Genomic DNA, 69,366 nt, shown 5'->3' on the forward strand with positions numbered 1-69,366 from the left:
ATGTTCCAATTGGGGGATTCTTCTTTTTTTCCAACCCAATATTGCTGTTGATGAATATAACTATTCTTTCTTCAAATTATGTGTTTCACATATTCAGACTAGTTTTATTGTTTTTCTTAATTCATAAGCAACGTTATTGTCTTTGGAGGCTGGAACTATTAAGAAAGGATTTTCCTATGTACTCCATATGTCAATTAAGAGTTTATTCATGCGTGTAATTTGTTTTGCAGCATTATGGATTATGCTATTTACAATTCGGAGGTGTAGTGCAGAAGCCATTTTTTTATCTTCCTCTTGTCCCATTTATAAAGCTTTTCTCATGTTAGTGTTATGGAAATTGCTCGATCTTAAAACTATGTGAATAAACTACAGTCTACATATATTCACATAGTTGTTGGAGAGTGGAGACACAGCCTCAGTAGCCTAGTTCTGCTTTTATTATCTTATTTTTTCTTATTCAATCTTGTGTTCTATTATGAAACTTTGTATCTTTTCTGTTCTGTAACTTTGCCTAGTTTTTCTAAGCATTCTTAGATCATGCAAAGATCAATGTGCGCAAAGTTCATTGTTTGTTTTCTTCAGTAATTTACAGTTTGAGGAAACTTTTTTTTCCCATTCTGAATGTTTTGCCCCTTGAATGCTGTAGACACTTGAAATGTTGGAGAAAAAGGAGAAAGTACTCCTAAAAAAGGCTGCTGCAGAAGTTGAAAAAGCCAAAGAATTCACTAGGGCAAAGAATAAAAGGGGTATGCATCAAAACTCATTTATTTTTGTTCTAGAGAATATCATTGAGACATACAATGCTGCCCTCCTTCCTATTTCACTTATGTTTGTGTTACTGCTGAGATTTTGAAATTTGAATGCATGCCGGTGTCAAAATTGTGTTATGATAGTTTCATCAAGAATAATATGTCAAGCTTCTCAAGAAGACTTGGGTTCCATTATATGATTGGATAGTCCCTTCGAATTTTAAGGGGACTACCTTCGTAGGAAATGGCCATTTTGTTCCACCAAGGTTGATTACATTTACCATGTACTCATATTATTTTCTTTAAATGATCCTTTACTATTATTGCTGCCACTTCTGGGCACCATTGTTCCACCCACCAGGACCATCACTGTCATTGAACAGATAATTTTCGTTATATTCCTTTATCTAAGTTGGTGTGCAATGGAATATGAATTCCAGTCTTGTCTGTGCAAAACATTTTAGTGGGCCGTATTAATTCATCAGAAGTGCAATCAAATTGTAATTTTGGATGAGTTGCAAATACACCCATTATAAATACAAAAAGTAGCAATTAACCACTTAAAACATTGAGACATTAGGCATTAAGCTTTTATCTCTTTTTCCTGTTACTTTTAAAAATTGAGTTTCAATGTTGGAATGGAAGAGGGGTGTAGGATTGTAATGCAAGTAGTAACTAATATCTAAATAATATGCAAAATTATAGATATGTATGTGCATATGTGTGTATATATATGCATAAAAAATTACTTAAATTAGAAAAATAACCTCTAAATCACACCAGATATTAAACTAAATTGAAAATTCATAAGATATTATGCAACTCATAAGAGCACACAGCAAAACAGCCATTTTCCTTGATGACAAAACACATCATGTAGCAAACTTTAGAACCTGAATAGAGAGGGGGAACAAAGGAGAGAGCGCTCAGCCTCATACAGAGGAGTCTGAGAAGAGAACCAAACCAAAGAGATAGGGACAAACTAAAGAGTGAGGGAAGAACCAGAGAAGAGTGTCAAAGGATGACAGCGGAGGAGAGTTGAGGGTTGCACTAGCACAACACAATTTAAGGAATCAAACAAAAAGGCTTTCTTTCTATAGGATTGTCTGACCCAACCCAGATCATTCACTTTTGCAAACTCATTTTTGGAGTGCGAAAATCCTATGATTCCATGACTTGGAACAATGATCCAAAACAAGTCAACCATACAATGCTTTTCTGGTGGGAATGCAGGTCGCTTGGGAGGTCAAAATGCAATGGATTACCCATTTATAATTTTGTTCAACTTTTCGTGTTAACATAAAGAAATCAGAAATGTAGTCACAGAGCTTGATTGCGAAACTCCCCTAAATTGTTCAGCATGGTTCCGTCCCCATTATTCTTGCCATTTATAGGACACATTATACTGAATTTATATGGATAAAAGCTTATATGCAATTTTTCAGAAAAAAATTTACACATCTTTTAGGAATTCATTAATATGGGAGCTGGTTCATGATCAATGATGTATTAATCCCTTGTGACATTGTTTTTAAATTTCTGTTTTATGCAGCGGCAATACAATGTTTGAAGAGGAAGAGGCTATATGAACAGCATGTAGAGCAGCTTGGAAATTTCCAGCTGCGTATTCATGACCAGGTGTGGATGCTCTTTATATTCAGCAGTCATGACAAGGGATTTGAAACCAAACCAGTCATTTGAATCATTAAAATGAAAAGTTTTAGGTTGAGTATACAAATGTAGAAATTATCATATTAATAATTATTGAACTAAAAATAGTATTGAGTATAGTAATGTTGGCATAATTTTATAAAATATACTAGCCTTGCATTGAATAGGTAAAAGGTGAAGGAAGAAGTGAAACTTCTCATGATAAATAGTAAGCCAAATGATTGCATTACAAGCTCTTATTGGACTCACATTGGACAAAGCAGGAAAAGAAAAACTGAGTTTTGGTTTTGAATTGGGAACTAAATAATCAAATGATGTAAAGAAAGTTTTTAAAATTTTTCAAAAGAAAATAAAAGGGACTGCTCAATCTGTCACGTACGCTGTGACTAGTTCACATGGATCAGTTTGTTCAGGACTGGTGTTTCCATTTTTTTTTTATCTGTTTTTGATATCTTAACTTTGAGGATTGGTTGGATGATTTTCTAGTCCAAACAGCCACTTTTCTCTAGTTCTGACAATTATGAGTATTATAATGAATTCATTGTTTTGGAGTAGCATTTATATCTTAAGCTGATAATTTGTGTTACAGATGATAATGTTGGAAGGTGCCAAGGCAACCACAGAAACTGTTGATGCATTGAGAACTGGAGCAGCTGCTATGAGAGCTATGCAAAAAGCAACGTATGTATATTTGTGATTTCATCCTTAAAATGCTCTTCTATATTTTATTTTTACATCTTTGTTTTAGGCTTGTTTTAAAAACTGACAGGTTTACTGTGTTTTTTGTGATGTGAAAATCTTCATGGATATACAGATGTATTGTTTAATGCATCTTAATGGGCTGCTGATTGTGACATTGTTGAGTTTTGGTGCTTATTTTTCAGGAATATTGATGATGTTGACAAGACTATGGATGAGATCAACGAACAGACAGAGAACATGAGACAAATCCAGGAAGCATTGTCTACTCCAATTGGTGCAGCCGCCGACTTTGATGAGGTCATTTTCTCAAATTTTAACTTTATTTGTACTCTATGCCAATGAGAAATTTTTATCCTTTTAGTTATTGAGCCTAACTATAAAGTATGCCACATATCTAGGCATCATTCTGAAATCTGAATTTGTTTGCCATTTCAGGATGAATTGGAAGCAGAACTTGAAGAGTTGGAGGGTGCTGAATTGGAAGAACAGCTTCTTCAGCCTGCAACTACAGCTCCAGCTGCTCCAGTGCATGTTCCCGCTGGGCGGCAACCCACTCACCCTGTGTCTTCGAAGCTCACTGCTGAGGAAGATGAATTGGCGGCTTTGCAGGCTGAGATGGCACTTTGAGCAGGTCCATTTTCTCAGCTGTGACACTATTGATTTATGCTATCTATTCATTAATCTGTTCTAGTTTGTTGGTATTGCAATTAAGGTGGCAGTTGAGTGAATGGTTTGTGTGTGCACCAGTTTCTTGTTAAATATCAACCTTTGCACAGTTGAGTTCACTTGTATAATAATAGTTTGGAATGAATTCCCTAAAGTTGCTTGTCAGGAAAAGTTTGACAATCTTATTTTATGCTGTTTTTATTGATTTTGCAGCTGGCTTTGGTTAGGCCAGAATTTTGCAGGCATTGATGTGCATTATAAGTGGCCTCTTTTAAAATCAAGAGTGACACGGAGAATTCTGCCCCCTCTCATGCTTGCTTACCTATGAAATTATTAAACAGACCAGAGGATGTATATAAATGTTATAAAAATTCAATAGCCCTTCAAAATTTATACTTTCTCCTGGAATGTTTGTTAGTTTAAATGTTATTCAGACTGATCAGCGGAGAATAACGAATGAAAAAGATTGATCGAGAGGCAATGCTTGAGTAATAGATTATTTTAGTTTATTGGAATATCACAAGCGCCATTGAAGCAGGGAAAAATATTTTAGTCCCGAAATAAAAATGCAATAGTATTTTAGGCTGCTTTGACCGAAAAGCGAGTTTGAAATTTGAATAATGAACAAGTATTGACGTGTAGTGTGTGTTCAGTTGGATTGGGATTCAGAGAAAATTAGTTAAAATTGATTGAAAAGTTTTCTGATATTAAGAAGAATCACATTAGAGGTTTCGGCTTGGGTGCTTTAGGCGCCGGTCCTCTGTTGATATTTGTGCATGGAATAAGATCGTCTTCTTTCATTAATAACATTTTTTTTACCGGTGAAGCTTTTTATTTTTATTTTTTTTATGAGTAAGAAAGCATTAAAAAACACAAGCAAGAAAAACCAAACAAGAGGCTCTTGCCTAGGGAACATTGTTCCCCCTGCATCTGCAGCAACACAGCAACACTATGATAAAGACCAGCAGGACAAGCATGCAGGGGAACGAATTGCAGCAACGTCTGTAGCATGAGGATGATATATTGCAATTCCTTCAGAGATAAATTTGATAGATAGCATAAAGCTCAGCTGTTGAGTTATTGGTAAAACCGCAACTGCCATAGAAACCTGATATCCGGTGTCCCAAGCTATCCCGAATCACACCCCAAACCTGGAAGGCCCAAGATTACCAAGAACTGTCATTTGTATTAACCTTGACGAATTGGGGTAGTGGTGGAATCCATCTAACCAGGATAGACGTCGGCATGCGATGAGGTTCCATTTGAGCCTTCTGCGTTGAAACCAACAATGTCAGGATCTGATTGTGAATGTTCCACGGTGGCCAGCTGTTGTCGTTGAAAACACTTTCATTTTGAGCACACCATATTGACCAACACTTGATGCCAAAGATGAGATGATTACTTCCTTGGATGTGTTTACGTAACCATAAGGCAACATCCATGGTGTAGAAAGTTGGTTCTGAATCTAGGTGTACCATGTGCCATGTACTCTTAGCAAAAGGACAATCACGTAGAGTATGGATTCACGTTTTTGTAGCTGCTCCACACCTGAAACAAGAAGAATCAAATGAAATATGCTGTGTAAAGCGGAAGAAGTTAGTTAGAAGGCTTCCCTTATATGTTGGCCAAAGGAAGTGTTTAATGTTCTCAAGAAGCTTGGTTTTCCAAAGCCAGGACCAGTATTCTGCGGAGGTAAAATGACCAGCGAGCTCACGGTTTAACCACACATAAGCGGACTTGGTATCATACTCCCCAAAAGAGGAATGACTCCAAGTGATAGTATCTGACATCGTATATTCAAGGAACAAGATTGGGAGTTTATCCAGAATGTCATCGAGAATGCTGGTGGTTAGAACATCAAGATGCCATTCACCATCTAAGTATACATCATAGACCCGTAGATGAAAATTCCTATCATGAATATCCTCAACTCCATTATACAAAGTGTCCCCATAAAGCCATGGTTCGAACCAGGGGGAAGAGGACCCATCACCTATTTGAATAGAGAACCCGGATCTAAGAGCAGACAAGGCTTTCATAATAGAGGACCATGGATAGGAGCAACCCTTAGACACATTCAGATTCAACATAAGCACCAACACATGCTTACCTATTCACTTGTCTGCATTTGTGAACCCAATCCACCATATTGCCAAGACTTAGAGACAGTGCCCTAGTCAACCCAATGGTTGTGGTTACCACCCCAAATAAAGCACCTAATTATGGAATCAATCTTATCACAAATACCTTGGGGAATCTATAAGTTCTGCATCGTATAAGAGGGAATCAATCTTATCACAAATACCACTAATCAGCGCTTGCCATACACCTGTCAAGTTTTTTGTCGATATAACCACCCCCCCTGAATGTTCCGCCGCCAAGTAAACCGCCTCCTATCATCTCCAAATCAATGAGACCAAATTGCGTCAAAGTCCCATAGAAATGATTTTCTCCCATCTGATGGAAAACCCTCCCTCTAACTTCTAAAGGATGAGTAATCTCATTAAGGTCACCCATAACTACCCAGGGGCTAGTTACCTGGGTACTGATATGAACTAAATGATCCCAAAGTAGCTCTGGTACTGTTGGTATAGGAGAGGCATATATTGTTGAACCAGCCCATATAGCATTTGCTTTTTTCAAGGAGAAAGTAATACACTGATTCATCGAATGGAGAAGAGTGAAGTTGATATCCATCGATTAGATAGAACCCAAATTCCACCTGCATGTTCGCGAGCTTCCTGTGTAAACATAATTTCATACCCCATCTTTTTCCGAAACAACTATACGTTATGAAAAGGAACATGTGTTTCTAACACAATTTGGGGGATCAGAAAATAAACTACGCAAACTGTTTTGCCGATGATTAATTCCTTGTGGACCTTCCCCGTTAGATGAGGTCCAAGATGCATGATCTTTAACATATATATACGGCATATGCATAGGTGAATCAAATGATATAAATTAACAAAACATATATTAATACTTTATAGTGTTTAGTTAATAATTTAATCAAATGATATTAGTACAAATATCTTATTAATATTCCGGAAGCCATAGGACCGAGACCAATTCATGTGATCCTACTACAAAAATGGTTTTGTGAAAAAGTAACTTCTGCAGTAAACAACTAAACGTAAGCTTTTGTGAAAGAAATCATGCAGGCTTCTTTTTCACCATATTATATATTGTATGTGATAATGGCGAAAAAGACACACACTATCACAATTCATGTATGTAGTTGTTATTGTCAGATGGGGACCCCTTAATTTGTTTTTTCTCTCCGCTTAGAAATTCTTCAAGAGCCAACGCAACTTTCGTGACCACAGCTGGCCACTGAGAATACTACGTGCGATCCCATTGTCACACTCATGAACCTTTGAATGTTAGTTTAAGGTCTCTACATCGTGACATATAGAGATTTCCATCGGTAAGATTTCAATTCCTCTAAAAAGTAAAAAGGCAATACATAGAATTCTTGACTAAAATGTAACTTCAGTGATCCTTCCTATCATCATGTTTGAAATTCAACTGCAAAAAGATCACATAATTCCTTACACACCTAACTAATTAATCAAATTCAAATCACGGTCCACATTTGAAGGGTATTTAATTACTAGTACTAATACTATATATAATCAATAATGATGAAATCAATCTTTGCCACTTTGACTTAATTGTCTCTTTTTCTTTTCTGAAATGGTGCTGTTATCTGTGTTTGGACCTTAGAGAGGTGGAACTTCGCTGCTATTTTCTTGAGAAACAAACCCATTATCTTCATACACAAAATCAAGCAAAAATGATTCATCTTCAGCAAACCATTGGGTCTCATTCTCATTTTCCTTTTTTACCAAGGAAGCTGAAACTGCTTCATTGGATAGTCGTACACTACAACTGCTTCCAAGACCAAAAACATCTGATCCTAAAGGCAATGGTGTTTGCTCCAAACCCAAGACAAGATACTCAGCTGAGTTCTCGTGATCATCAAAGACACTGTAGTCTTCAAGTTGAGGCTGAGAAGTGGAAGTTGAGAAAACAGTACTGGCAATGGCATTGGTGTTTGCTGCCAAAAAAGTTTTATTTAACTTAGTGTTCCAATGATTTTTCCCATCATTGTCTGTTCTCCCAGGTAGCTGAGCAGCAATAAGGGACACCTAGCCAACTACAAAACTAATGCGCTTGTCAATTAATTCTTGATGTAATACGTAAATGATTGGTGTCAGAATTTTTTACTGATCAGTCTCATCCGTGTAAGGATTCGGAATTCCTCTTCCAAAACAGCTAGCATTTTCCCTTGGTGGAATAACTAATAAGGAATGAACAAGCAAAACAGTAATATTTTACATGTAAATCTATCATATCACACCAAATTATTACCCTTAGAAACCTGATTTTGAGAGAGTTAAATTTAAGGATATAGAAGGAAAGAATGAACGTGCATGGTTCCGATGGTGGCATAAAGGGTGCAGATAAGTTGGTCTTCCTGACGAGTGAAGTCTCCATGCTTGATATGAGGCCTGAGATAGTTCAGCCATCTCAGACGACAACTCTTTCCACAGCGCTTAAGGCCTAAAATTAAAGAAAACATTGAATAAGCCAAGATAGGAGGAATATAGAATACCTAATAACAACCTAGCTATATTTAAGTGGAAGAAAAGGATGATATTGATACTAAATGAACCTGCTTTTTGTGGCGTGGCATGTTTGTTGAGATAGTTTTTTGAGGGTTTCATCTTCTTCACGAGACCAACGCCCTCTTTTCACGTTAGCTTTGTCACAACATGGAGCTCTTCCCATGACACTGAACTCACAGAGAAGTAAATTTGCAGTCCACAAAATATGGTTTTAAGAAGACTAGAATGGATAGGGAAGTTGGAACGTTTGACTTTGTCTGATTAAGCTCTTTTAATTTCCTCTGTGATTTTGTTTTACTTAGTTCTGTCCTTTGCTCAACATGAAAATGTGGAAGGGCAGGGACAGACAAACTGGGACCAACGCTGCAGGTTGCGTTCTGCACAGACATAGCAAACAAAGATGAAGGAATTAACCCTGCCCAAGACCCAATTCCACCTGTCCTATTCGTGTGCACATTTATTTACCATAAGAATAACACTATCTTTTGGAGGGATTGTTTAACCTATCCCAATAATAACGAGATTAATAATTATGGCCAAGAAAATGAAATGTAAGATTACATTCAACTTAGCATGGGTTATATGGAGTAATTTTTATATTTATGACAGATTATTAAAATTGGAAAATGCTTTTTCACCATTAGTCTCTCACAAAACTCAATAAAGTAAAAGGTAAATATTTGATACACACCATATTATCTTATATCTAGAGAGAAAAAGGAAAAAGGAAAAAAAATATATATATAGGTATAATAAAATTTATGATGTAATATAAAAGAGATATAAACATAAATGAGAAATCTTGATGAAGTGTTAAAAATGAAGAGTGATTTATATATTATTCTACAAGTAAAAAATATTAAGGGAATATTTACTTGACAGATAACTTTTTTAAACTCATGAATGAAACATGAGAATGTTATTTTTGGGTATTTAATAAAAACAATGTATTTGTTAATAATAAAATTAGTTAGAAATATTTTTTTATATTCTGAGAAATAATTAAGAAATATGTTTGGTTAAATTTTTTTTCTAAAAATATATATTATAATTACTAAAATATTCTTATTATGTTAAAGATAATATTTTATTTCATAAAACAAATAGCTTTATTATGATACCAACAAATGACAAACAAATTGAATTCGAAATGTTATATATTTCACTTTCTCATGACAAAATATATCCCTACTCATTTATTATTCCTTAGAGTATCACCCAAAATATAGAAATATTTGTCCACACCAAATCATACATGCAAGGAACAATAAGAGGAAAAGCAAAAAATTATTATGAGTAAAATTTACAAGATTGACGATAAATAAAGATTAATACATGAACAAAAACTTTGAAAATGAAAAAAATTATAGAACTTGAAGGGATGAAAGGAGAGTGTAACACTGGATAGGAAGAGAAAGAGGGTATAAGTGAATTTTTACTCAATTTTTTTTTTTGTCTCATGAAAATAGATATTTTAATCCCTCTACCAGACTTAAATATGGGGTAAAGGTAGAAATATTGCTTATCAAAGTAAAAAATATATTATGAATTAATTATTTTATTATTCCGTAATAAATATGGAATTATTTTTGTTCTTTTTCTATTGTGTGGACTAAAAAGTCTATCCGTAAAACAAACATCTCTACTTAATTCAAAACATTTAATATTATCATGTATATAATTCTCTTTAATCATTGCTCTTTAACAAAACTCAATAAAATAAGGCAGAATTTCATTGGATCCGGTTCGTAGAATTTCGTTGGATGCATAGTTTAAAAATAAAATAGGATAAAATTCATTTTATTTTATTTTATTGACAACCTTTCTTTTTCTTCGTTCAATTTTAAAAAATGAAACTACATTTTTTACCATTGCCTATTTTAATAAAATGGTAACCAGAAACCTTTTAAAATAAATTAGCCTTTTTTGTGTCGTTTGAATATATTCTGTGACAGATTATCAATGGAATCATGTTTCAATCCCCGTTTGTTTCTTTATATAGTTCCATCCATGCCTTTTTGTGTCGTGTTTAATATATTTTGAGTTTTCAAAACACACAGACACATTGAATTCTGCACAACAAGAGTGTAGCATTGTTACGTTTACAATTACAGAAGATAGAGTGGCCAGTGCTCGAAACAGGCCTCCACGTGTCACCCCTCCTTCCTTTTTGGTTAGGATGGCCATGATGAGAGTATCTAGAGCGAAATGGTTTAACTTTTTAAGTTTTTCATTATTTACCAAAACCAAAATGGATCAGGTCCAATCTTGGCTCCAACCCTTTCAATTAGTTATTGCCTAGATTGTTCAAATAACCATTACAACATTCACTTTGGCCATTTATAAGACGGAGAACTATTTGACCTATGATCATATTGAAGGAAGAAATAGACCAACATAATAATAAATTCTATAATAAAGTAATAAATAGTGAAAAAAATGTTCACGTTACGATAAGTGTTGTGTATATGTGACTATTTTAAAAGGTGAAAATCAAAATCACATATTATTTGATTTAAACTATCAAATAGTTTTACTTTAAGAGATTTTTTGTTGTTGTAAAATGGATCTACCCTTATATTATCTTCCCTCCTCTCTAGAAAATACCACAAAAGCAGAACAAAACATTTTGTTTTCTTTCTCTCTAAATTTTATCTTTTTCTTTCTTATAAAAAATTATTTTGAGAGCAAATGTATTTGTGTTAGAAGTTTCAAAAATTCTTTCGCTCCACACTATCCAAATCAATAGCTTGTTGTACTTAGGAAAGAGAAATACAACTAAGGATCGCATTTCAAATCAGACTAATTAAAAATTTATCCTTTAAATTATTTTTCTTTATATTTATTTTATGATATATTGCATCATGGATTTATGTTCTCTCAACTGAAGTTATTTTATTATTTTTGTTTTGTTATTTAATTTAAAAATTTATATTTTCTTCTCATTTATTTCTTTTGTTTTATTTTAATTTTCTAACAGTAATTAGTTTGGTGCAATGCAAATCCAAATCGGTGGATCCCCCACTCCTCGTCCACACAATAAAGGGACTCACGAACTTCTTTTTTTGTATTAATTATTGTAAAAGTAGTTTACATTTCAAAGTTTCAAGTTTACCAGAAAATTTAGATATTTGTGTCGACATTTATTTACTTAGTATTCCCCTATTTGAAAGTGTTTAAAACTCCTCTAACGTTAAAAAAAAAATATCCAGAGAATGTATATTTTATTTTCAAATTTTATTTAAATGTTTTATAAAATCTCATTTTCTCGCAAACCCCGATTTTCCAAAGACATTTGTATCTTCGTCTCTTCTCACCTCTAAAATTTTGAGTTACTTGGTTTTGATGATTAAACCTTGCTAGTTCTATTGCCTTAATTATCTTGGAAAAAACTTGCTAAATCTTAAAAACTTGCGCACCACATAGATAAACCTTTGAAGATAATTTGAGGACAAACATCTCAATTTTCGTTTGCGATTCAAGTTCTAGTGATTTGCATTTTTTTTATACATTGAACAATAAGAAAAAGCTAACTACTTATTAATTATTACAGGTAAACATGGTAAATGAATGATAAGAAAGAAAGGAGAGGCAAACTATAAGTAAACATGGTAAATTTGATTTATTTATTATTATACTTATCTTAAGCGAAAATTCAAGATTACAATATCTCAGAAAATCTAAAAAGATAATCCAACAGAAAAACAATGTATCTTACGACTAAAAGCCAAATGAATAATTTATAGAGCATTAGCAATTTTGATAATTTGCATATAGTAAATTGATATTCTTGTGGAAGAACAATTTCCATAATAAAGTCATTCACAAACTCCCTAAATGGAAAAAAAAAAAAACAAGGGAATATGGCTTCGTATGTGATAGATAACTTTATTATTATTATTTATTTGAAGATGAAGTTCACTATAGATTTTACTATTATAAAAAGAGAAAGGATAAAGTGAATGGAAAAGGAATGAAGTGCATTACAAATGGTCAAACCTAAGTTTTTACGCATGTTTGAGCATGTGAATTATCTAGCAAAAGATTATTTCAATTTAATTATAATTCTAAATTTCAGTTTTAAGTGTGTAATTATATTAAATATAAAAAAAAATTGATATCAATAATGATGATATTATATTCAAATAGAATTATCTCGTATGTCAAGAAAGAAAGGAAAGAAAAGAACCTAAACATTTATAAATCATATCCAAGGATTTAACAAACTGAGCTGACTCGGTAATTTTACTTTATTAAACTTAACATCATGTGTTGGTTTTTAATTTAAAGAATAGGGGGCGAAAATGATGGCTGGTACAGTAAATTCCATAGAGCGATATGAAGGTTTCAATCTAATCCAAAACACAAGAAAGTGGTTTTTATCTTAGTGGGGCTTGTGTCTTTCGGATAATGAAAAGAATATTAATATTCTCTTTCAAGTTTCAAAGGGTAATCTGTGACGGACTTAGATTAATATACACTTGTAATGTATTATATTTTATTAGTCAATTCCATCAGAATCTTATCTCCAAAGTGCAACAACCCCCATGATCTTGTCTGTTGTTGTTGAAGTGGTATTAATAATTAATTTCAAACAATATCTTTTCTTCTCTAAGCAAAAACCTGTTGGCACGGAACCAACAGTCTTCCCTCAACCCGGGGAATGCTACCAAGCTTTTCCTTCCCGTTTAACCCACTCCCTACTCTAACTCCATGCATCCATTATTAGTTGGGGATTAAAAAAAATTATAATGATTTTAATATTCATAAAAATTATTATAGTTTTGTACATAGAACTAGTAATGAATAAAATTGTATGGTAAAATAAGTTTTGAGTAGAAATATAGGAATTGATTCTTCTAAAGTGAAGACGATCTAGTTTAAATGATAAATTATAATTAACTTTAGATTGTGTTATATATGTATTTGATTTCACGTGTATTTTATTTTCTAAAATAATCCTCTTATGTTAGAGAAGCCAAATTCAGAGATTTATAATGCTGTTTTACTACTGAGTGTTGCCATTCATGGAGTTTGTAAAAAGATTAATAGCCCAAAATAATGATCCAAGGGTCTTCTCCTTGAGTAACACAAGTATTTTTCTCCTCACCCGGACGAGGGAGTGGATAAAGATACTCTTTGACACTGAAGTCAGTATGCACCAGATAGACGGAGAATATTAGGGAGTGATTGCACACCTTAAATTATATGGTGAATACATGTATTAAGGATACATTTATCCTTTTCTTTACCAATAAAATTTATATTAAATATGTAAAACTTGGGTTTCAGTAGTTAAGTTTGACCACCCCTTTTTTAAAAATAATTGACTATTAAATGCTGTCCTAAACTCTTATTAATTCACTCCTTAGAATGGGTAGATTCAGCAAACCAGGTCAAATTAATTCAGGCTCAGTGAGTTAGGATATTTCTGTCCTTAACCTGTCCTACATACCAAAATATACAAATTACAAGCCGAGTAGTAGGTGAAGTCTTTACTTTTGGGAAGGGGGGGAATCCAACCGACAAGACTAAATAAGAAAAAATAATTGACTAGTCTCTATTGTGTATTAATTTACCAGCAAAGATAAAATTCACTTTAATTATTTTTATAAGAAAATAATCTTCAATGATAGATTGAAAAATACTCTTTGATGCAAAAGAAGAAAATCTCAATGACTTGTAATTTTTACCCTCGTTTTCTTTTTCCCCTTTCCAGGGTTGTTGATTTTTACGCGGTACTTAATATTCTGCATTTGTTTATAATTTTTTAAAAGCAAAATTATCTTTTAATTGAAAAAATGTTGAGGTCCTTAAAAGGGTCATACACTACAAGCACCAAAATGGGGGGGACCATGTGTCCTGAAATAGCTTATCAGGGCAAATGTTTGCATCAGCCGTTAATGTCAATTGAAGAAGGATGGTAGTTTGCTCCATTCCATTCCATTCTTTTGTTTGCCTTTGCCACACTTAACACGCAAGCTGTCAACCCAAACTCCAAATCTCTTTCAAAGTGGACCTCATGTTAAAATACAGTCACTAAGATAATGAAATTAATCAAACACAATTTTACTTTTTTATAGATATAGACTCTGCCAAATCTTACAGATTAACAATTTTCAATAGTTTCATGACACACAAACTCAGCATATTCTGTAGCGTAGCGTGATTCACACCAAATAGTATACGTGCACCTCGCAACACGCTTATTAGCATTTTGGACACCTGGATTGTGCCTTGCAACTTGGCAACCCCCTGATTTCCACGTCCTATTTATTTCATCTTCATTCTTGATCATTCCAATTAACCCTCAGAAATATTTTACTATATTGAGATTAACGAAATAAAGTTAAAAAATCAATAAATAAAAAAACTTCTTTAAAAATCACGCTGCTAAGATTGCATTTGAACATGCATCACCATACATTACCCTAAACAAAATACTAGCATATTATAGTCCGTACCGTTGATAGCATAAGGAAAGATTCAAGCACATATGTAAAGAAGAAAGATTATAAGGGAGACAAGTTTGAATTTCTTCATAACATATCCGAGAAATATTTCAAATTTATACATGAATGAGATGAGATTAGTGATAATAATAAACACAGTAGTTAACACGTGGGAATAATATAATTTCATCATCCGCTGCTACCTATACAAAAGCTTAGGATCCTGATTCTTGCAAATCACTTCTTGATCGTCCAAGAAAATCCCCCCAAAAAAAAAGATTCTACTCTTTCACTTAATTAACTTGTTCTTCACCCATACCATACCTTGAGAATGAGATATTTACAGAAAACACAAGTTGATGATATCCTTCTTCCAAAATAAATCTTACTTTTTTTTTTCTCCCCCGCATTCTATACACACCGAGAGAAGTGCAACAAAATGAAATCAGCGACTGACAAGCTCCGAAACCCATCCAACATCCGGATCCCCAATTTGACCCGATCCAGAATCCGACCCGTCCAGATGATTCTCTTTGCTCAATTTTGCAAACATCCTCGCCCTTATGTTTCGTCCAGACTCCACCCTCTCCATAACAGGCTCCTCCTCGCAACTCTGATCCCACTTGTCAAAGTAGTTGACCCCACCGCGAGTCGGTGCCTGGGTCGGGGTTGTCGGAAGGCTGAAGAATCCGGGTCGGATCATGGGTCCTCTCGGAGATCCGAACCCGGAAGGCCCCATGACATTCCAAGAAGAAGGCAAAGACTTCACCTTCCCCAGTTGCAAGTTCCTTAAAGACGCCACCATCTCATTAACACTCACAGTCATCGGCGACATCGGCGGAGACTCCAGAGGCGGCGACACCGACCCAGGAGAAGACACAAACGGTGCCGGTGCCAGAGTCTTGGCGCACGAAGACTCAATTGCATGCCTCAAAGGAGACCCGTCGTATGAATCAGCACTCCGCGGACTCTGCTGTGGCAACACCCTGAGTTGCTCCGGCGTGTGCGCGAAGAAACACACGCGCCGGCGACAACTGGTGCCGTCCTTGCAGGGCTGAGTACGGTAACGTGCGGGGTGGAGCCAGCACTCGAAAACCCCATGCGCGTACTCGCACGCGTCACCCTTCTTGCAACTCCCCTTGCGGAAATCGGGGCACGCCGTGCCGGAGTAATGGTACTTCCGGGGATCACGGCGGCGAGCCTTCTCCCCGGGGTGGGCGTACGGACACTCGGTCCAGTCATGTGACCTGCCACGTGCGCATCTCCGAACCTTGAACTCGAACATGCGGAAATGGTCGCAGGAGTAAGCGTCCACCGGGACTTCCGGTTCCCGAGACGGAAACTCCGAGTCTGACTCAGCATCGGTGGATTCGTAGTGCTGAAGCGCACTCAGTGCTTCTTGCAATGAGTACGGAGAGTAATCGGCATTGCCGGTGTACGGTGAGAAGATCTCCGGCGTCCACGGTGGCACGTGTACGGTTGGATTTGCGCGGTGGGTCTCCCCCAACATCATGGTGTTGATGGATGTTTTCGGTTTTACTTGGATTCGATGTTTACGCCTATTCCGGCATGGTTAGTGCCTCTTTATAAACTGCCTCACTACATGCCTTTAACCCTGGTTGGGTTTACTCTTACCATGGTTTACTTTAAAATCAATGAATTCCAACTCCATTGCGGGCTTTCCTTTACTCACCGCGCTCGTCTTCCAAATTATGTCACAGACTCACGGTTTGCGTCCTCGTTTGCCACGTACGTGAACAGCTGTTGCTGCGGTGAAATCGTAGGCACGAGCCATTGGATTGTCACGTGCTCCTGATCACCCCTTTTTTTCTTCAAACGCCCCTTGTCTTCCCAAAGCGGTGGAGCGTATGATACGCTAAACAAAAGACGGGCATATATCTATACCAAATAAATAAAAAAACTATTTTTATCTTCATCTTTACATACATATTTTTATCCCTTGCTTATTCTTAAAAAATTTAATATATCTCTCAAGTTCAACTCCAGTGAAAGAATACAAATTGAAAAATAAAATAAATATTTTTTAAAAAAAAAAATACGTCACTTTTATATATAACTACCCATAATTATTATGATCTTTTTATTTTAAATTTTGCAATCCCACAATACATGCTGACTTTCAATTTATCTCTTCTCTCTAATAAAAAAAATTAGAAATTAAAACAATTGTAGAAATTTAAAAAGTTTATTATTTTTTCTTTACTTTTTTGAAAAACTTTTTTCTCTCGCTTATAGTTATACAATATTATTTTATTTTTATTCTGAACTACCCACAATTCTACTATCAAACATAAATTACTCACAAAAACAAAAAACAAAATAAAAATAAAGCAACCATTTGTTTTTAAGAGCACACGTCATTCTCTCTTCTTCATTCGTCTCTCACTTTTGTTATTTGTATTTCTTTTTCTTTTATTGTATTTTCATGTTTTTACTTTATCTTTTAGGTTGTAATTTGGTTTTCATTGTCATTTGAAAATTCATTTTGTTTAGATTCTAAAGAATGAAAGTTGTAATGCATCAATTATAACAATGCATTCAATACCCATTTTGTTTACTATTGTTTTCGTGTTTGTTAGATATCGCATTGATGAATGGTGGGAAACAACTCAACCTATTCGATACAACTCAAACTTCTATAATCCATCCATGATCACACGTGGTTACATACTTTATGCTTCAAACAAAAAAGAAGTAGTAAAGGAAATAATTTTTTTTATACGTGATCGGTCCAAACCAAGGAATCACTTAAATATGATTTAAAATGGATATTATTCTATCATTGATAATAGATTTATCTATGAAAAATATGAAACAAAGTTTGAAGAAGGGGAGAGTTCTCATACCAAATAGAGGATAATTTTTTCAATCACATGGATTGGGCTCCTAGGATATGGTGTCCTTAGGACTTTTCTATTTGATTGTGATGAAAGATCTAATAAATTATGATTTTTCTATCGAATAAAATCATTTCGTAACAATCCGATAATTTATGATAAAGAGGATGAATTTCAAAAGAATGATTCAAACAAAGCAATTCATTTGAGATCTCACATATTTACTCTTTTTTGTATTCAAAGACAAGTCTGCACTTCAAACAAGAAGGAAATAATGACCTATTGTTTTAATTTTTTTTCCATCATTTATTTTGTTCATTTTATTAAAAAACATTCTATTCAATAAATCTATTATTATATTTCTAATCTTTTTCATCATCATCTATTGTCATATTTCTTCTTCTTTTTTTTATCCAATCAACTTTCCGACTCTTTTTCCTCATATTAATCAACGTTGTTCTAAAATATATTATTAACTCATAACAATCATTTTTTTTTTCAGTTTGAAAATCTTAGTTTCCTTTATTCTTTTAAAATTTATTTTTAATTTGAAATTCTTAGTTTATTCTCATTTAAATTTGAAATCAACTTTGTTTTATCACCAAAAATTTTTGATGTCTTTTTATTCTTCATCTATTATAATATTTTATCTTTTTTCTTCATCTATTTTATTTTATCTTATCAACTTTATGGCCTCTATTCATATTCATCAATTTTTTTAATATATTACTAAATCGTAACAATAAAATTTGTTTTTCAATTTGAAATCTCTAATTTTTATTACTTTTTTCATTGTTAATTTATAATTTGAAATCAACTTTTTTAAACACAAAAAATTCTGATTTCTTTTTAATTTCTTTGTTAAATAATGAGAAATGCATGTGACAAAATTCAATAGATGATTTTGTAGGGATTGTTCATGTGTAATTGTTGGGTTTATAGTGTTATTTGTTATTATTTTTGCTCTTTTCGTAAGGATCCTCAATTTAAACGAGATAGATTACAGGATACTTACTTTTAAGTGGAAAAATATATATACTTTAAAATTGAAAGCCTTTTTCTATGTAAAAAATACTTATGTGTTACTTTAAAAATAATTGTTTTAATTTACTGAAAAATTTTCAGTTTATTCAACATTTTTTCTAATTATTTGCCTCCCTTAAGTCCCTTAAAAAAGTAATAAAGATAATTAATTTCAAATTGACTTCTATTTATTTATTATTTTTAGAAATACAGTCAACAAATAAATCAAAGGAAACAACAAATAAAAAATAAAACAAACTAAAACAAATAATAAAATTAACATATGTGTGAATTCATAATAATATATCAATTTTAAAACATAAAAGCACATTAATAAAATAAAAATGTAGACTTATAAGCGTGAGACCGCCTGTATTTTTGCTAGTATACATAAAATCTTAATCTATCTTTAGTATAAAAAATATAAAAAAATAATACATAAGAAGAAGAATAGTGGAATATTTTACTGAAATAAAATAATGAAAAAACTTTATAAATGGACATAGTTTTGATCTATAGTTTTTAATTTTTTATCAAATGCTAACAAGTATTAAGATATTTATTAAAAATTAAATAAAAATATTAAAATTATATTATTCATGACTTTTGTATCATTTTTTTATAATTTTTATAATAAATATTTTTCTTCTTTTAATTTTTAACTAATATTCTAAGGATCTGGTTAGTCAGATTCTTAATTTTTATCCGGAAAGTGGGGGAAAACCCGTGGGGCGAAGAGAATAGGTGAATAAAATCCGATGGGCAAAGGAAGTGTATATTTTTATTTATGGGCATTCAAGTCGTTTATCGGATTTCTTTGGGTTGTTTGAAGACTTGGAAAGTAACGCTTGCTATGATGAGACTTGGAAATATTCTACTATTATCCTGCTCATCTCTCTTTGGTTCGTTGATATTGATACACTCCCTCACTGTTAAAATAAATTTTTCAACACATTCATCAATTAGTATCAATTACTAGTGATGAAATCTGCACATAACAAATTTGAATTTAATGATCCAAATGTGAGAAGAACTGCTTTTCTAATTTAGACAGCCACAAAAATTAAGATATAATCATAACATAATTTGATTTTTACAAAACCTTTGTATATGCAATATTCAAAACGTCAAGCAGCATTTTTTTTATCCACTGTATTTTGATATTGGATATTTTGATAAATTCCCATTCCCATGACGTGCATGCAAACAAATAGTTAATAATATAAACAATTTGTTTTTTTTTTTTAAGGAATCCTAAACACAATATTTGTGACAACGGTCTAAATGTTTAATCATTTTTTATATTTACTAAAAGTAGTCTTATAATCTATAAAATATTTAAAAACCTGAAGAAAAAAAGTAGTCTGTTCTTTTCAATGAGTTGACTATCAACCTCAATTTCAAAATTAATCTCAGAATTATACAAATCTCAACATCCAATCAAAATAATCAATGACACTAAAAAAATTATAAAAAAAATATTTTTTTACCATGACATTGATTTGTGGAGTATTTATGATTTTTTGTGATGATTAATTAATTTGTGTATGATAATTTAATTTTTTTAATTACATTTTTTCATTCACAAAATTTGATTTGAGACATTATTTAAATCAAATCAAGTTAAATATTACTCGAATTTACAAATATGATGATAAACATATTTGTTTATGATTCTTTATTATGATTAAACAAATTTATTTATACTATAATAAATTAAAATACAATATATTTTACTAATTCAAAAAAGTAAAAATTAAAAATATATAACTTATATATCTTATAAAATTATCCTAAATACTGTGGGAATTATTTTCAGGTCAATACCTCCCTGGATGGAAACTAGAGGGCATGATCGCCATATGATATGAGATGAAGTCCAATACTTGACTTTCGTATGAATAGTCACTTTAGCCTCTTACCTTGTCGATCTTATCGTTTCAATTTTACCTCACAATCGTCCATTTTGTCTTTATCATTAGGATAGATATTATTACTATTATTTATTTTTGTCTTTGTCTCGTGATGGCTGCTCTTATAATCGACTACACCGGACATTATGACTATTGTATAAGAACAAAGTTCGAATATTTAACAGTAGGTAAAATAAAATAAAAATATTTTTTATGATTAAATTGTAAAAAATTAATTGGTAATTTTATCATATTTTAATATTTTATTTCATACTGTTAAGATGAAAATGAAATGGAATATAATTTTAATTTTAATCTATCTTGTTTAATAAATTTAAATAATGATAATTAATATTCTTTGTTATATTTCCCTTTATTTTATTAATCCTCGCATCACTCGTAGGAGGAAGTGGAGTTAAATCATTGCATCTGCTTTCAACTTTTTCTCTTTTCTCTCCTTCTAACTTGACCTCATTCTGATTTTCATCCAGATCTTGCAAGATATGTAGTTTGTTTATGTGAGAATAAGATAGGAAAAAAGAAAAATATAAACAATGATGTATTTTTTATTTAATTATAGATAAGATGAAAATATGAATTTTAAAAAATGTTTTTTTCTCTTTAATTCATTTTTTTCTCTAAACCAATGATAGGACTAAGGATAAAATACAAATTATCCAAAATAATTTTTTAATACAATAATGATTTATAACAAGAAAATGTGCTTTTAAAAAAAAGACTATTATTTTTCAACAAGATAGGAAAGAAATAAAAAAGAAAAAGTGAATAAAATAATCATAATTTATCAACCACAGAAAGTATCGTGCTTAAGCTCTGCTTGGTGTTTTTAGACGGGTTGCCGTAGTTGTCTTTTCCTTTTGGGGCGCCATCATCAGTTCACAAAAGAAAAGAAAAACACCATAATCCATAAAAAAAATAAGGAAAGTTTAAGAGGTGCAAAAATAAAATGATAAAAAAAGGTTATAAAGGTGTTTTTCATTAAATTTGTGTTTTATATAGAGTAAATTATACATATTCGATGAGATTTGTACTTATTACACTTAATTCTTCTTCAATTTTTAACCTTAAAAAAATCTCTACAATTTTCTGTTTAGTATAACTCTTGGCACCCCTACTCTCTCTAATCACACCTTTATTTATTGCACATTGCCTTTGATACCCATTCATTATTATTTGCTATTAATAAACAATGTCAACTAATCACGTTAAGAGTTGATTGACTTATTATATTATTAAGAAGTCCAACAGAATAGTCAGATTTTTTTTAACTTGCTTTTAATTAATTGCTTAGCAACTTTTCTTGCATCATCAATTGTTCTAACACAAATGATAAATTAAAAATAAAGTTTATCAAAAAAATAACAGCCCATGAAAAGTCTTTGGTGACATGCCAAGTCATTGGATTGTTAATATTATTGTTACACCATCAATTAATGTAGAAGCTAAAAAATAAAAAACAAAGGGGTATTGGATGCATTTCAAAAAAATCATAAGGGATGCAAATGGAGTACTTAGAGAGGTGTCCGGTGTTATAGGAGAGAAAAAATTAAGATTTTTTTTTTAGTTACAAAATGGAAAATTACTGAATGTAATAAGTGAAAACCTCAACACCACAGACAATTTACTCTTTTATTTATACTCCAAAACGACTTTACTTCGTAACATATTCATGATACATAACTTTGCTTAAATTTCACCTAAAAAGAATTTGCTAAAATATTTTAGACTGAATTAAATGTTTTTTCTTTAAAATAGTTCTTATCTAATCCTCGAACACCCTAGATATGGTGGAATTATAAATTTTTAGGTTACTCTGTTCAATACAAACTTATTCACGCAAATATAATAGATTTTTTTAAGAATGAGCAAATTTTATCTCTGTTTGAGGAGGGACGTGCTACGAAATTATATACAATAAGTAATTTAAAAAATATGTTTAGATGTACATGCAAGTAGGTCCACCCCTTATTAGAATTGGTAGTGAAATATATTGTTAATTGCAATTCTCAATACAAAAGTTATATGTTAACTAGCTTGTGTGTGATCTGTTGTGATTGGTGATTGTAATTTACTGAGCACTCGGAAATTCAAGAAAACTACCCTCCAATTGTAGATACTGGCACTGCCTCTCATTTGGAATCCAACACCAACTCCAAATCTCCAGTCCTTAATTATCCAAATCATCGATCTACTTATATCCAAGTCCCATTTATCCCTGTTCCGTGAATACTAAGTCGTACTTAATATTGGTATCAATCAAATGGATTAAGATTATAATTTTTAAGTAAAAAAGGTAGTACCTATTGTAGAGATTGTATGTTTTTTGGGGTATTTCAGAATGATAAAAAAAAAAGAAGACAGAACACAAGACACTGCACTACTAAGAGATTATATTTAGGGTGGTTTTTAATTGATTAAAAATGTAAAAATGTTTATCAAAATTAAACTCTTAAATACAATATAATAACATTTGAAATTAAAATAAAAGAAACTTAGTCATAGTCATTATATATAAAAGCATAGAGATACAGTGATGATAAAAGGAGATAAGTTTCCATTTTAGGGGGTTATCCTTACGCTTTGCATTGGAGGTTGGTTGTTCCATTTACAATGTTTCATATGTATGCCTTTATACGTTTGTGATTCTCTTTTGGTGACGAATAATGATTGATGTCATAAATAAGAGAATCATGCTGGGTGTGGGTTGCTGCAGACGTGGAGGATAATCCACAAGTGTATGTGTAGCTCTAGAATTGAGGATCCAACTGTGTGGACAGCTTTGGAGTATGAAATGCGATAGCATCAGCTAGGCATGTGAAAAAGGACGAATTGAAGGAGGAATAAGTAGTGTAGGGGAGGCTAAGCATCAATAGCTTTGCCAAACTTGAAGCAGCAACCATAAACAGTGGCAGAGTATATGTCTTCACTCCCTAGCGCCACCTACCCCTTCGCGTTACACCCTTTAATTTATCGTCCGTTTTTATTTGTTGTTATTGTAGCTAGATGTACCTAGGATAATCAGATATAGTCTAAAAACATAAGTGTAAAAGTGTAATTTAGGGTTAAATGCTAGATTATATATACCTTGTATGGTACCCCAAAAACATTCTGATATTCTAGGAACGATTTTAATACCTAATCTAACTTGTTGGTCCTGAAATTATTTGATGTATCTTGTGGGTGGTTCTGTATGAGTTGTATAATATGATTGGAGATGATGTTCATGGCATAACCGATGTAACACCTCAAACGAATCACATCAAAAAGAGAGGGATCTGAAGGCTATATAAGTATGCAAATAAATAATTGATGAAGACTTAAAATAATTAATTGATATTATCTATAGCAACAAGATGCATATACTTTTTAGTAACTCATCCCTTAATAACTTTATAGTTAAGCGTATTTTGCTAAGAGTAGTTATGGGATGGGTGACATTCTGAAAAGTTTTCTGGAAAGCGTGTGAATGAAGACACAACACACTAAAAAGTCTTGTGTTTGTTTGTGAGGTCGGTTATTGATCATGAAAGTAGACATAACTGATTTTCGAGATCTCATAAATGGCTACCTATGGAGAGTCTTGACCGGTGTAGGATTTTGACCAACAAGGATGTTGTATGAAGTATCATCGCGTGAAGTATTGTAGTGTAAGAACCGTCGAGAAGTTGACAATCAAGGGAGTTGCAAATGGTATCAAAGCAAATCTCTCTTCTAGTACGGTGGGGTTCGAGGACGAGCCAGACAGAAGTTGGTGGGCATGTAACACTCCAGACAAATCACACTGGAAAGAGTGGGATTAAAAGGCTGTGCAAGTATTTGACTGTACAATTGATGAAGACTTAAAGGAATTAATTAGTAGTACTATACCAACAAGATGCATTTATTTTTCAATAATCCATCACTTAAGAACTTCATAGTTAATCGTGTTTTGCTTAGAGTAATTATGAGATGAGTAACATTTTGGAAAGTTTCTTAAAAAGCGTGTAAGTAAGGATAAAACACGTCGAAATTTTTTGTCTAGGTTTGTGAGATCACATTGATTCTGAAAGCAGACGATTTGATTTTTAAGGTTTAAAAAATGATTACCTATAAAGGATTCTGACCAACAAAAATGTTGAATGAAATTTCATCGTGTCAAGTGTCATAGTATAAGAGTCACCAAAAAATTAAAAAATTAGAGATATGACAATCGACATGTGAGTCACCATTCACACGATGATTGAAGGATTGGTCGATGAGCTACCAACACAATACATAATCCATTAACCTCAGAGGTGTTTAAGACGAAATGACTATAGTCAAAATAATAAGTTGGTTGACCACTATCCAATGTGATATATAACCTCTCATCTTCAAGTGCATAGTTTGAATAGGCTTAAATTATGACTTCAACAAGATAATTATCATTGACAAACGAATCAAATCGCCTATAAAATTATAAAATGATATACACTAATTTTTTAATACGTCCGTGGTTATTTAATAACGTCAGTACCTCAACTGATTTCAAATAATTAAAAACTAGAATATTTTAACAAAAAATTATTACATTAATATTAATATTATAAAAATACATTAAACACTTATTAAAAATATATGGGTGACTAACATTTGTTGAAAAGAAATAAAAATGATACGGTTGGATTGGAACGAGTGTATAGTGGCGAGGGAGAGGAGGAAGTCACGTGAGGAAGGGACAGATAGCCTTTGCGAAGGACATGGAAGCCCTCTCCGTACCATGAACTCAGATTTCGATTGCGACACATGTACGGATTCATCCCCTATCCACGCGTCCTTTTTTGACCAAACACGTGTGGCCTGTCCTTTTCCCCACTCCTCCCATCATTTGTCCATACTCTTGCCACGCGGCATCTTCTTCTTTCCCGCTCTCGAGATTCGCGTGAATTCTGTTTTTACTGCCCAACTCTATCCATCTTTCTTTTTCTTTCTTTTTTAATCAGTCTTTTTCTTTTTATTAAAAAAAACTCGTTTGACCGTCTTGATATTATCGTCCGCATGAAAAAGAATGGACAGTGTCTCAATTACCATAATAATAATTTTATTATTATTTTATTTACACTTGCCTTCACTGATAAGGCTTGACAGTTTTTTCTTAATCTACCAAAGTTAAACCCTAAAATAGGTTGCATCTAAAGTGATAGCAACTGAATAGTAAATCTTTTATACTTATAATTTTTTTTTAGAGATCGAAGAACCTTTTAGAGTTATCATTAATGAGGTGTGTTTGCAGTATGATTTGTTTTTAACTCAATTTTATTTTAATTAATGTAATCTCATTTTATTTAGCATATTGCACACATATATATTTAGCATGTTAATATAGTATCACGAGAAGATAGAATAACATGACAGATTGATAGCCCTATGTTTTTTTTGTTTTTTTTATCAAACTATATGACTTGAATTATGAGTCTAAATATAGTAGGGAGTAGCTTTCCCATTTTTAATTTGTGATTTAGATTTAAGCATAGGCTCACGTAGCCTTGGTAAGTTGGATATATAGCTTATCTTTATTTCAACGCAGACAAAAGATATGAACATGCACCATTAATTGGGTATACTGTTTTGCTTACCTACTATGGAAGGTATAAATAAACATGCAGAACCCTAACTTTTGATTAGCGAGATGAGCTTTAATTGGGTACTGTTTGCTTACCTACTATGTAAGGTAAGGTATAAATTAAACCGCACCCAAAATAAATAAATTAACCATGCAGATATGTACAGGTTTAGGTGTATCAATTTACAATATCTATGCAAGTTTTTTATTTTTTAGAAACTTTTCAAAGCACGAAGAGAAATCGAAAATCGAATGGAATCAACTGATTATGCTTTAGATTAAATTTTCTTATCGGATTTCTTTGCGTGGATGAAGTACAACACTATTAAATTATAACAGTTTGTAGCTTACTTCAATATAGCTTTCCTCTTGCCACTGAAACTTTAATACATTGAAGTTTGGATTAAAAAATATATGCATCCTTATAGAATATTTTTAAAATTTTAACATAATTTAAAAAATAAATTAAAAGAAAACATTTGAAATTATTATGTAAAATACTTAATTTAAATAAATGAGTAAAATTGTAAGTGGTCTTAAGGAATAAGGAGAAAAGAGTAACATTTAAAAAATAATAATTTGAGTATTTTTTATGGTTTGCATGAGGGAGATTCCTCAATCAATAGTTGGAGAATAATTTTTTTTAGACATAAATGTTATGGTATTAAGTTTTGGTTCTTCTAACAAAAATTCTTGCTATTCACATAATCATAATATAAACTAATAGAATTTCTGATAATATGTTTAAAAAATCCAACTATTTTTTTAATATAAATGATAGATTATATGTATTTTTTATTGGAGACACATAATCGTATCTGACTTAAATAATATAAGTGATAAAATTCTTCGTAACAACTCAACTATTTACAAATTATATATTGAACTTTGTTGGAATGAGTATTAATATAAAGATGAAAAGTAATAAAAATTGAGATTATTTAAGGAGAAAAAATGTATATATTTTAAAAGGATTTATTTTAAAATAATTAATATTCTGATAACTTATATGTGTGTGTAGAATCAAGCATTACAAAGATAATAGGCGGTCCTTCCTTTTAAAAATAAAATATTAATCATTTATATTTTAAATTTATATCAATTTGATTCTTTCGTAAATTTAAAATTAACGTTATTAATAATTTTAACATAATGAAAATTAAAAATTATCTTAAAACTATACTTACTGGCATTCTATATTGATAAAAGAAAAATATACTCACTGATAAAAAAACCTTACTTGTATGAAATTATTTTGGCAATTAAGCGTAATTGACATAGTTGCATGTAGTTTTTAATTATTACTATCCGTCACTGTAATATTTAAAAATTATAAAAAAAAAAGGTCTTACGAAGAACTAGTTTATTTTAGTACTCAATTCCTCTCGTTTTGTTTCATGTATTTTTAAAATTAGATAACATTCAAAATATAGATTAAAAACATTATCAGTTTTAAACGATGAGAGAAGAACAGAGTTTAATAATAGTATAGGCATTCTTTTATTAGAGAGATAAACTATAATACGAATAATTTTAAGAGATAAAAATTTTAAATTGATAATTAAATTATTAAAATAAATTATGTTAACCATCATTTAAGTTAATATAATATATTAAAATTAAACTCATGAATTTTATATTTATTTGTTTGGAAATTTTTAGAATTAATAACTAGATAATTTGGGATTCATTAAATTAAAGTAAAAGTACATACGTAAATAAATAAAAAATTAATGCAGCCACAGAAAAACCATAATTTATGTATATAATTTTTAAAAAATTAAATCCCCTCTCTATGTGTCCCTATTCATTCCCATTTTATGATTCAATTAATTAATTAGAGTTTAACAGAATTAATTTCAATAAAATTAATGTGAAATCGTTAAATATAGTTATATTATTCGTAAAATTTAATTTAAATTGTGTATTATATAAACCATATTTTTTCTATTGAAGATATGGAAATTAAACTTCTGACTTATAAAAATATAAATGAATTAATAACTGGGAGACCTTTGGACGATATTACAGTGGGGAGAGTAACTTGCTACTTGTGGGGTGTCAACATTCGCGGGATTTGGAAGATCTCGTTACCTGTCCACCTGAAAGTGATTGAACCAAAGCAAAGTCAAGCACAATATGCACCAAATTACAATACTTTCTAAGTTTTTATTAAATTACACATACTTTTTTTATGAATCTTCTTAAATTAATTATTCTTTAAATTTAAAAATATTACACTAACATCCTTAAACCTTACACTCTTTACAATAAAAGTAAAAGTAATTATTAAAAAAACGAGTATTTCTATAATTACATAAAATCTTAAGAAATATTACTATGATTTGCTCAATTATATATATGTTTGTTTAATTTGAATTTAATTTTTGAGTATTATAAATATAAAAAAATATTATGCCAATTAATTAAAAATTATTAATTATATATTTAAAATAATTATTATAAAATTAAAAAATTTATTATGATAATTTATAATTAGATACATATTAGTACATAATACATCAATTATAAAAGAGATAATATATGCTAAATATAAATATATGTAGATTTGATCGATAGTGCAAGTGGTGACTTAAGTATTCATTTAAATTTTAAAACTATTAACATACACATCAAAATATGATGATAAATTATAATTTTATTTTTAAAACATATCTAAATATATGTATTTTTGCCTGATTCTTTTGAAATTTCATTTGATACCGGTTAGAAAATTATTTTATTTGATAGATTCTTATATTAAAATATGAGTTAATGTTTATGCATATAAAATAATTATATATAGTCATCAAAATAATTATTTTAAAAATTAACAATTTTTTTATACTTGATGGATTGTAATTTAATGCCTGTGTAAAATTTCTTATATTGTTATAGTATAACCTTTTTTCTCTAAAATATATAGTAAAATCGATTGTAAATTTAATAAAATAAGTAAATAATTATAACGAACTTCAAATTGTTTTTATAAATCTAAATAAAAATCTATAAAATAGACCAGTCGGCCAAGGGTTGTGGGTGCGTGGTCTTGTGTTCGTCTAAAGTGGTAGACGCACTGACGCTACAATTTCGTTTCAATGTTTCGTCTAGGAAAGAATTTCATATTAGCCACATAAAATATGATATATAGCAAGTTTTAATGAACATGTAATTACTAAGCATAGTTTTTATTTATTTATATTTTACGATTATTTGTTAACTTGATAAATTAATGCATATTAGAGTGGAATTATTTGTGACAAAATAATTATTTTTTCTAAATTTATCTTAAAAATTAAAAAATAATTCTTTTCAAAATAAGTAATATAAATACAGATTTAGTGTCTGTTTGAGTACAAGTCATAAGCTCTTTTGAGAACTTCTCTACTAAAAATATAAAGAAAACATTGAAAACCAAACAATAATTTTTTTTATTGCATCAAATTATTATTTATTAACACCTAATATTTATATATGTAACATTTTCATAGCATATTGAGAGGGGGATTTTAAGTTTTATGCATTCTTCCCTTAAAATTGCTCTAAGTATCATTTTCATCGTCTATGTACCAAAAACAGAAATCATTCAGTCTAATTTTGTTGTTCTATGTACATATGCTCAAATACAATATTAACAAAAGGTTATAGCAAACAGAAGAGTGTGAAGTAACTGCACAAAAGATTAATGGTTATGTTACTATAAATATTTTACACCGTTAATTAATAAAAAAAAAAACTTTCATTAATATAACATTTAAGTAGTCGTTACAAAAAAATTAATAAACTTACCTATGTGGTCAGTAAAACTAACTTATAATTAAACTTATTGAATTGAAAGTATTTAATAAGATTAATCCATAAATTAATTGATAAATGTAAATTAACTTAAAAAATATAAGTTAAATTGAAACTTTGATCCTCTTATTTTAAAAAATAAATAATTTTGATTGTTAATCCAAATTAAAGTTCATTTTAATGGGACATATTAATAAAATATGTCATAATATGAATTAAACTCATAATCTTTTGTTCATAAGCAATACAATAAGTCATTAACATATTTCTTTTATTTAATTAATTATATTAATATTATTTTGTATAGATCATTAGTCAAGAGTTGTTAATTCTTTTTTCTTCAAATTATATAAAAAAATAATTAAAAAATTAATATATAAATCTTTTTAATTTTATTTATATGTTTTTATTTTAAATGAATTTTACATTTTTTATTTACCCGTTTATGATTAAATTTCATAAATTAGTATGTAAATTATTTACATGACTTTTTTGTAAATTGATTTTAGTATACAAATTATTTTTACTCTAATGATTTACTTAAAATTAAAAAGATTTATATATTAAATATCTTTAATTTTTAAGTTTTGATAATTTGAAGAAAAAAAATAATAACTCTTAGACCAATGATACATAGAAAATAATGTTAATATAATAAACTAAACAAATCAATTGTTTTGGTGATTTATTGTTTTATTTTACTAATAAAGAGTTATGAGTTCAATTCTCATTAAGACATTTTTTTTTATTTTTCATTTCATTTAATATTTTTTCACATAATCATCATGTCGACAATTTATATAAGTTTTATGTTAATATCAATATATCACGCCAAAATTAATATTTGATTTAAAATGATTGATTGACAAAAGGATTAAAGTTACTTATTTTTTAAATAGAAGGACTAAATGTCTTGAATTAAAAAAAATGATTAAAATTACAAGTTTAAAATAATAGGAGAATAAATATTGCAATTTTACCAAAAAGATAATTAATTATTTGATTAAAAAGCTAAAAAAAGTATTACTTAGATTAATAAGGATAAAAATGAAAAAAAAATAACTTATAGGCTAACTTGTTTTTACAAACAACTTAAAATAACTTCTAAAAAATTAATTAAAAACTATTAAAATAAATTTCTACACCAACTTGTTAGGGTGTTCGACTCATGGTTATCAAATTTTCGAGTTAACTCTTTAATTCTTGCGAGTTTACGAGTTTACGAGTCTTTTTATTTTCTATGATTTAATTTTTAAATAAAATATTTTTTTAGTAAACTCTACGTAAATTTTAAGTAAACTAGATAGATTTTCTAGTTTTGTGCTGAATGCTGATGCTAGGGTTAAGCTTTGTGTTGAATGCCGATGCTGGGGCTCTAGCTTTGTGCTGAAATTTGAATAGACTAAAATTGAAAAAGGGTAAAAGCGAGATCACACTGTTGATTATACAGTAAAACAAACATTTATTCGTTCCCGGTTGGTTGTAAAATGTAGAGTTATGGATAGATTGTCAAATGTGAAATACAAAATTTAATGTTTGAATTTTAAGTATTTTATGTTATTTTAAATTTAAATTATTTTATTTAGATAAATAGTATTAACTTTTTTCGATACTATAAATAGTATTAACTTTTAATGTGAATCATTATTACTGGAGATATCGAAATAAAATGTTAACTTTAGTTAAAAAAAATGTCACAAAATATTTAAGATATTGTATTTAAATTTTATCTTTACCAAATTCATGAATCTCTCAAGCCCATATTTTTTTTAATTCCATTTTCTTATTTGGTTTGATGCTTTCCATATGTACACATCAAGTTATGGTTAGGAATTATCATCATTTATAATAAATCAAGTTCCTTATACCATTATCATTAAATTCTCCAATTAAATATAATGAAGTTTTTTAATTATACAACACATATTTATTGGAAATTCATTATTTAATTTTTAATTATTAACACGAAACTTAATATAAGTTTTGTCTTAAATTATTGAAAAGTCTGATATGAAAATAGCACTTGATATGAGCTACCCTTTTATTTGTGTTGATGCATCTTTAATCTGTTGTTTTAACACACTAGTATTAATTATAGTTGAAAAGAGAAAATATATATCAATTAAGAAGATTATCTTAAAAAATTAACCTTAATGTATGTATTATGACCTTAAATCACATTTAAAGAGAAACAGAAGGAGAAAGTAAAGTAAGAAGAGAAAAAAAAGTAAGAATCAATGAATGTGAAATATTGGGAGGGGATTACTCCCATAAATCATAATGTAGAAATGTTAACAAAGAAATTAGTAGGTTAGCTTGGCGTGGGCCTGAAGGTTGAACAGAGAAAGTGAAAGACATTAGACAAATTCCATCGTCCATTCTTATCCACTTATGCCCTGTTAACATAGCACGCCTCCAAGTTCCTATCATTGCACTAGACTGTATGCAAAGGCTGAGGAGTATAAAAATAATGGGGATTAGTAATGAGTTTGATTAAATTTATTTTTAAAAACTAAATATTTTTTATGTGTCGATAATTTAAAAAATAAACTCTATCAAACATGTGATAATTGTGTCAGTTTAGTTGAAGTTGATCAAAAGTTCTTCTCTATTTTTCTGAAAAATTGAAGATCAACTTCAATGGTTCAATTACTATATAGACGGATCAAGAGGGACAAAAGAAAAATGAAAAGCGAGTGCAGTGATTTTTAAAGAATGGTAAACGTTCACCCCACTATTGGGGTGAATTTTGGTGAAAAGTAAAGAGACGAGAAGAAAAAAGTGTATGTTATCTTGTTGCAATAACTTTTTTTTTTACACATTTTATGATTATAAATTAAATGCAATTACTCTCCCTTACATTTTACTTTCACGATTTCACCTTATTTTCTCTTATCTCCATTCATTTTCTATCATTTTACTTATCATATTTATTATTTGATTTCTCTGTGTTTATTTTTTTATTAAAAGATACGTAAATATTACCGAAGTGACTTTATCTTTTCCTAAAAAAATTATTCTTCATATACACCACCAAATAATTGAATGCTTAAGTAAGTCAATTATCTACTGATTATACTTAACCTTATTGGTCTCTTTCTTTCCTCCACCACAATTCATGATTGGTTTTTTTTCCCCATAAATTAATGAGCAAGAAATTTTAGAATTGAATAACTCAAAAAGGTAAAATTATTGATAAAAATATAGATTTAATTACTTTTTTATCCTAATAGTTATAATATTTTTTTCTTTTACTTCTTATAGTTTAAAACATCATATTTTAATTTTTATAGTTATAATTTTTAACTCTTTTGATCCTTCTTGTTTAAAATTGTCTGATGTCATTACATTCAAATGTTTTAAAAGTCTTACAAAATTGAAACTGATGTAATAAAACTACCAATTTTTTGTTTGTTGTGATTTTTAACCACCATAAATTAAAAGAAACAAAATTTTCATTGTTTGAAAAGAATAAAAATAAAATTAGATATTCAATTTAGGAAAAGTCATGATGTAAAACTGGGGTCAAGATTATGCGCAGACACTAGGCATTATTTTGGGAAGATTCATAATTTTTTTTTACATAGGAATAAACTTTTTTAATCATTTAAATATGAGTAGGGATGTATATTGATGAATTTGGGTTTATCATTATAATCCAATTCAATTAAATTTATATGAGTTCTTTTGGATTGATTTTTCAAAAAAATAATTTAAAATTCAAATCAAACCAATCCATTTGTAAATGGATTTAGTTCATAAGTTAAAATATTTAAATTTTTTATTAACCTATGTCACACCATTCCGGTGTAATATGAGTTCTTACATTGTCAAGATACGATTAATTCTTAAAAAATAAGGGACTCTCACTCTTAGTTATTAATAGTAATTAATTTTTTAAATTTAAAATATATAATATATAAATAACAATTTAATACAAACTAACATGTTAACATACTTAATTAGTGGGTCAACGGGTCTGAATATTAAAATCTATACTCAATCCAACATTGAACGACTTTGAATAGATTGATTCAGATTTGATTCAAATACAAAAATATATAATCCAAACTATTTAGGTCAATTTGGATTCACATGTCATCTGTACACCTAAACACCCCTAAATATGAAATATGTTTTTTTTTTTAATTCTTACAAATTTAAATTTATTTTATTAGTCCCTTGAATTAAAAAATATTTTTTTGTCCTTCCTTCACGGCTTAACGTGGCAATAATTTTTTACCATCCAAATATTTTTTTAAAAAAATTAATCTTAAAATATAATTTCTAACGACTATAAAAACCGACGTAAAGAAGATTAAATAATAAAAACATGAGTGCCTCTGTACCTAAAAATCCATTCTTCATAAACCCCTAAGCTCCAAATCAGAACGTAAAAGTTAAAAACCCTCACGCACAAAAAGAAAACGAACAAAAACAGAATAAGGCAAAATCTGGGCCTATTGATTTCTCCGTTGGCGAGAAGAATTCAATCCCAAAATCCAAATAGCCAGAACTCCTTTTCTGCATCAGCACCTGCAAGTCTTCAACCCCGAGAGTTGTTTAAAGCATCCAAAACTCAGTTTTACATGAATCAACATAACATTAGTCTAAATTTGCTTGATTTCAAAAAATAGATTTACTCTACTAATTCAGAAAAAAAAAATTGAAAAACCAAAATTACACGGAGAAGGGATTTTCAAAATGATGTGGTTTTCCTGGCAAGGCAATGGGAAATGGGCTTGACCACGCCAGCCGGATGGCCCATAATTGCTAAATTCTCTAAAAAGACATTAAATAGTGGGATAGATAATAGGGCTTGCCTTATTTGGACAGGCTTATTACCTTTCAAACCGGCCTTTATAGATTTGTACATTTTGTATTTAGGGAGATGCTATTGGCCCCTTCAAGAATTGCTATCGGTCCTACCAACTTTTAAGACTCATGAAAAAGGTCATTTTGTCCCTCACTTCAAACCCACCACAAACTCTCTCTTTCCCCTTCCCTTTTACTGCACCCCAACTTTCCTTATTCCACTCAAAAAATCTATAACTTATAAGTTAACAATGTTAGCTTCAATTGGATGAAAAAAATAGTATATTGAAATATTTTTAAAAATTAAAGGATTTGATTAAACTTTTCAAAAATAAAAATAACTCAATTGAGCATTTTGAAATAATAAAGGGACGAAATTAATAATTAAGCTCCACATTTTATTGGTTGTAAGTGAATTGGCAAATGGTTAGTGGTGAAAATGGGTTAGACTCGATTAAATCTTATCAAAGACTCAACTAACCTATTTTATATTTTATAACCCAAGTCTAAACCTAGGTTTAGCCTTTTTAAAAGTCTGACGGACCTGTTAACTCATTTAAATGGTCTGCTCCATATTAAGAAGTATAACAAATATTAATTTTTAAACAAAGACAAAGATTTACATTAAAAACAATAAAACAATTTTAAACCAAACAAAATATGAATAAAATTTGCCCACAAACATTATGTATGTCATATTATCAAAGTTTTTTAAGTCTCACCAAAAGGAAATAATTCATATTCTTGTTACCCATCAATGCTTATACGAATTAATTTATTTCAAATATTAATTGAAATGATCCAGATCGACCTCACTAAATAGGTTTTTCTTGAACATGTGACTTTGACCTATTTAACTAAACATTTGTTATATCCACTTCCCTTTTTTTTTGCTAAGTACACTACCCTTCCCTTTTTTCAAAAGTCAAATTACCTAAATGACTTTTTTCTTTCAAAACCTCACGTCAGAGACACTCCCCTCTCTCTGTAAAGTTTTTTTTTTTATCTGTACTGCAAGCCCTCTTAAATCCTAGCACATTGGGTTTTGATTTGAAACCACAACCAACAATCTCAAAACCCTTCTCATCAATTTTCCCTCCTTCCTTCTTTTGTCGATCAAGGTATTAAAAATTTACCTAAACATAATTCCATTATATTGAGACTTTGATCATCAAAAAAATACATCACGATTGAAACTGTGAGAAATCAGCAAAGTAAGGTGCATTCTGAAATGTATTTTCCAAAATATAAAATCTCTGAAAATATTAAAGAAAGTAATTTTTAGAATATAACAACTGTATTTCATAAAGTAGTTTCCAAAATAATTTTAGAGATTTTTTATTCCCAAATGTACTTTCTAGAATATAAAATACAATGTCCCAGAAACTACAGTTAGGAATTTAAAAATAAACACGTTTTTGAAAAACCATTGTATTGGATGTTCACAATGATGTTACAGGTCGTTAGAGAGGAAGAAGGAGAATAGGCAAAGGAGTTAAGTTTTCCCTATTCAGTATTCACAATGTGTTTTGGTGAGCAATTAGAGAATTCACGATATGACGACGTATATGATGAATGAAATTGGGATGAAGAACTTACAGGTGGTGCAGATAAGAAGCTAAGGTGGAAGAAGTTATTTGTCTCGTTGAATTGAGAAGCTTCGTTGGTGGTGGTTTCAAATTGAAACCCAACGTGCTAGGGTTTAAGAGGGATTGTAACAGGCACAAAATAATATTACAAAAAGGGATGAGAATAAATACACAGCAAAAATATATTTCTGGTATTTAATATATTTTTATTATATAAGATGAGTGTGAAAAAATATACAATAAAAATATATTTTTATTATATATTTTATACAACCGAATTACATATCCGTTGTATATTTTTTATTCTCTTATAAAAATAAAAATATGTTTTTGCTAAAAGAGTATTTTGAGAATAGTTTTTTTTAGAATAAATTACATAAATCTTTTCTGAGATTTGACAAAATTACAAAAGTCTCTCCTGCATTTTTAACCCCTGCAACCCCCTAAATGTTTACTAAAAATTACAATGTGTCCCCTCTATGTTGACAGAATCATGTGCTTCTCACCTGACTTCTAGTTAATTTATTTTCCTAAAATGCCTGTGCCAGCAGGCAGTTAGATGTAACCATGCTAGATTTGTTTATTTGTGCACATCTTAATTTTACAACCTCCCACATAATTAACCTAGCTATAATTAACTTAAAAAAACTAGCTATAACTAATAAGAAAATTTTCAGTAAAATATGATTTTGTACAGCAAATATGATCTCTACAGTAAGAGCAAAGTTTTAGTTGATGCACCACGCTGTGATAGTTATAAATACAGCTAACAGAGGGATGTTTGTTATCGCACTTATCTTAGAAATAATCCAAGTGGGTATCAAATGCATTAGCATTTCAAAACGGGATTGGTTTGACTGGTTGAAGAAAACGATCACCATCCATGACTTCAACAAATTGTAATTTTTAACCATTAAAGTATTTTTTTTATTATTATTGGATTAAACAATTCATTTGAGAATATTCTTATTAAAATTGGAGACCATGATTGAGATTATCATGATGAAAAATAAATCTTATTATAATTATAATTTTTCTTTATTATAACATTATAGATGTCTTTTTCTTTTTTTATTTCATTTAATAAATGTCTATGTATATTATATTTTATTAAGTTAATTATTTAATATTTTAATGTTATTATTTATGCTACAGATTTTAAAAATGAGACCTTTTGTAGTTATGTAGTCTTAGAATTAACAGTTACTTATATTTTTTAAAAAAAGTGACTGTCACAAAAAATATTATGAAAAAAGTGTATTATACATTGATTGAAATTATTTAATAAAAAAATATTCAATAAGGATTTTTAATTTAATAGTTAGAAATAAAATTATTGAACGAAATAACTTACAAAGACTTACACACACAATATTCATAAAAAAAATCTCATTGCAAATCTAAATTTGAACAGCAAAAAAAAAAAACTCAGTAAATGTGTGGTGTCATGGTGTGGGCTCCAAGTAGCAATTCTGTTGATGAACTTAATTTCTCACATTTTATTTTATTATCTAACTAACTTGTTTACACTTTCAAATGAAAACTTATCAATATTTGACTTTAAGTAAGTGAAAATATTTATGAATACATAGTTTAATTAGCTTTTAATATCCATTTTTTTTTCTTTTATTAAGAAATTCACCTAGTAGAATAATTCAATTTCAATTAAATATTTACAGTTTTAAAACTAACTCATCAAGGACCCGTTTGGGGTATTTTTAATTTTAAGTTTCATATTTTTTAAAAATGACGACTGGCTTTTAATTTTTGGTTTAAAAAATAATTTAAAAATCATTTCAATTTTATTTTTGTCAAACAAATGAAAGAGACTCAAAATAAAAATTTTAATAAATGGAGAACTCAAATTAAAAAAATATATTAAGAATCCATAATAAAATTCGATAATTTTCCAGGAATCTTAAAATTAAAGCCATGAAAAAAAAAACTTAAAACTTAAAAGTATAAAATTTGTATGAATGAAGTCAGAATCATTTATTACTTAGGAGGAATTTGCATATGAGAAAAAAAAAATCCCCCAAAACTTGAAGGTTGTTTTTGTAATTTTAAATGTACTAAACACCAATATTTAGTAATAACACATGCAAATAAAATACCATTTAATTACGTTTCTATAATTCTGGTAGTACCTAATTCACAAATAGTTGCATTAATTTCTTAAATTAAAATTTGAAAAATTAATTATTTAAAATATCTTATAAAAGGTTTTCTTGAGATTTTAATACTTTGAAAATTTACTAATTTAATCATTTTTATTTATAATAAAAACTAAAATAATTGTTTTCGGTAGGTGAGTTTTGAGAATTAATGAGTTTTTAATAGCCACTATTTATTTTGTATATTCAATATTTGAATTTCAAATTTAAATATTTTTTCAGATTATCAAAGCTATTTATTAAGTGAACTTTTTGTTAAGAGACAAGCTATTTTTTTATGTAACAGTAATCTAAAATAAATTGTTATCCAAATATATATATAGAGGCTTCAAATGAGAATAATTTTCTTATGTGAGAATGAGAACGATCATTCTCATATGTTAGATTAAAATTAAAATATTTTAAATTTAAATTAAAGTCTTATTTAAATTATAAAATCTGTATAAGATTTACCTAATACAAAATAAAATATTTTAAATATTTAATTTTCATCAGGATTAGTAGTACGACTATCGCCACAATCGTTATCATGATCACTACAACATGATCTGCAACATAGCCTAGTACGTGAAACAATGACTATGTTTGACAACCCATTTTAGATTTATTTACTAGCTAAAGAAACTTGTTTAACTATTTGATAAATAATTTTTTAAAGTAACTTTTAGTGTTTTTTTAACACTAGTTTCTAGTTTTTTTATATTTTATTCTCTTTTAATTCTTAAAATATTAGGTTTGTCTAATTGACTCCAAGTAAAATATAGTATTAAATAACTCCATCTTAAATAACCAATAAAATTTAGACAATTGTTTTATTATAAAATTCTATTATTAATGTTATAACTGTCATCTTTAACTTATTAAAAAAATAAAAAAAATCATTGTTCTAATTTCATCTCTGTTCAATTTGAATATCAAAATAGAAACTATTGGTATAAGCCAATGGGTTAGGTCCACTTAATTTTTGTTAATCTTTCCCTTTTTAATAATTTTATACTTTTTTATTTGAATTTCTTTATTGACTATATTCTAATGAAATTCTATGATTTTTGTTTATTACAAATAGAAACTTGTTTCAAATATCAACAATTTTTCTATTCTTCCTTAAAATAGAGATACTACTACTTTGTTTATGGAAAAAAAAAATCCCTTGGCGAAATTGAAGAAATACACCTATACCTAACAACATTAAGTAAATGTTCATAATTATAGTTATTTTATTTCTATCTTTCCATATATAACCAAAGAATGAAAAAATTCTTCAAGAGTCTTAAATCCCATAAATGCATGATAAATACCGCCAAAGTTCAATACTACAGAGAAAATTAAGTGAAATATTCTAGACATTAAGTATATATTAGTATAATTATAATTAATAATTTTTAGTAACCAATACTAAACTTTGACCCTTTTTGAAGTCAACCATTGAAAAGAAAGAGTGGCATGGGCCGGGCTGATGGTTTGACTGGGAGCCCAAGGCATTTGAATAACGTGAGAAGGAAGAAAAGAGTCAACCGAAGAAGTAGCGAAGGAGAGATGTGCACGTGCCGTACGTGCGTGTTCAGTTGAGGCCTTTCTGCTGCTGCGTTCCCTCTTTCTTCTTCCGCTAACTTGACTTCCTCTTCTTCTCTACACTACACTTTCTTTTTTACTTTTCCTTTTCATCATATTATATATATTATTACAGTTTTCTTCTTCAGCGCTAAGTTTCCTATTTCCTCATTCCAATTCACCATTTCACTTCCTCTTTCCCAAAACCCCCAAACCCTATTCTCTTTGCAATCAACAACTCCTCTGTGATGACTTTGCCTCCTTTTTAATGGCTCACACTCTTCACAGACCCTTTTCATTCTCTTTTTTCATACTATTATTATACTTCACTTTCTCCTTCGCTTCGCACCATGGATTCTCGATCCTCGATTCCGATTTCGACGCGCTCTACGCCGACTACACGCCTCCGTCTCCTCCTCCGCCTCCTCCGCTGCCTCACCCGCCCTCCCTCACGTGCCAGGAGGGTCTCAACGGGACCGGCTCCCTGGCCACCACGTGCGATCTCAATTCGAGCCTAATTTTCAGCAGCGACGTGTACATTGAAGGGAGCGGAAGCTTGAACATACTTCCCGGCGTGAATTTGAGTTGCCCCGTGTCCGGCTGCGTGATTTTTATTAACGTAAGTATCGAATTCAGTTTGCAGAGTGGTGCGGCGATAGTTGCAGGGACGGTGCTCGTGGCTTCGCGGAATGCCACCTTGTTTGGCGGTTCGGTGATAAACGTGACCGGATTGGCCGGGGCGCCACCGGCGCAGACCAGTGGGACGCCGTCGGGAACGCAGGGGGCGGGCGGAGGGCACGGCGGGAGAGGTGCCACGTGTGTTTCGGATAATACAAAGCTTCCGGACGATGTGTGGGGTGGGGATGCGTATTCTTGGTCGTCGTTGGATGAGCCGTGGAGTTATGGGAGTAAGGGTGGGACGACTAGTAAAGAGGAGAAGTATGGTGGGGAAGGAGGTGGGAGAATTAAGTTTGAAGTTTTGGATTCCATTGATGTGTCTGGGGATCTCTTGGCAAATGGAGGGGATGGAGGGATGAAGGGTGGAGGAGGTTCTGGTGGCAGCATTTTTGTTAAAGCTCATAGAATGTAATGTATCGTGTCTTCTTCCCTTGAATCTTATTGTTGCTTTTGTTATTTGAGTTTTGTGATGATATTGTGCTAGGTAGTTAGTATCGCTCTAGAATTATGAATGAATGTGTTATAGAGAAGGTTGAGGTTGCGTCAATTGTAGAAAAAATTGTTTTGGCTTACGTGGTTTGAGCTTGTGTGGGGAGGATTTGTAGAATCTTTCTATTAGGGGAATAGATCAAATGCAGGGTAGCCTAGTCACTAGAGACAGAGGGAGGCTAGGAAAAAACTATAGGCAAAACTATTAAGAAGGATTTTGAGGTCAATAGTTTGTCTATAGACGAGATCTATGATAGAATATCAATTGATCTGTGTAGCTGATCTCACCTAATAATAGAAAAGGTTTGGCTGTTGTTTGTAGTCAGTATCACTGTCAGTACATGACCTCATAGTATGCTGTTGTAGCTTGTACTTGTTTTTGCTGAAATACATGTATAGAAGATTGATGGAGTCTCTTGATTTTAATGCTTTTTATTTCTTGTTTGTGGTGTGGAATGTTAAAGAATGTTTGCAGAATGGTGTAGTGATAGTTGAGGTTGCATGAATGGTACAAAAAATGGTAAAATTTCAGCTTAGTTGATTTGGACACGTGTGAAGATTTGTGGAATCCCCCAATTAAGGGAATAGATCAGACACAAGGTAGCCTAATCACTAGAGGCAGAGGGAGTCTAAGCAGAACTATAGGCAGAATTATTACGAAGGATTTAGAGGTCAATGGTTTGTCTATACTCTACAGACGTGATCTATGATAGAATATTATGGTGTTGATTGATTCTTGTAGCTAACCTCACCTAATGGAAAAAGGCTTGGCTGTTGTTGTTAGTATTTAGTGTCACTGTTAATTAGTACACGATCTCATAGTATGCTGTTATAGCTGTTACTTGGTTTTGCTGAAGTATGTCTAAATAAGATTTGATTTTACTGCTTTGTATTTCTTGTGTGTGGTGTGGAATGTTAGAGAATGTTTGCATAGTGATAGCATGCAATTGAGTACTCCAACTTGCAAAAACTAAACTAACATTGCATCACCTTCGTGAGCTTCAATTATTCACTATTACTCTGTGTAACTTCAGATTGCTTGGTCTAATAAAATAGTTTGTAACTAACCATGTCCTCTGCCAAGTGCAGGACTGGAACTGGCACAATCAGTGCCACTGGAGCTGGTGGGTTTGCTGGCGGTGGAGGAGGAAGAGTTTCAATTAATGTCTTCAGCAGACATGACAGTACAAAATTCTTCATTCATGGTGTGATATGATGATTACTGTTTTAAAGATGCAATATTCTTGACATCCATATCACTTTCATTTTAATTTTAGAGTAAAACTTTTGTTCTAATAGCCTGACAAATTATTTAAGATAAATAAGTACATACATCCTACATAAAGCTTGTTGTGTTTCTTGCAGGAGGAATTAGTCTTGGATGTTCCGGCAACGCTGGTGCTGCAGGGACATATTATGATGCTGTTCCTCGGAGTCTTACCATTTGCAATCATAACTTGTCTACTCAAACTGATACCCTTCTGTTAGAGTTTCCTAAAGTGCCACTTTGGACAAATGTTTATGTCCAGAATCAGGCCAAAGCATTGTTTCCTTTATATTGGAGCCGTGTTCAGGTGATTTAAATACTGGAATGAGATGTATTAATGATAGGAAAAGGAAGAAGAATCTTTTCGAAGAGAAAAGTGATAAATAAGATGAGAAAACTCTTTATAAACATATTGAGAAGAAGACCTGGCTAATAATTTGTTGGGAACCAAGAATTCAAAATGAGAAAGAAAAGAAAGGACTTTGTTGACTAGTGAGAAAAGAACAGAAAATAGGAGAGAAAACTCTCCTCCAAGGGTTTCCCCTTCACAAAGGATATCTCTTTTCACAAAGAGTTAATGCTCAATCTACAAATGATAAGATCCCCCTCTCTCCTATCCTTCTTTCCCAATTTATATCTAATAAACCCCTCTAACTAACTAATCAATATCCAACTGTAGTAACTAACTCATTAATAGTCTAACCATCTTAACTAACTTTCCCTTCTCCTTATATCCTAACATAATTACTGTTGGAACTTCTAATAAATTTTGTAGTTTTTTTTAAGATACTTGATTTGGATAGCTGCATATTTTCCCTTTTTACTTGGCCAATGTTTTATAACTTTTCTGTTGGGGAAAATTTATTTCAAATAATTACCAGGAATTGATAGACAATAGACATAGCAAATTTGATATATTTAGTTACTATCAGAACTTCTAAAGGAAGTTTAGATTGCTTCATTTGGAGGGCTTTGTATTGTGTTTTTTAATGCCATCTTTTGTATCTTCTCAATTGAGATTTGAAGGATAGCCAAAATACCATTTTTATTAACTTGCAGGTTGGTGGACTAATTCGCTTGACTTTTGGTGCTGCTTTAAGCTTTGGGCTTGCTCATTATGGTTCCTCAGAGTTTGAGTTAATGGCCGAAGAGCTTCTGATGAGTGACTCTGTAGTCAAGGCAAGTAGAACTATTATACTTTCTTAGAACAATTGTATTTTTTCACTTGGGTTCTGGTGTTTTCACATGCTGCTTGCTTCCACTTTTGACTTGCTAGGTGTAAATTAAAAAAAAAAACTGTTGGTATTAAGTTTACTATTTATTTCCCGCTCTTATCCAATTTTTATCAGAAACCATATCCTACAAACTAAATCTAAAAGTTTATTGGTTTAGTATTTATATGAGATGGTTATTTTATGGGACTAATAAGGTCTTCCCATTCATGATCTTTTACCCTTCTTTTTGTTTTTTAAATTAGATATATGGAGCTCTTCGTATGTCTGTCAAGATTCACCTGATGTTGAATTCCAAGATGCTTATAGATGCCAATGGTGATCGAATTGTTGCAACATCCTTACTTGAAGCTAGCAACTTAGTCGTTCTCAAGGTTGTTACCCTTTGCATTTTTCTTGTTTCCAGCAGAACTATAATTTGTATTGCTTACTCTGAGATGCTAAATCATGTGTTGGTGATCAGGATTCATCTGTTATTCATTCTAATGCAAATTTGGGAGTTCACGGGCAAGGATTTTTGAACTTGTCTGGAGCTGGAAACTTGATTGAAGCGCAACATCTGATTTTGTCATTGTTTTATAGTATCAATGTAAGTCGAAGTCTCATATTCTTATATTGCTGTTTATATGTTTTACTGTTTCTTTAGAACCATTTAAACGACTATTGAAGAATGTTCATCTTTCTCTATGTTGGCTTGATATATATGCACACTTGATATGTTAGCTGGGATAGTCACGTGGTTCACTTTGATGCACACATTTGCCGTTGTAATATCCATCAACTACCCTTTTTAATTTAAATATTTTTACCATGTTAAGAGCAAAGAAGATTGAATTTGATAAATTTGTAGTAAAGAAATCTCTGCCCTTTTGGCACATACAACAATTGACATGCATAACTTAAGTATTGTCTTCTCGTTCCTTGTATATTTATGCGACTTCCAATTTTGAAATTCTTAAAATTGATTTCTTGACCTTTAAACTGTGTAAATGTATTACTATTTCTGTGCTAATGCATTAACTATCATCTTTGAAACGCAAAGGTTGGACCTGGATCTGTTCTAAGAGGACCGTTAGAGGCTTCTGGTGATGATATGTAAGTTTATGCAGTGCATGTTAAGAAAGCTTTGGTGTGCATTTCTTTATTTGGTTTAATATTTCCTTTTGTGTTATTATGTAAAATGGTAGGACTCCACAACTCTACTGTGAAGTTGAAAATTGTCCTGTGGAATTGCTTCATCCACCTGAAGATTGTAATGTGAATTCATCACTGGCTTTCACTCTTCAGGTTTTTCTTTACCCCAATAAAAATTTAAATCCTTATATTGGTCAGATCTCTTTGTGTAAAAGAAAATAATTTGTCTTGGGTTTCTACTGCAGATATGTCGGGTTGAAGATGTTATTGTTGAAGGCACCATAACTGGCTCTGTTGTGCACTTTCACTGGATTAGAAATATAGACGTCTCTTATTCAGGAGTAATCAGTGTGTCTGGGCTGGGTATTGTCATTTCCTCTAAATACTCTGCTCCCTACTGAATCTCATACATCACCTGATAGCTTGCATTATGTTATGATGGTCTATTAAATTGTTGTTATTTGAACCATTTGCAGGTTGTACTGGTGGGTTAGGTAGGGCAAGGTATTTTGAAAATGGTATTGGTGGTGGAGGAGGACATGGAGGATATGGTGGGGATGGATATTACAATGGCAATTTCATTGAAGGTGGTTCCACATATGGGGATGTTGATTTGCCGTGTGAACTTGGTAGTGGCAGTGGAAATAATAGCCTAGCTGGTGCAACTGCAGGTGGTGGCATCATTGGTAAGATCTGACTTATAATTTAGTTGTGACAGAACAAATATTGTTACTCAACATTCTTTGGTGAAAAAGGTAATTTTATGCTATTATTTTTTCTTTTTGACAGTGATGGGTTCACTGGAGCACTCACTGTCAAGTTTGACTTTGAATGGCTCACTTAGAGCTGATGGAGAAAGCTTTGGGGATGACCCAAGAGGGAAGGATGGTGGGATTACTTCAAGCATTGGTCCTGGTGGTGGTTCCGGCGGAACTGTTCTTTTGTTTATTCAGACTTTGGCACTTGGTGACTCTTCTATAATCTCAACTGCTGGAGGACAAGGTAGTCCTAGCGGTGGTGGGGGTGGAGGTGGCGGAAGGGTTCACTTGCATTGGTCTAATATTCCAGTTGGAGATGAATATGTCCCTTTGGCAAGTGTAAAGGGAAGCATTATCACTGGGTTGGTATATTACAAAGTATACTTATAATCTGCATTTGTTTTAAGCATCTGTGACTGAAGAGTCGTTTGATTTGCCCAGTTTATGGATTGTCTGATTCTTAAGAGTTAGAAGCAAGTTCGTGACTATTGAATATGATTTGCTTTGGCTCATGGCTTATGGCTTCTTGGATAAAGCCAACTGGTCCCTCACTGGAGACCAGTACTAATGTTACTCTTTCTAGATAAATTCATGTATGCTTGAATATGTTACACTGTAGGAGAAACCAGGATTTTTCTTTTGGTTGGGGGATTGGGGTTGTAAATTTGTAATCATGTAATTACATAGTTGTCTGCAGTTGCTCCTTAAATTGACTTACAAGGTTTGTGATTTTGTAATCTAAAAGTTATGCTTTGGGGTTAGTTTGGGCAGTCTGGCAGATCAGTAGATTTTTTTTTTTTTTTTTAAATTTCAATTCTAGTGATTATCTCCGGGAAGCTTTGACTGTGTTCATATCTTAAATATATCATCCAGCAGGCCCTGACCACACCTTTCAACTCTTTTTGGTTTTGGTTTTGGTGTTTTTTAGCTAGTGTAAGTCATGTGCATGGACATGGATTTGTGCTTGCATGTGTGCATGTGCATTAAGTTTCATCTATCTGGACCGGTTTGATTGAGTTTTTATTTCTGATTACAGAGGAGGATTTGGTGGAGGTCAGGGTCTTCCTGGAAAAAATGGATCTATCAGTGGAACTGCTTGTCCCAGAGGGCTTTATGGTATCTTTTGTGAGGTAGATGAACAATCATCCTTCAGAATTTTCAGTAACTATTTGTGTAGTTGGAATGGGATTTAAAGGATTAGGTGGCTCAACATGATGAACTTTAGTTCATTGTGATCGTTTCTGTTACTCATATTATTTCATCATTATGATCTGTTAATTCCTGTTTTTATAATTGAGATGAAGTTTTGAAGATCAACTTCTATGTTGCTTTGACTCAGTTGCTTGCATTTAACTGTGTTGCAGGAATGCCCTGTTGGTACTTATAAAAATGTCAGTGGGTCTGATAGAGCTCTTTGTCATGATTGCCCATCTGACAAGCTTCCGCATCGTGCCATATATATTTCTGTTCGAGGTATTTTAAATAATTAGTTTGCTTTTATCACACCTGATGGGAAGAGTAAAAGCTAAGTTATTTATGTGTGCATTTACTTAAAAATTTATTGCATGAGTTTTACTTGATTGGATTCCTATTTCCTTTTCAAAAGGTGGTGTGGCAGAGACTCCTTGTCCATACAAGTGCATATCTGATAGATATCACATGCCAAACTGTCATACAGCTTTTGAAGAGTTGGTGTACACTTTTGGTGGGCCATGGCTCTTTGGTCTTCTACTCTTAGGTCTTCTTGTCCTGCTTGCTCTAGTTCTCAGTGTTGCACGAATGAAATATGTGGCTGGCGATGATTTACCAGCTGTTACGCCTGCTCGAAATGACACTCGACTGAATCACTCTTTTCCTTTTCTTGAATCACTGAATGAGGTCCATAACTAACTTCCTTGTGAATTTCAGGGATACTCATTACCTTTGGAATGTTACCATCAAATTTAACTTTGAATTTTGTGAGCTTTCAGATTATGGAAACAAACAGAAGTGAGGAATCTCCGAGTCATGTGCACAGGTTGTATTTCCAGGGCCCAAATACATTCAGTGAACCTTGGCATCTACCTCATTGTCCTCCAGAGCAAGTAAAAGATATTGTGTATGCCTCTTTTTCCTTAAAATATAGTTGATCCTCATCTAGTGTCAATGTATTTAGTATTTTAGTTATGTACACCCTGCAAGAGGATTTCAGTTAATGTTAACATTAAAATTGACATTTTAACTATTAAGTATATGACTTCATATTGCAGATATGAAGATGCCTTCAATAGATTTGTGGATGACATCAATAGTTTAGCTACTTATCACTGGTGGGAAGGGTCTATTTACAGTATCCTTTGCATCATTGCATATCCCCTAGCTTGGTCATGGCTTCAAATGTGTCGGAGAAAGAAATTACAGAAACTTAGAGAATTTGTTCGATCAGAGTATGACCATGCATGCTTGCGTTCTTGCCGTTCACGAGCACTTTATGAAGGGCTGAAGGTACTTAAGAGTTAATTTTATGAATTTGTTCCTTACCCTAATTGAGGCTCTTGGCATACTAAATTTATGTCTCAGCTCATTCATTACTGCCCTACTGAACTAAATTTACATTATGCTTCATATTATTTAAAATATATGTAATAAGCTAAACATGGTTTCGTTGATACCAGTGGCCCGGTGATAGAACTGGATTAGAATATAGGAAAGTGCAGAGTTTATAGACAGAAACCTCTTGTCCCTGGATCTGTATCAACGAGATACAATATCAGAGATGAGGGGAATGCGGATACGCGATTGTACAACACTCTTCTAGCCTTCTTGGTGTTTGGGTCTTTGAGGATCAGAGCTTTCCCTCCCAAATTCCACTACAAAACCGAAACACTCCTCACTATCATTTCTTTTCTCTAGCCAATGGTTCCAACTAACTACTGTGCGGCGGGGGGGGGGGGGGGGGGGGGAAACCAAACAACTGTTTTCTTTGATGGACCGTTGGTTTTAACATGCTACATTTTGATTCTTCTTTTTTTTTTTTTGCTTTATTCTTTCACTCTACCAAATGTAGGGACTATCATTTATTAGAATCATTCAATGGTTACTTACTCTATCTTGCTACAGGTAGGTGCAACATCTGATCTGATGCTAGCATATCTGGATTTCTTCCTTGGTGGAGATGAGAAAAGACCTGATCTGCCTCCTCGTCTTTATCAAAGATTTCCCATGTCTATAATTTTTGGGGGAGATGGAAGTTACATGAGTCCATTCTCTCTTCATAGTGATAATATTCTTACTAGCATCATGAGTCAGGTTTGCTCAACTCAAAATTTAGCCTTTTTGTGAAATCCTGGATGTTTAACATGTTCACTGATTTTTATGTTTGTCTGCTTTCTAGTCTGTTCCACCAACTATATGGTATCGATTAGTGGCTGGTCTTAACGCTCAACTACGATTGGTTCGCCGTGGACATCTAAAAATAACTTTTGGCCCTGTTATCAGCTGGCTTGATGTATATGCAAACCCTAAGTTGGCTACGTATGGTGTATGTGTTGATCTTGCATGGTTTCAGCCTACAGCCTCTGGATATTGCCAATTTGGACTTGTGGTATATGCTACTGAGAATGAAAGCATGTCCTCATCATGCGAAGGTTATGATGATTCAAGAATAACTGAAAAGCAGACATGGTAATGCTAACTTATTATTTGTTTTGTTGATTATTTTATGAATTTAAATTTACTTTCTAAGTTTCTATGCTTTGTTATGTGCAGTTTACTTTCAAGTCCCAGAAATCCAGTGCATCACATTAGAAGCAATGAACACCTGATGATGCCTAGAAGGATGTCTGGTGGGATATTACATGCCAAAAGCCTTAGAACACTTAAAGAGAAGAAAACTTCATACTATCCGTTTGCTTTTATCATTTATAATACAAAGCCCATCGGTCATCAGGTATTAAAATATTTCCTTTGTCAACTGTATGTTAACCTCAAATGTTTTCTTACTCTCTTGTATTATTGCAGGATCTAGTTGGTCTGGTTATCTCTATAATACTCCTGGGAGATTTTATCTTAGTATTGCTCACCTTGCTTCAGATGTACTCTCTGTCACTGTTGAGCTTCTTCTTAGTTTTATTTGTCCTTCCTCTTGGTGTCCTTTTTCCATTTCCATCTGGAATCAGCGCCTTGTTTAGTCAAGGACCCAGGAGATCAGCTGGGCTTGCTCGACTGTATGCTTTGTGGAATCTAATGTCCCTAGTCAACGTTGTAAGTTGTGCTAAAGCTGTACTTGTTTAGTTGTTTTAAACTAATGTGGCGCAATAGTTACAAGTGTAACCATTGTTGAATTATTTAGTTTACCTGCCTACTTTCTAGTATGCAGTACTTAGTTTTTCATTGTATTTCAGTTTCTTTTTTCAAAGTGGGGTCGAATAAGCTCCCAAATATTTGTTTTAACTTTTAACAGTAAAATGGGTCTCTTGAAACAGGTAGTTGCCTTCTTTTGTGGATTTATACATTATACAGCTCGTTCACATAAGCTTTCCAACTTTCAATCCTGGAATTTTAGTATGTAAGTAGCTTTTACCATTTTTTCATAATTGTAGCAGATAATGAAAATTGATGCCGCAGATTTATTTACTGTCACTATTTGACAACCTTCTGTTATCTGCAGGGATGAAAGTGAATGGTGGATACTTCCTTCTGGTCTGGCCCTCTGCAAAATCATTCAAGCGCGTCTTGTTGATTGTCATGTGGCTAACCAGGAAATACAAGATCCCTCATTGTATAGCAGTGACACTAACGTCTTCTGGAATTCTTGAAAGTTTTACTTTTTTGGTCTCATTATTTTCCTTTTTTTTTTGGAATTTATTAAAGTGTAGAGCTTAAATGGGTGGGAGCAGTCACGTTAAGTGGCATTGTGTATAAATTGTATAATGTTAGGAAAGGTTCGGTAAAATGTGTCGTGTGGAGTGCGTTGATTATATTGTCTGCTTGATGATCATCCGTTACTATAGTTGCACAATTTTTAGGCACTACAGATGTACAATTGATATAAGAATTTGAGGCCTTTTAGCTTTTCTGTAAAGGATGGCGATTCTGTTAATATATTTATCTGACGTATACTGATTAAAATTTCTTGGTCTCTATTATCTCATGACGCGATATACCTAAGCAGTGGAAGTAGCTAAAGAAGGTAAGCGTTTTAAAAACATCCATGCAACTAGGAGAAGCGGAGATGAAAAATAAGGGGAAACTTGGTTGCAGCTTTAGAGCAAAGGGTCACAAGCGGCGTACATTACTATTGGTGAATAGTAAAAAGAAAATTAGGAACTTGTAAAATGAAAATTGTTCAAACTTGATTTATTTATTAAAGCGAGTCAAAGTTCAAGCTTGAATTTATCTTGTACAAAAATATGAAGCTTAAGCTTGACTAGAAGATGAAGTCAAAATATAAGCAAAATATTTTATAAGTCGATAGAACTAAGAAATGAAAAATATAACGACGGAGATGATAGAAGTATCAAGGTAATAAATGAGATATTTGCAAGCTAGTAATGCTGAGCCTTGAACTTAAGTAATTGTAATAGTCCTACTTAATTTCAAGCTTGAACTTTTTTGTTTACTTAACAAACAAGATTGAAACATTAGTAAAGTTGAATTGGAATAATTGATGAATAGGTCAATTCATTTACGTCCTCCTTTCTCCAGCTTTCACAAAACAATGAAAGATACTTGAAAAACAATTCATATATGAACAGTTGTAGTCTACTTGCCATAGTAATTTAAACGAAAAAATTCCTCATCAGGATGAGATGTTTCATGAAGAAATTGTTGGTAATAGAGGGATCTATTATTATGCTAGAGATAGACAGGTAACAGGAAAACAATTCCGTCCAACTTTCAGCTAGCTGAAGCAAGTAAGCAACTTTTGAATTGGTCATTGTGCTAGGTTAGGAGATAGCTAGCAAAAGAAAAACCTTCTGTGCCATTTATAATTTCAACTAATATACGATTGCTTCCACGAAATCTTCAATATAAAATAAAACTAAAGAGTTCAACCCCAGCAACAACTAACAACTTACAAGGGATTGGAGCATTTCTTATTCAACAACTGGAAATTCCTTTTGAGATCCATTCCACAAAATTTAAGCATTATGATATTAGATAGCCACATGTTACAGCTCATGGTCGACTGCACCAAGTCCTTATGGCCAGAAGATGAGATTTATAGTTTTTACTATTAAGAGTATTGAGATCACACCAAGTACCATGAAAGATTTTTTACCCTTTAAGCACATACATCAATAGTCAATTCACTTTTGAGAAAAATAAAATGAATTAAGATCTTGGGTGTTTTATAGATAAAGAAAATTGGAGATTAACTGCGGTGGTTTATTCACTTTATCTTATACTTTAAGTAATTGCAGAGAGCCAATAATAATATAGAAATTACCAGGAATACTTGTTTTATTTCTCTTAAGAAGTTTTATCCAGCAGCTGATTGGAGACAGAATATTTGCTTTGCTTGTCTCCACAATGCAACCATTCATGACCATTTCCTCCAGCATAAAATGTACTTTTTCTAAATGAAACATCATATCTAGCTACACACTGCAAATTTAAGTAGACAAGAAATGTAAAATCAATGTTTGGTGGAAGGAATTGAAAAGAAAAGACATTTAGAAAGTATGGCAGGGACTTACCACATTGCCAGGGTGTCGATCCATTGTTTCGACTAAAAGATGGATAAATTCCAAAATAGCAAGCTCGCTCTGCAAAATTATCCACGGAAGATAGAATGAACAGTCAAGCAGAAGTAGGTTTTCAAATGATACTTATTTTATGAAAAAAGGGATATATTTAAAACTTTGTTGAAGGGCATATGTTTAACTTCAAGTTTTTAGATTTACAACGGAAACATCTTATATTTCTTTAGTTTTCATTTCGGTCTAAGAGACAGTTCACATTTGAAGAGTGAAGACATGAGCACTAAGCTAAGATCAAAGCTATACTATTTCAGAGTTACTAAGCATTTAATATTTTAGATTATCTGCCTGTTTCAACTAATTCATTGTCTTTTTATGAATCAATTCAGAATGAGACATATTAAAAAATAATTTGATTTACCTCGTCAACATCAACTCCAACCAAGAAAAACACAGATGCATAGCGTCTATACACAATCCCGTAGTTGCGGTGCTCAACAAATGAACACTGTCCATAACGAAAAATGCATCAGCTACAACTATGTAAATCAATTATTATCAGTGATCAACAACAACATCAAGATGCCTCAACTGGGATAAACTGACAACAAAGTCTCGTGATAGAAATGGATAACGTAACGGAGCAATTCTTGTGTGATTACAATAAAGTTTAAGAGTGCACGCATACTTTATCATCTTTTCAGTATTATTTTAATCCATCACTTGTTTTTTTTATTTTATTCATTATCCCCTTAGGCACTATGCATGAAGATATAACAAATACTAATAACCAATAAACCATTTCTCTGGAAAGTTTAATATACTTGTACAACGTGCCTCTTTGAAAAGTAAGCCCAGTAGTTAACCTACACCAGGTGATCTTTGCATACTACTTTTGAATTAGGTGCAAACATTCAAAATCTAAAAAAAAAAGAAAAAGAATTTAATTAGAACAGACTGAGAAAAAAAGAATTATACCGCCATCTGATCATATATTTGTCATATATAATAAAATTTGATTGCCTCAAAAGTTATATTATTTGTAATTAGTTAATAGTGTAAAAAAAATTATATTAAAAAGAGAGGTATATTTGGAAAGGGAAAGTTGAGATTGGAGAAGGTTTAATTACCTGGTTGTCATTACGGGCGAGGCATTTATGAAGGATTTTGCCTTCAAGGGCTTGGCTTTCTTGGATGATGAGGTGCTCATAATACTGTGCAAGTCGAGTCTGACCTTGCTTGTTCACCATTAACATCAATCTCATCCCCATTCAGTTTCGATCCACACGCATCCAACTCTCTTTTATTCAAGAATCAATCAATGTTGCATTTAATTAAGTGATCAATACATTTTTGTTTTGTTTTGTTTAACCATATTATTTTAATATGCATACTTTTTTCTACCTTAGACCCGACCATCATCCTTTCACGAGGAAAAAATAATGAATTAAAAATGTAAAAAATACATATCATTAATATTTTTCTTTTCACTAATGTTTTTTTTGGACAAATTCACTAATTTATTTAGTATGGAAAAGTGACATTTCCCTTATTTCATTAAGACTCGTTTGATTTAAAGATCAACGAAAATATGAAATTCATTTTAAACTGTTGAATATAATTTGCATTTTTTTTACATCACCATAAGTTTTTTTAGTTTTTTTTTTTTTTTTACGAGAGGCAATAGTAAGAACACGTTAATTCACGGGCTGTAATATGCATAAATAATCTAAGACTTAAATGATCATGTAGTGTAAAATGGGATAAAACACTTTTACGTTATATTGCCTAATAATAATTTATTATTAATATAACTTTTAAAGTAAGGGTAAATAATTATTTTTATCCTTAGATGTGTAGAGGGCTAACAAATTTGTCTTCAAATAATAAAAATTCAAATTTTAGTCCACGAAAGTAAAAAAAAAAATATGACAAATTCATTCATCCGTTCACTTTGATCCGTTATTGTTAATAAAAGAGCAGATGATGAATTTGTCATGCTCTACACATGACTATTTACCAAAAATACATTTTAATCTTTATCTTCCCCTTTGTTAATCGTTAACCGGGTAACATTACAATAAACACTTAAAAAATAGGAAAATATAAGTTAGAACGAGCATAATAATAAACATAATATTGATTAATAAATATAATTTGTCTGATACTCTAAATTTCTATCGTGATAACATTAAATAGTAACAAAATTCACTTGGGTCGCATTTATTGTAAGGATTAACTTAATGATTATACATTTTTGGTTGAGTTTCATATTTTGGATAAGGTACTGTCACATTAGAATGTTTATTAATCAATATTATGCTTATTATTATGTTTGTTCTAACTTGCGTTTGTTTTACTATTTTTTAAGTGTTTATTGTAATGTTATACTTGTAACGATTAAAAGAGGGGAGAAAATGAAGATTAAATTATATTTGGAGTAAATAACCATTTTCATCTCTAAATATATAGAGCATTGACAAATTTGTCTCTGAATGTGCCATGTAAGTTATTTCATTAACGGTAACGGATGAAAGTTAATATATGAATGAATTTGTTGCACTTTTTTTCACTATCGGGAATTAAAATTTGAATTTTCATATTTGGAGAATGAATTTGTCAATATTCTACATATTCCGTGACGAAAATAGTTATTTACCCTTAAAGTAATTATAAAAAAAGTTAAACTTTACAAAATATGATGAATTGTGATTCAATGATGGTGTAAAACTTTTTCCATTAGTATATAAATCTTTTTCTCATAATCTAATCACATACATTTATAATTTATTGAAACACGTATTTTGTTTATTAGAAACTACAGAAATTAAATTTTCAACTCTGAATAGGTTACTAATGCTATCTAGGATGACAGAAATGGCATGAATAGGTTACGAATTCAATTGACAGTGAAATGAGACACTAACGGAAGTAATAGGTAAAGAAAAAGTTGTAATAGTTAGTTAAAATGAAAAATAAGCATCCAATACTTGCGAATTGACTTTCCTACCAAAGCCAAAGATAATTATTCTTCTAAAAATAAAATGAAAGGCCATTATTATGTAAGCACATACATGAAAAAAAAATTCAGTCTCGAAGTCATGATGACGTACGGTTCATCTAGTTGAACTATAATACATCAACGTGCATTTAATTCTTGTGGAAGTTGGTTTGGGTAATTTCCTTACGAAAGAGGGGATTGTATATTTGATCTCAGTATAAACGTTTTCTTATTTCTAAGTCGCATACTTTTAGCGTGCATCATAATTATTTCTCTCTTTTCAACCAGTTTAGCCCAGTTGATATTAGATACAGTGCATGTTCAGCAGTTGAATGTTGAAGCCTTCATAACACGTAACCTTGACATTCTAGTCCACACTGGTGTCTTTCATATGCCCAAGTCCTGACACCTTCATTGAGCAAATTATATACTTGAAGCTGCACCACTAAGTGAGACATGCATGGATAAGAAATTGAAACTAAAGTTCATTTGTGGATAAAGCTGAACTCTTTCGAATGATTAGCACACGGGACAAAACATAATAAAAGAATAATAGAATATCTTCCTCATGTTAATGCTGAGTTCTTCACAGCCATCTTTTCATCGTGTAAGGGCAAAAAGATAAACTCAAATATATTACTTACAATGCAAGATATAAGATAAAATGAATACAATAAACATGTACATATATAGCAGGGTGAAAAATGCTGTCGACTTCTTTCTAAGCCAAATGGTTATTTGAACAATGCCCTTATTCAGAGATATGACCGTTTGCTTCTTCTTCCCTCTTTTCTTCAGAGACAGTCTTAGCAATGGTAAAGCTGGGCTGATTTGTTGAAGACAGAAGCCTAGCCCACATTCTATCAGTAATTATCACTTTATTCTGTCCCTCAGTGATTCTCTGCATAACAAAGCAACCAACATAATGCTTCTAAATTCTATAATTTCCTACTCAAAATTACAACTTCGTTCACCCAATCATAAACTTGAAAACTAACTTTGAATTGAAAAGTTTAAATCCACTACATTCTTAACAAATAAATCATATCTATCCTGCAGAAGCAGAACCGACAATATCAAGCAGGCCAACGAACTCACATAAAAGGGTATGTACGTTTGTCTTCCATTGACAAGTCCACTTGTAAATCCAGTGTAACCTGCCATGGCTCCATGAACAGCACTTTGAGCAAGAAGTGTGCAGTACACGTTGTCAGAAGCATTGCTTGGAACTGCTCGGATCATATACGTTGGATCTGTCAAATAGTAAAAAAAAATGCAATGCTTGATTTCCTCCTTTCAGTATGCAATGCACACATAAATGTAATCGAACATGCACACATGTACACATACGTATAAATATATAGTTTTTTGTCTTTACGAACCTATATATTTGAGATTTATGGTCATTCTCTTCTGTTTGTTAAAATAATCCTGCAATATCAAAGAATCAAAATGCTTAACATAAAAGGTAGAAAATATCTTCAATTACAAAATTTTGGTATATTAAAAATGAAGCATGTTTTGTCACACTATACATCCATCAGCGACCATGTATCCACAACAAGATCCTTGAAGACTTCCACAGCTTTTGAGATTCTCATAAACCAATTGCAAATGGGAATGCTTCTTTAGGACAACTTTTAGCAAGGTGTCATAACGAAATCATCAATTGAAAAGTGAAAACCAAAACAATGGAAAACATTTTAATATTCATCAAATGGACACTGAACTTTTTCTTTCAAACATGCAAACTAATGGGGCTGGGATTGAAGGTAATTGTAGCCTAGATGGGCATGGCTGTAAGGAAGGAAACAAGCCGGACCTCAATCTGAATTCAAGAAAGTAAGATTAAAAAATCACATTTGAGATATCCAGCACAAACGGAACAAACAACAATCCACACCTTTATCTTTTGGGATATCCATAGCCCAACATCTTGAAGAAGTTTGTTTCCAGAAGCATCCTGCTTGTTCAAGGATTGGATGCTCTCAGAAACAAGTTCCTGTCCTGCCCCTTCAGCAATCACAATAACCATGTGGCCGTTTTCCTTTAGTCTTTTCTCTGTAAACTCAAAAAGTCCACCTGGACCTTCAAGGTGAAAGGGTGACTCTGGAATTAAGCAACAGTCCACATCCCTACTGGCCAGAGTAGCATACATTGCAATAAACCCTGCACCATGCATCCATATAATTACATCGAGAAAATAATTTATTAACATAATATGTCATTGGTTGAAGTACAGGATGCTAATGATTAATCTGATCAGTGGAGGCATTCAAGAAACTTACCACTGTACCGGCCCATCAATTTAACAACACCTATGCCATTTTCACCACTTTCAGCCTCAACATGTGCTGCATTTATAGCACGTTGAGCCTCCTCAACAGCTGTGTCAAAGCCGAAGGACTTATCAATAACCTATTAAGCCAGAGAGAACATTAAACCATTTTACAAGCTCATGGTGCTAATGGGAAATAAGCAATAAATGGAAGAGCTGCTATCCATGATGTACCGGGATGTCATTATCTATGGTTTTGGGGATTCCTACAACTGCAACTTTGAGACGACGCCTTCTAATTTCCTGCGTGGATAATCAGGGTGCGTTTACTACTTTGATGAAATCAATTTTCACAATCACAGATGTCAAATATCAACAGTGAAGTATGTGTGCAGGAAGCTCAGTTATATTCCTAAACACAATAGTCTACTATCCTCAATACTAAAATTATATATACCTCAAAAATCCTATCTGCACCCCTCTGAGTTCCATCTCCTCCAATTATAAAAACCTGGTGGAATTGAATGAGTTATTAGACTGCTGATTTTTATACATACAAAATGAAGTTACATGTTGTAATAAATAGAATGAAATGCAGACCTGATTAATTCCCCGATCTTGAATACTGTCAACTATCTTAGTGGTATCATGTCCACCTCGTGATGAACCAAGGATAGTTCCCCCACGCTTATGTATGTCATTCACGCTTTTAGGAGTTAGAGTGATTGTATTGTGAGCATAAAAACCCTTGTATCCTCCCTTCAAATCACAATTTCATGTTTTAGTTAACGAGACTGAATAAAAATCAAGTAATTAGTTAGCACTCTTAGCAAGATCGAGATGTATTCTGTCAGAGTACAAGATTGCATTGTTCATTTTCTTTCCTACATTGTATGAAATGAAATCCATAAGATCCACTTACATTGATTCCCAAGATTTTCTTGACGCCATACATGTGATATAGTGCACATACTAGTTCCCTAATGACGGTGTTGAGGCCAGGGCATAGACCACCACATGTCACAATTGCAGCCTGAACATCATCTGATTCGAAATACACCTGAATACATATATATATCCAGTATCATACGGTCATAAACACAAGAATTTTCCTTAAGAGATAAAACCATACATATGGTAGTATTATAGAAACATACCCTTTGACGAGGTCCTGCACGCCGAAAATGTACCCCTCTTGGACTATCTTTATTAGCAATTATCTGTCAGCAAATTTTAAATAAAAAAATGACATAAATTAAAAGCATTTGTGCTTCAATTGCAAATAGCTAGCGTTCTAGAAACTTTACGATAACCTATCAGAAACTCTCGTGCAACCGTTTTTCCAATAAAAAGTCCAAGTGGTTAATTTTTTTTTCTTCCTTTCATTCACTTGGATCGATTCGATGATGTCAATACTTTGGAGAAATCGTGAATTCGTGATGACATACGTTTTATAGTTTATTATTATTACAAGATTGTATAAGATTAACACGACTGAATAAATTCGATTTCTGTAACACGTATTATGTTCATTCCGATTCAATTCAAACCAGTCCATGCGGTTACTTGTTGTTTTCTTTCATTAATTTGGATCCGATGATGTTCCATAGTTGGAGAAATCGTTAATTCGGGATGTATGATGATTATGATAAGATTAACGTGACAGGATAAACTCGATTTACGTAACTTGTAGTTTTCATTAGTGCAGGATTGGTGGGGATTGTCGAGGCCCTTTTAATCAACAATTCACTCCCAAAAGATAAAAATGAAATAAAATCTAACCTTCTGCGGAACACTGTCATCGACGTGCACGAAATACTGCCTGAGAAGTGGAAAGTATATTTAAATTAATATGAGACAAACATAGAAGGCAAAAAGTAAGAAGAAGAAGGAAGAAATATATGTAGATATGAAACTTACTTGACAACTGAGTAAGCAGGATTGTTTTGCAAAGGATTAGAATATGTCTGCGAAACACAAAAAAAAAAGATAGATTAATTGGGAATGGAGCAGAAGCAGCAAGTTTGAAGAGATGAACGAGTACGACGTCGTACTGGAATATCAGGGATGTAATCGGCCATATGTGGAACATCCTCCAACACATAGCCTGCGGAGCCTCTAATGATCTTGGGCTTTGAATTCGGCGACGAACCCATTCTACGTAGTAACACAAACCACTGAATTGTTTTGTATTATATGTGATTGAAGGAAGAAAAGGATACGTTGAATGGTGTAACGAGTGGATCAGAGAAGGGTCTTATATTTATAGTAAAGGTGCTTAACCTTTGTAAAATGAGTCAGTGCCCAAATCGAGGTTCCCTGAAACTCAGGGCTGCTTTTGGTTTTCTTTGAATTAAATTAAATAGCAACTTCTCTTTTTACGGTTGAAAAAGGAAGGAAGAGTAAAAACAGGTGGCACAAAATGGTTACCAAGGTCTATGCTTGGACGCAGAGATGGTTATGGTAGTCCACGAGCATCATGTTTCGTAGAAGCTGCCAGCAACCATTCTTATTTATTACTAGTATTTAGATTTTTGCAGCGCCCTCAGCCTAACCTCTTCAATCAAATTATTAAAAGCTCAATATGTTACAATGCTTACGTTGTTTGTTTGTTTGCTTCTTCTTTTTTTGTGTGTGTGCAAGAAACAGAGCCCTTATGTTTCATGTTAAACATGGTTTTTAGATAAACATCTTCGAAATATTTCATGCTTCAATTTCCTTGTCTTTAATTAAGACATACGTACGACAACTAGGTATCAACAATCTCTTCCTAAATATGTATCTCCATGGAACTAAAGGGCTTGAGGAGCCTCAGATATAACATCTTTGATTTTCATGCTACAACTTCCTTATCTTTGCCTTCAAGGACATAGGACATGTACATTATTTCCTGGGACTGAAGTGTATATGGATGAAAAAGGATGGTATCTCCACCAAGGGAAGTACATTGCCACTTTGCTTATTAAGTTTGACATCGAATAATGTGTTCCAAAGATGTTGAATTGTTGCATAATTCCATCGTGTATGAAAAACACTATTTGGAACACTTCAATACTTGACCACAACACATCCAAATATTTCACTATTAGTTAACGAACTCAACCAATACTTATTAGCCCCCAAAGTACAGTATTGGTAGGCAGTTAAAGGATTTTTTGCTATCTTAAAGGTATTGTTACCTATAAACCACATATCAAACCATCATACACAGTACATATTAATTAGTGTATTTTCAAATGTAGACTAGGCTACTAACCCTCGAGACAAAGAATCTATGTACCAAATGGAATGAGTGTTTGTTGGTGATACTCTAATTATTAATTTAAAAGAGCAATGATACTCAAATATTTCATTATTTGAAACACCTATCCAATATCTTTTTTTTTCTTCTATCACATTATAAATCCTATGATATTTATATTTTTTTCCCTATTTTTAGGTTTCAAATTGATTGAATATTCATGTAATATTTTTCTTTAAAAAAAAGCTTCATATCAAAGTTCACTTTACGCTTAAAAATTGGTTTGGCCGACCCTGCATACTAAGCACATAGAATTTGGTGTACCCTTCATTCAAGATCAAGCTCTAGATTAATAACTATATTTCCACCTTTACAATTGAATTCACAAAGTTATTTACTCATCCAAAGTTCTAGTATTTCTTAGACAATTTTTCATAATTGTTTGTCATGCAAATAAATTATATATGCAAATAATATTATATCTAAAATCCAAACATGATAAAGGGGTCAAAAAGGAATTATTTATGCCTGAGAAGCACAGAGGAAATAAATGGCTGCTTAATTAACAATATTCCTGACCCCTCCCAACTGTTTAGGGGCGGCTGGCTAAAACCTGGTCAAGAATGTTAGCTATAATGAGAATATACATGTACGTGTGAATCCCTCCAACAAACTATTTCACTATAGCCCCGAAATAAAAGTAAAAACATATTGACGTTCCAAGTTTGATGAGTTGTATTTGATTATTATTAAGTTTAATATTTGATTAAAAAAATGTAACCTAATCTTCATTAAAAAAATGCATACAATTTAAGTTATTAAGTTTAAACTCATTTTAATTATTTTACCGAAAAAAACTCATCTTAATTAGCTGGACATGAGACAACTTATCGACCAAGACAAGTTTTGAATATTCTTATAAACTGAGGGAAAAAAGAAGGTTAAATTCTATTTAAATAGATTTGTAAAACATGGGAATAATTTATAAATTTATTTATAATTCAACCTAGCTTTTTATCCTTACAAAAACTCAACGCAATTCGAAGTTTATTTAAATATCTATGTTATATGAATAAAGAATTTAATTTAAATATATTCACAGGCAATGTCATCAAACCATAAATAGCATATTTAGAGTGTTCTATAATTGGTTAACAATATAAAGTGTCATGTATGCCTTCTGTGTGTTAGTTAAAATATAATATGTAAATCATTTGTGTAAATTAATCTTTAAAAAAATCAATCAAATAGTTAAAAGTAAATTACACTTATATTCCTTCATTTTTTTTATATTACTTTGAGTTCCCTAAGCGGAGAATCGGTATAACATTTTTTACACCCAAGAAGGGGGTTAGGGTAATAATTTACGCCTAAAAAAGGAGTCAGTGTAATAAAAGTTCAAAATTTAAGGATTGATTTTTTTTTTTTAAGGATTCAAAAACAGATATGTATTGGGTGTAACAAAGGCAAGTCTAAGCAGTGGTTTGTGTAAATTTCTCAATAGTTAATTAACTTGAATGATTTCATAATTAAGTTAAGTTAAAAAATTAATTAATTGCAATAAAACATGTCAAATTTAAAGTAATTATATATATTTTACTTTTATTATAGAAACTCAAAAAATAATAATCTGTTAATAATTTCTATAAAAAATTTACAACAAAAAGTTAAATCAAGCAATCAATCATATATCAAATCAAATTATTTAATTATTGTCTGTAGATATACATATATATATATATATATATATATATATATATATATATATATATATATATATATATAATTTAGTATTTGATACTTACACATATATATAAAAAAAAAATACAAGAGGTGCTGAAAAGGTTTTCAAGATGTCTAAATCAAATTACAATTTCATAACTCGAACGTTGTAGATCATTTAAATTTTCAAAGAAAATTACTTCATTAAATGGTTTTGAGAATATTCCCAAACGATTCTCGCCTCTCCTCTTAATGATAATATTGTTGCCTCTTGCTTCTCAATGACGGTCAATAAGACCATTATTACTACTGGAATATATTTTTTTTCATAAAATATAGTAATAATATTTGTATAATTTTTTCTTAAACCTTTCACAAATTTTAAATAAATCTGTTTAGACCATTCAAACGAAATTATATTGAATTAATGCAATCATAGAGTGCGTAGAGGGAGGCACCCCCTCCCTCTTTTTCCTTTTAAGATTCATTACTTTTACAACTATTTTTTTTAAAAAAAATTCCTTAGCATGGACCAGACTATAAAAGTTCTCCTTCACATAAAGATAATAGTATAATACCATAAATTGTGAAAAGGATTTAAGATAAAAAAGAAGTATGAAAGGGAATAAAGCAGGACACGTTAACTCGAATCAGGACTAATTTATGGCACAATGCAGCACTTTTTTTCCCTTTTATTTCTTAGGTATTTTGATTGGATTAAGGGTAAATTTTTTGACATTGAGCAATTTTCCCCCCTCTTTTGCAAGTAATGTTTTGAATGCGGAATCTAATCTTCTAAAAAGTAGCTAGTTTACCATTATACTTAATATCTTATGACCTTAACTTATAAGAATTAGATATAGTAGCAGTGATTAATTGTTTACAACATCACGAACTATGATTCAAATTTTCACTAGACATTCTTAAGATGAACTAAGTAAAATCAAGATGTAAATATTACATTGTCTCTTGTTTTAAAATTTACACTATTATTTTTTGACATTCTTGAGATGGGAATATTACATTGTCCTTCTCACATATTATAAGAACGAAGCTTAAACAATGACATATCAACTCTATCATTTTTTCTTACAACTGGTCTTTTTTTTAAAAAAAAAAAAAAAGAGGGACACATCACATATATAATATCACACAAGATCACTAGAGACACAAAATAACAATAGTAGGGAGGATACCAAATCTGAAAAATGACGATAATAAGAAATTAAAAGTGTAATTAAGTAAAAAAAAAAAAAACCTTATTTTTACAACACAGTAGACTAATAAGCAATATTGCCATGCTAGTTCATCACTTTCGTTATCAATTTGACATATAGTTAATGGTGACAAAAATTTGTAAAATTAAAATAATGGGATTAAATTCGTGAAAAAAAAATTGGAAGATTAAATTTATGAAATTAAAAAATTAAATTATAAATAATTTTGAAAAATAATTTTTTATTGACAAAAAATATTTTTACTTTTAATTAAAAAATAGAAACAAATATCGTACCCAACTTTTTCTTAAACTCTAATCGCCATCATCGTAATGATTGATAAAAAACCCTATTTTTTTTTTGTGTGTAAATATATCGACACTAGTCACTAATAGATTGATAAGTGTTTATGTTGAATTTTTTTAGGAAAAAAAATTAAATACAGTTTCAATTTCTTTTTACTTTTAGTATTTTTTCTCTCAAAATAATAGTGATTATATATACATATATATATATAATAAATAAATGAAAAAAATAATAATTTGTAAAACTAATTTATATCGTCATTAATTTATTTATAAAATATATATAATAGATATCAGTGAAAAATAATAATTAATATTACATTTGAGAAACTAAAATAATAATTATATTAATTTTTTTTTCTTTGGACCGTCATAATGCAAGAAGGAAAGTAATATTCTTCCATCATAATTAAAATTTCATCTCGATAATCTTCGTTGATCTTTAATGAAAACTTTCATTGCATAAATGACTAAGGTAAAATATTTAAAGAGCTGTATCTGTTTTTTTCCACACAAAAAAGAAAAGGATTTTAATATACTGAGAAGTTAATCTCTATCTTTCAATCAAGAAAATACTCTGGCTTTGACAGCACAATAGCCCAAAAGCACCGAATCCCATCAACTTGATGACGCGCTAAGAAAATGCAATCATCCCATGGTTTGACTAGCCATGGAGCAAAAGGAAAGACTTAATAATAAATTTTATCATCAATTTTCTATTATTTTATTAATTTTATCATTTAAGTTTTATTTGTTAAATTTTATCATTTAATTTTTATAATTTTACATATTTTATTATTTAAGTTTCTTTTTCATGAATTTTGTCATCAAATTTTTAATATTTCATAAATTTTATCATCATCTTGTTATTGAATCGATGTAGAATATCATTTTTTTATATTTTTTACATTAATTGTTGTCATAATTAATGTAAAAAGTGATCTTTTATAATGATTATGATTATAATTAGTGTAAAAAAAAATCACTTTCTACATCCATAATAATTAAAATCGATGTCAAAAGTTAAAATTATCTATCTTTCCTCAAGAGTACTAAAATACACAACAATAAAAAATTTTGATAATAAAATTTATAAAATAATTAAAATTAAGTGATAAAATTTACAATTAAACCAGGAAAAAAAAAAGTCTGCAAGTTCAAATTCACACACAACATAAGTTATATAATGTTAGAAGCAAGTTCACTTCATGAAATATAAGGGGCCAAGGGGATAATAAGTTAAGTTATATAATGTTAGAAGCAAGTTCACTTCATGAAATATAAGGGGCTAAGGGGATAATAAGTTTAAGTAGTGAGTAGTTGTACTTGACATAAATAATCTCAATAATTTAACGGATGGATTAATAAAAACAACATTTAATATTAAGTTATAAAAATGATATGATAATGATCAAAGTTACATCGGTGTAATTTGATCTCTCTTCATATATAATTTGATTTGAACCTTTAAGAGTCCTTAGATTAAATTTTTTTATTTCATAATAATTGTTGATCATATTTAATTATTGTTAACTCATTGACACATTACCAATTTGTCAAAAGTAATATTAAACGATAAGATCAAGTTTCGAGTCCACATAGACTTTGATTGTACTTAAAGTTTCTATATAACAAATTTTAAATAAATAAATAACTAAAAATAAGTATTTTTCACGGTGATAGCTCATGAATGTAAATTTCTTCGACAGTAATAAAGCACTCATGCACGATACAATTAGCTTCCAACTTGACTTTTTGCATTAAGCGTGTGTGGACATGCTAAGAATGTTCCAATTCCAATTCTTCAAACAATTTTTATCCTGCGTTGGTATATCAAAACTCTACAAGATAGAACAAAAAATATTATAAATTCCTTAACTTTAGTATTCTTAGGATAAAAACTCAAAAAAATCTAAATTCTTATTTTTTAAGTCAAAAGAAGCATTAAAAGAGAAGAAATTAAATAAACTTTATGTAATTTAAGTACACAAATTAAGTATGCGTAACAATTATCAATTATTTAAAATTTACTTCAACATTTTTATCTGATCAAAACTTAATTTCAATAGGCTTAATATTTTTTAAGATAATATCATCTCAATTAAAAATATAATTAGTTTTTTTACTTAATTTCAATGTAATTATATTTAATATAAAGTTAAATATTTCAAAAAACAATAAATTTAGTTAATTACATATTTTTTAAATAATACTAAATAAAAATATAAAATTATAATTTAATTAAATCGTTATTAAAATCTAATATGATGACTAAAGGATTGAAGTATGTTATATATTTATAATCTTAAAGATCATTATTTGGTGTTTTTCTTTTCTCGATGGAGTAAATTGTACTATTAAATAATTTATTTTGGAGACAGAATTATTGTTATATAAAAATAAAAAGAGTAAATGTAAATTAATAAATCCAATATAAATTATTAAAATTTTGATGATAAAATAAAAAATAGTGATTATTTTTTTACTTAGACTAATTGAAATAAAAATAACAGAAAAAAAAGAACGGAGGAATGAATAAATTAGTTTATATCCCATCAATTTTTAGTTTAAATTAGTGCGTTGCAAGAAAATAACATATTTAAACCTAAAAATAATTATACATACTTTGAGTCATATGATTGACGGCATAATTATTGACACATATTTATAAATTTTCTCGATAAATATTCAAAATGTATTTTATGAATTTTTATAATTATATATAAAACTTTATTTTATCAATTAGATTTATCTATTTTGAAGCATTTAAATTGTTACTGATATTATTGATATAAATAAAAAAATATAATTACATTATTATCATTATTATAAAATAAAAAAACAAAGATATTTTGTTCAGATTGAAAAAATGGATAACCTTTATGGGCTGGTGCTAGAGCCCAAAGTTGAAAAGCAAAGAACAGACAGCACTTACTAGTCCAACAGCGACGGCTGAACCTCTTTGTTCTCTCTGTCTAAGAAGAAGAAGAAGAAGAAGAAGAAGAAGAAAAATCAAATATCCTTGAGCCAGACATGTACAGGAACGCTGCTTCACGTCTTAGGGTCATCAGTGTTAGTTACTATCTTTCTTCTCCTTCCCAAATTCTATTCATATTTTCTGTGTCTTTCATTTATTATTATCGCGCCCTAGATCTCACCATACTCTGCACTTTTCATTACAACGCTGGTTTTTATTCAATTGATTAGTCCCGATGCAAATTCCACTGCTACTCTTTCCTGTATTCTCTGAGTTGTGTTTAACAACTACTGCATTACGATTCGAAATTCTTGTTAACCACTTTAGCTAGTGTAGTACCTCAGGCTGAAAGTCTAAAACAATTTATATTCTATGATTCTGTGCTTCTGCTGATTTTTTTTTTTTGTTCAAACGTTATCACTTAATTTACTGTGCCTAGAAAATTATTTTAATCCCCGTTTTAGATTTTGAGCTTGATTGTCTGATAGTTTTGGATTTTGGATAGGCCCGTTCGTGCAGCAGCAGCAGGATACCTGCCAGTGCCAGATTTTCAAGTTCCGTTGCCACACAACAATCCTCTTCTGGTTTGGGTGGTTTATTTGGATGGCTCACTGGAGACCGATCCAGTTCTTTACCATCTCTGGATTTCCCGCTTCCGGGCGTTACACTTCCCCCTTCATTGCCTGATTTTGTTGCGCCCGGAAAAACTATTATTACTACACTCCCAAATGGACTCAAAGTGGCCTCTGAAACATCACCGGTATGAATGAATTGTTGCTTATGTTTGCAAAAAGTTTAAAATTTAAATATTATTATAATGACCACATTTTTTTCTGGTTCTTCAGACTCCCACTGCGTCGGTTGGCTTATATGTAGATTGTGGTTCAATATACGAGACTCCGATAAGTTTTGGGGCTACACATCTGCTAGAACGAATGGCTTTCAAGACCACTAGAAACCGGAGTCACTTTCGGGTTGTTCGTGAGGTAGAGGCAATTGGTGGCAATGTGCAGGCCTCCGCTTCTAGAGAGCAGATGGGTTACACTTTTGATGCCTTGAAAACCTATGTTCCTGAAATGGTCGAGCTACTTGTTGATTGTGTCAGGAACCCTGTTTTCCTTGATTGGGAGGTTAACGAGCAGCTTCTGAAAGTGAAGGCTGAGATTGGTGAAGCTTCCAAAAATCCCCAAGACTTGCTTTTGGAAGCAATTCATTCTGCTGGTTTTTCTGGTGCCTTGGCAAATCCTCTTTTAGCTTCAGAATCAGCTCTAAATAGACTAAATGGTACAATTCTGGAGGAGTTTGTTGCTGTAAGTCTTCAAAATTAATCTTTATATATTACTTAATTACTTAATACGTGTTCATTTGTCTCTCAAAATTTAAAGATTTTTTATAAGATGTTCTTCACCTTTCTTATAAGACTTGAACTTTTATGAAACATCAGGAGAACTATACAGCACCTCGGATAGTACTTGCAGCATCTGGTGTTGAACATGAGGAATTGTTATCTGTTGCAGAACCTCTCTTGTCTGATCTACCCAGTGTCCCACGTCTAGAGGAGCCAAAATCAGTGTATACTGGTGGTGATTATAGATGTCAAAGTGAATCAGGGGTATGCAATAGAAAAATATAGCTTCTGTTCACACATCAGGTTTTTACTTTTTGGGATGAAATTTGTCAAGTCTAACATTCCTTGAATGACCAGAGGACCCATTTTGCTCTAGCATTTGAACTTCCTGGTGGCTGGCATAAGTTGAAGGATGCTATGGTTTTGACTGTTCTTCAGGTTTTGATAATGTCTTACATTTTCTTGCTTTTCTGCACTTGAAATCACCTTTCCTTCTTTTAAGGTGGCTTAAAATATATCAGAGTATGGACTGTATGTCTAGTTGGTTTCTTAAAGTATGTTTACACTTTACAATATGATTCATTAAGTTTGTATTTAACTGTATTTCCTCATTTTACTATAGATGCTATTGGGAGGTGGTGGATCATTCTCAGCTGGTGGACCTGGTAAAGGGATGTATTCACGGCTATGTAAGTTATCTTGAAATGTTCAGTCTCTTCTAACTTTGGAGTTGAAGCTAGGAACAAAGAATGAAACAACTGATACTAAGTTACATACAAGACTGCACTACATGACAACTATTATTTGTGATGGTCAATATTTGATGTATAATTGTTGTACTT

The 69,366-nt window shown here is 31.2% G+C and overlaps 6 protein-coding genes and 1 pseudogene across 16 annotated transcripts in view; 3 read left to right on the forward strand and 4 right to left on the reverse strand.

Moving 5' to 3' along the window:
- Window positions 1-4,269, forward strand: part of LOC100810464 (vacuolar protein sorting-associated protein 32 homolog 2) — a 4,535-nt gene extending 266 nt beyond the window's left edge. The window contains exons 1-8 of one of the 9 annotated variants that reach the window (XR_005892509.1): window positions 193-261; window positions 647-746; window positions 2,302-2,387; window positions 3,010-3,101; window positions 3,305-3,419; window positions 3,558-3,753; window positions 3,835-3,897; window positions 4,002-4,269. Coding sequence is in view for 5 of the 9 variants with exons in the window: in XM_006584734.4 (XP_006584797.1) it covers window positions 647-746; window positions 2,302-2,387; window positions 3,010-3,101; window positions 3,305-3,419; window positions 3,558-3,749 (585 nt within the window). In the remaining 4 variants the exon portion in view is untranslated. The other 8 variants (XR_415381.4, XR_415382.4, XM_041017943.1 and 5 more) reach the window with 8 other exon arrangements.
- A 3,244-nt stretch (window positions 4,270-7,513) lies between these two features.
- LOC100797164 (transcription factor MYB87-like) lies at window positions 7,514-8,585 on the reverse strand (annotated as a pseudogene).
- A 6,451-nt stretch (window positions 8,586-15,036) lies between these two features.
- On the reverse strand, window positions 15,037-16,525 carry LOC100808676 (zinc finger CCCH domain-containing protein 20). The gene has a single exon (XM_003530508.5). The coding sequence runs from the start codon at window positions 16,385-16,387 to the stop codon at window positions 15,320-15,322; it is 1,068 nt and encodes a 355-aa protein (XP_003530556.1). The 5' UTR covers window positions 16,388-16,525; the 3' UTR covers window positions 15,037-15,319.
- A 17,835-nt stretch (window positions 16,526-34,360) lies between these two features.
- On the reverse strand, window positions 34,361-53,785 carry LOC100798242 (AP-4 complex subunit sigma). Of its 3 annotated transcripts, none has more exons than XM_014778660.3 (5): window positions 53,566-53,785; window positions 52,857-52,943; window positions 52,433-52,501; window positions 52,183-52,340; window positions 34,361-34,601 (listed from the first exon to the last, which is right to left on the reverse strand). In XM_014778660.3, the coding sequence occupies exons 1-4, from the start codon at window positions 53,704-53,706 to the stop codon at window positions 52,206-52,208; spliced, it is 432 nt and encodes a 143-aa protein (XP_014634146.1). In that variant the 5' UTR covers window positions 53,707-53,785; the 3' UTR covers window positions 34,361-34,601; window positions 52,183-52,205. The 3 variants fall into 3 exon arrangements, with proteins under 3 accessions (XP_014634146.1, XP_006584800.1, XP_025985289.1); XM_006584737.4 differs by having other exon boundaries at window positions 34,361-34,609; window positions 53,566-53,784; XM_026129504.2 differs by lacking the exon at window positions 34,361-34,601 and having other exon boundaries at window positions 52,168-52,340; window positions 53,566-53,779.
- On the forward strand, window positions 40,181-50,814 carry LOC100797714 (uncharacterized). Its single transcript, XM_006584738.4, has 22 exons — window positions 40,181-41,280; window positions 42,451-42,566; window positions 42,727-42,935; window positions 43,688-43,807; window positions 44,106-44,234; window positions 44,324-44,449; window positions 44,903-44,955; window positions 45,048-45,147; window positions 45,240-45,357; window positions 45,471-45,680; window positions 45,784-46,114; window positions 46,789-46,882; window positions 47,117-47,225; window positions 47,359-47,630; window positions 47,723-47,850; window positions 48,002-48,236; window positions 48,852-49,040; window positions 49,126-49,415; window positions 49,500-49,680; window positions 49,752-49,994; window positions 50,216-50,298; window positions 50,401-50,814. Exons 1-22 carry the CDS (start codon window positions 40,463-40,465, stop codon window positions 50,546-50,548), a joined length of 4,302 nt encoding a protein of 1,433 aa, XP_006584801.1. The 5' UTR covers window positions 40,181-40,462; the 3' UTR covers window positions 50,549-50,814.
- Window positions 53,786-55,975: 2,190 nt separating the features above from the next.
- Window positions 55,976-60,563, reverse strand: LOC100798766 (ATP-dependent 6-phosphofructokinase 3). The gene is made up of 13 exons (XM_003532419.5): window positions 59,769-60,563; window positions 59,635-59,681; window positions 59,497-59,536; window positions 58,872-58,934; window positions 58,637-58,774; window positions 58,315-58,473; window positions 58,172-58,225; window positions 57,949-58,017; window positions 57,725-57,854; window positions 57,340-57,605; window positions 56,819-56,867; window positions 56,535-56,689; window positions 55,976-56,337 (listed from the first exon to the last, which is right to left on the reverse strand). Exons 1-13 carry the CDS (start codon window positions 59,868-59,870, stop codon window positions 56,188-56,190), a joined length of 1,422 nt encoding a protein of 473 aa, XP_003532467.1. The 5' UTR covers window positions 59,871-60,563; the 3' UTR covers window positions 55,976-56,187.
- Window positions 60,564-67,099: 6,536 nt separating this feature from the next.
- LOC100799274 (mitochondrial-processing peptidase subunit alpha) overlaps window positions 67,100-69,366 on the forward strand; it is a 6,426-nt gene continuing 4,159 nt past the window's right edge. Inside the window, exons 1-6 of the mRNA XM_003530435.3 lie at window positions 67,100-67,271; window positions 67,682-67,936; window positions 68,022-68,486; window positions 68,621-68,788; window positions 68,882-68,962; window positions 69,147-69,213. Coding sequence (XP_003530483.1) covers window positions 67,233-67,271; window positions 67,682-67,936; window positions 68,022-68,486; window positions 68,621-68,788; window positions 68,882-68,962; window positions 69,147-69,213 — 1,075 coding nt within the window. The 5' untranslated portion in view covers window positions 67,100-67,232. The remainder of the gene's footprint in view (window positions 67,272-67,681; window positions 67,937-68,021; window positions 68,487-68,620; window positions 68,789-68,881; window positions 68,963-69,146; window positions 69,214-69,366) is intronic.

The sequence above is a fragment of the Glycine max genome, chromosome 8 (assembly GCF_000004515.6).
Source record: "Glycine max cultivar Williams 82 chromosome 8, Glycine_max_v4.0, whole genome shotgun sequence".
In the NCBI taxonomy this organism is placed as follows: domain Eukaryota; kingdom Viridiplantae; phylum Streptophyta; class Magnoliopsida; order Fabales; family Fabaceae; genus Glycine; species Glycine max.

What these genes read in the sequence shown, in the direction of transcription:
- LOC100798766 (XM_003532419.5), bottom strand. Translation starts at nt 59,870, where the DNA reads ATGGGTTCGTCGCCGAATTCAAAGCCCAAGATCATTAGAGGCTCCGCA. An exon ending in ATTACATCCCTGATATTCCA is followed by an intron (nt 59,682 to 59,768) that starts GTACGACGTCGT and finishes TGTGTTTCGCAG; the next exon opens with ACATATTCTAATCCTTTGCA. An exon ending in GTGCAGGACCTCGTCAAAGG is followed by an intron (nt 58,775 to 58,871) that starts GTATGTTTCTAT and finishes ATATGTATTCAG; the next exon opens with GTGTATTTCGAATCAGATGA.
- LOC100808676 (XM_003530508.5), bottom strand. Translation starts at nt 16,387, where the DNA reads ATGATGTTGGGGGAGACCCACCGCGCAAATCCAACCGTACACGTGCCA.
- LOC100798242 (XM_014778660.3), bottom strand. Translation starts at nt 53,706, where the DNA reads ATGGGGATGAGATTGATGTTAATGGTGAACAAGCAAGGTCAGACTCGA. An exon ending in TTGGAGTTGATGTTGACGAG is followed by an intron (nt 52,502 to 52,856) that starts GTAAATCAAATT and finishes ATAATTTTGCAG; the next exon opens with AGCGAGCTTGCTATTTTGGA. An exon ending in ATCGACACCCTGGCAATGTG is followed by an intron (nt 52,341 to 52,432) that starts GTAAGTCCCTGC and finishes TTAAATTTGCAG; the next exon opens with TGTGTAGCTAGATATGATGT.
- LOC100797714 (XM_006584738.4), top strand. Translation starts at nt 40,463, where the DNA reads ATGGCTCACACTCTTCACAGACCCTTTTCATTCTCTTTTTTCATACTA. An exon ending in TTTGTTAAAGCTCATAGAAT is followed by an intron (nt 41,281 to 42,450) that starts GTAATGTATCGT and finishes TGCCAAGTGCAG; the next exon opens with GACTGGAACTGGCACAATCA. An exon ending in CATTGTTTTATAGTATCAAT is followed by an intron (nt 44,450 to 44,902) that starts GTAAGTCGAAGT and finishes TGAAACGCAAAG; the next exon opens with GTTGGACCTGGATCTGTTCT.